The following is a 69,474-nucleotide window of genomic DNA, read 5'->3' on the forward strand; positions in this document are numbered from 1 at the left end:
AAGGAATGTCTGCAGAGAAGACAAGGTGGGTGCATTTCCCTCATGCTGCTCCTGGGACTCAGCAGCCGGGGGCTTTGGCTGCACATCTGGACACGCCGTGCCCGGCACAGCAGGAAGGGATCCCTGGCACCCTCGCTGCCCCGCTGCTGCTTTCACGCCCTGCAGGGCTGTTTGCCAGCCTGGCCTGGCTGCAGCTTCTGCCCAGCCTCTGCAGGAAGGCATTTGGCATCAGCTGGCAGACAGCCCCAATTGCACCACAGGCCATGCCCACCCTCAGATGCCCTGCAATTTCCTGGTGCCCAGGCAGATCAGATGTTGGGGCTGTTTGGGGAAGGAAGCAGCCTTGGGTTGTCCCAAAATCCTGGGTGTTTTCTGATCCTTATGCATTCCTTTCACAAGTGATGCCTCCTGAAATTGTCCCCTTCCCCATTCCCAGTCAGGAATGTTTTCATCTGATCCAGCTGTCTCTTTTCCATTCTCCAGAAATGAAAGGAGAGCCTGCGGAGAAAGAAGCATTTCCCGGAGGAAGCAGTGGTTGCATGCCAGCCTCAGCTCCAGGAAGGGAGGCCATGCCAGGCACAGGCACAGGAGGTAATTGCTGTGCCTCTGGGCCTGAGCCCTGCTGAGGCTTGAGCTGCCCTCTCTGCTGTTTGGCAGTGCGGGCACAGCCTGGACTAGAGCAGCACAGCCCAGGGGAATTATCCCGAGCAGGCTCAGGGCACTGAGCAGTCCTGCTGGGGTCCCTCCAAGGGAGACATGTCCTGAAACCTGGGAGTGACTGCACGGGGTGCCCACGGTGGGGAAAGGACAGAGGGGGAGAGCAAGGCTCCAGTGTGTCCTGAGAGGGCCTGGCTGTTTGCCCTTGGGATCTGGGGGGTTTCCCCACAGAAGGAGGGCAGGAGGGACAGAGGGAGGGCAGGATGGATAGCTGTGGCACTGCCTGCTGCAGTTTTCCCCCATGCTTTAGGGAGGATTTCGTCTGTGTGTGAGGGGGAGAGTTCCAGGTCCCTGCACTGCTGCAGCCACCCCTCCCAGGGATGTTGCTGAGGGCAGGGAAAGAGTGTGGAGAGTGACCAGGAGCCAGCCCAGAGCTCCCCAGGCCCCTGGGCAGCTTTGGCCATGTCTATTCACATCTGGCTCCCATGGCCTTACCCGACTCCCTGGCAGTGCCCAGTTCCCTGGGGCAGAAAGAGATCCCAGCACACACTGGAAAATGTTCTCATCTGTGCTGCATTGTAGATGAGGGTGCTGGGAAGGCTTCTCCATCAGCTTGGATGAAGAAAGTTTTGAAGCCCTTGGAGCCTCCTGCAGGTATGTTCTCAGTGTGCCACCAAGGAAGAATTGTAGACAAGCGGGCAGGCACCAGGTGACAGAAGCTTCTGTGGCTGTTGTGTTACAGATGTGTCTACAGGGAAGACTTCTCCAGCTTCTCCAGCTGCTACCTTGGATGCTGCACTCAAGCCCAGCTCCCATCTCAGGGGTGAGTAGTGTGTCCCTGCTGACCCCACAGGCTGAGCCCTGCTTTTCTGGGATCCATTCCTGGGAAATGGAACTATTTTTCTCTAAGGTACTCCAACAGGGAAAATCCAAGATACAACAGATAAGATATCCCTGGAACCATCCAAACAGATGAGGCAAGAGCAGAAGGAACCCCTGCAGGCAAGAGAAGGTGGGTGCATTTCCCTCATGCTTCCCCTGGGAGTCAGCAGCCGGGGGCTTTGGCTGCACATCTGGACAGGCCGTGCCTGGCACAGCGGGAAGGGATCCATGGCAGCCTCGCTGCCCCGCTGCTGCTTTCACGCCCTGCAGGGCTGTTTCCCAGCCTGGCCTGGCTGCAGCTTCTGCCCAGCCTGTGTAGGAAGTTATTGGGCATCAGCTGACAGGCCATGCCCAAACTGTAACACACCCTGAGATCCCCCACTATATCCAGCCCTGCAGATTAGGAAAAGGGTGGCTGTTTGGTGGTGGAAGTGCTCTCATCATGCCACTGTAACCTGGCCATTTTCCTGCTCCATAAATTTCACAAATATTACCTCTGATGCCACCACCCAAGTGGGAAACAGCCCCATCTGATGCAGCTGTCTCCCTTCCTTTGTCAAGAGATGGACATAGTGCTTCAGTGGAAGGTGGCATTTCTTGAAGGAAGCACTCCATCTTCGGTGCCAGCCCCTGCTGCAGGAAGGAAGGCGATGGCAGACAGGGGCACAGGCACAGCAGGTAATTGCTGTGCCGGGCTCAGGCCTGGCCGGGGCTGTGTGGCAGCAGCTCTTCCCCCAGGGCCTGCCCTTGCCCGGCCCGGCAGCAGCCAAAGCTGGAGGCGCCTCGGCTTCCAGGCCTCTGGAGCTGGTTCAGAGCCCCGGGGAAACGGGACTGGTGCAGCAACGTCCCTGGCGCTGCAGCTGCTGCAGAGCTGGCCCTGAGTGCCCAGAGGCCCAAGGCACAGGAGCAGCCCCGAGCGGGAGCCCTGCCGTCAGCCCAGGGCCAGAGCCAGCCCTGGCACACAATGGAAACAGTTCTCATCTTGGTTTGCTTCCAGACTGGGATGCTGGGAAGGATTCTCCATTAGCCTGGCGCTCTGAAGTTGTGAAGCCCTCTGAGCATTCTGCAGGTATGTTCTCACTGTCCCACCAAGGCGTAATGTTTGACTGACTGGTAAGAACCAGGTGACAGAAGCTTCTGTGGCTGTTGTGTTACAGGCGTGTCTGCAGGGACGACCTCACCAACTCCTACCTTGGATGCTGCACAAAAGGCCAGCTCCCATGGCAGGGGTGAGTAGTGTGTCCCTGCTGACCCCTCAGGCTGAGCCCTGCTTTTGTGGGGTCCATTCCTGGGAAATGGAACTACTTTCTCTTAAGGTCCTCTGACAGGAGAGACCAAAGACATGGCAGGCAGGAAATTCCAGGACCCATTAGAAATCATGTGGCAAATGCTGAAGGAATGTCTGCAGAGAAGACAAGGTGGGTGCATTTCCCTCATGCTGCTCCTGGGACTCAGCAGCCGGGGGCTTTGGCTGCACATCTGGACACGCCGTGCCCGGCACAGCAGGAAGGGATCCATGGCAGCCTCGCTGCCCCGCTGCTGCTTTCACGCCCTGCAGGGCTGTTTGCCAGCCTGGCCTGGCTGCAGCTTCTGCCCAGCCTCTGCAGGAAGGCATTTGGCATCAGCTGGCAGACAGCCCCAATTGCACCACAGGCCATGCCCACCCTCAGATGCCCTGCAATTTCCTGGTGCCCAGGCAGATCAGATGTTGGGGCTGTTTGGGGAAGGAAGCAGCCTTGGGTTGTCCCAAAATCCTGGGTGTTTTCTGATCCTTATGCATTCCTTTCACAAGTGATGCCTCCTGAAATTGTCCCCTTCCCCATTCCCAGTCAGGAATGTTTTCATCTGATCCAGCTGTCTCTTTTCCATTCTCCAGAAATGAAAGGAGAGCCTGCGGAGAAAGAAGCATTTCCCGGAGGAAGCAGTGGTTGCATGCCAGCCTCAGCTCCAGGAAGGGAGGCCATGCCAGGCACAGGCACAGGAGGTAATTGCTGTGCCTCTGGGCCTGAGCCCTGCTGAGGCTTGAGCTGCCCTCTCTGCTGTTTGGCAGTGCGGGCACAGCCTGGACTAGAGCAGCACAGCCCAGGGGAATTATCCCGAGCAGGCTCAGGGCACTGAGCAGTCCTGCTGGGGTCCCTCCAAGGGAGACATGTCCTGAAACCTGGGAGTGACTGCACGGGGTGCCCACGGTGGGGAAAGGACAGAGGGGGAGAGCAAGGCTCCAGTGTGTCCTGAGAGGGCCTGGCTGTTTGCCCTTGGGATCTGGGGGGTTTCCCCACAGAAGGAGGGCAGGAGGGACAGAGGGAGGGCAGGATGGATAGCTGTGGCACTGCCTGCTGCAGTTTTCCCCCATGCTTTAGGGAGGATTTCTTCTGTGTGTGAGGGGGAGAGTTCCAGGTCCCTGCACTGCTGCAGCCACCCCTCCCAGGGATGTTGCTGAGGGCAGGGAAAGAGTGTGGAGAGTGACCAGGAGCCAGCCCAGAGCTCCCCAGGCCCCTGGGCAGCTTTGGCCATGTCTATTCACATCTGGCTCCCATGGCCTTACCCGACTCCCTGGCAGTGCCCAGTTCTCTGTGGCAGAAAGAGATCCCAGCACACACTGGAAAATGTTCTCATCTGTGCTGCATTGTAGATGAGGGTGCTGGGAAGGCTTCTCCATCAGCTTGGATGAAGAAAGTTTTGAAGCCCTTGGAGCCTCCTGCAGGTATGTTCTCAGTGTGCCACCAAGGAAGAATTGTAGACAAGTGGGCAGGCACCAGGTGACAGAAGCTTCTGTGGCTGTTGTGTTACAGATGTGTCTACAGGGAAGACTTCTCCAGCTTCTCCAGCTGCTACCTTGGATGCTGCACTCAAGCCCAGCTCCCATCTCAGGGGTGAGTAGTGTGTCCCTGCTGACCCCACAGGCTGAGCCCTGCTTTTCTGGGATCCATTCCTGGGAAATGGAACTATTTTTCTCTAAGGTACTCCAACAGGGAAAATCCAAGATACAACAGATAAGATATCCCTGGAACCATCCAAACAGATGAGGCAAGAGCTGAAGGAATGTCTGCAGAGAAGACAAGGTGGGTGCATTTCCCTCATGCTTCCCCTGGGACTCAGCAGCCGGGGGCTTTGGCTGCACATCTGGACTGGCCGTGCCTGGCACAGCGGGAAGGGATCCATGGCAGCCTCGCTGCCCCGCTGCTGCTTTCACGCCCTGCAGGGCTGTTTCCCAGCCTGGCCTGGCTGCAGCTTCTGCCCAGCCTCTGTAGGAAGTTATTGGGCATCAGCTGACAGGCCATGCCCTAACTGTAACACACCCTGAGATCCCCCACTATATCCAGCCCTGCAGATTAGGGGGGCTTTGGCTGCACATCTGGACACGCCGTGCCCGGCACAGCAGGAAGGGATCCATGGCAGCCTCGCTGCCCCGCTGCTGCTTTCACGCCCTGCAGGGCTGTTTGCCAGCCTGGCCTGGCTGCAGCTTCTGCCCAGCCTCTGCAGGAAGGCATTTGGCATCAGCTGGCAGACAGCCCCAATTGCACCACAGGCCATGCCCACCCTCAGATGCCCTGCAATTTCCTGGTGCCCAGGCAGATCAGATGTTGGGGCTGTTTGGGGAAGGAAGCAGCCTTGGGTTGTCCCAAAATCCTGGGTGTTTTCTGATCCTTATGCATTCCTTTCACAAGTGATGCCTCCTGAAATTGTCCCCTTCCCCATTCCCAGTGAGGAATGTTTTCATCTGATCCAGCTGTCTCTTTTCCATTCTCCAGAAATGAAAGGAGAGCCTGCGGAGAAAGAAGCATTTCCCGGAGGAAGCAGTGGTTGCATGCCAGCCTCAGCTCCAGGAAGGGAGGCCATGCCAGGCACAGGCACAGGAGGTAATTGCTGTGCCTCTGGGCCTGAGCCCTGCTGAGGCTTGAGCTGCCCTCTCTGCTGTTTGGCAGTGCGGGCACAGCCTGGACTAGAGCAGCACAGCCCAGGGGAATTATCCCGAGCAGGCTCAGGGCACTGAGCAGTCCTGCTGGGGTCCCTCCAATGGAGACATGTCCTGAAACCTGGGAGTGACTGCACGGGGTGCCCACGGTGGGGAAAGGACAGAGGGGGAGAGCAAGGCTCCAGTGTGTCCTGAGAGGGCCTGGCTGTTTGCTCTTGGGATCTTGGAGCTGTCTCAGCAGAAGGAGGGCAGGAGGGAGTGTAGGAGGGAGGGATGGATAGCTGTGGCACTGCCTGCTGCAGTTTTCCCCAGGGCTTTAGGGAGGATTTTCTGTGAGTTTGAGGGAGAGAACCCCGGGGCCCTGGGCTACTCCAGCCACCCCTCCCAGGGATGTTGCTGAGGGCAGGGAAAGAGTGTGGAGAGTGATCAGGAGCCAGCCCAGAGCTCCCCAGGCCCCTGGGCAGCTTTGGCCATGTCCATTCCATCTGGCTCCCATGGCCTTACCTGACCCCCTTGCAGTGCCCTTTTCCCTGTAGCATTAGGGGTTCCCAGCATGCCACAGATATGGTTCTGATCTCTGCTCCCTTTTAGACTGGAGTCGTGACATGGGTTTTCAGGAAGTCCTGATGAAGGATGGTTTGAAGTTCCTGGAGGATGCTGGAGGCAAGTTTTCATTCTGCCCTTCCTGAGTGAATAATCAGGATCAATGCAACAAAAGCTCATTTATAAACCATTTCCCTTAACATTATGTAAAGGCTGAAGGATTCTGAGAATCTTTCCCTTCTCCCTTCTGGATCCCTGAGGGATCCCTCAGGATCGCTGTCAGTGGGACGAAGGAGCATTGATCTTTCAGTCCTCCTCCCGTGTGCTGTGCCAGTGTGTCCTTCTGTGTGCTCTGTGCAGTCAAAGAGAAGAGCAGAGAGGGAAGGGGCCAGGCCCAGGGCTGTGCCCCGGGGCTGAGCCTTGTGGGCAGCCTGAGGATCTCCTGCAGTGCCACAGGAGCTCTTCTGTCCTGCCTTTCTTTGCAGCTGAACCTGCCGGTGAAGGCCCCACATCCAGGACTGAGCCTCTGGGAGATGCTGAGGGTAGGTCAAGGCCTTTCCCCTGGGAGAGCTGCCAGCTCAGAGCCCAAAGCTGGGCCAGGGAGGCAGCGCTGCAGGTGCCAGCACAGAACCATGCACGTGTGTGCTCGCGCCCTGCACGATCCCCTCACCACTCCTGCGGCTCAGTGGTGCCCGTGCAGATCAGCAGAGATGGCAGAAGCTTCTGTGGCTGTTGAGTTACAGGTGTGTCTGCAGGGAGGACTTCTCCAGCTCCAGGGCTGGATGCTTGGCCCCAACCCAGCTCCCATGGCAGGGGTGAGTAGTGTGTCCCTGCTGACCCCACAGGCTGAGCCCTGCTTTTGTGGGATCCATTCCTGGGAAATGGAACTACTTTCTCTTAAGGTCCTCCAAAAGGAAAGACCCAAGATACTGCAGCCAAAATGTCTCATGACTCAGATGAATTCCTGACACAAACACAGAAGAAAGCACCCGGAGGACAAGGTGGGTGCATTTCCCTCATGCTTCCCCTGGGACTCAGCAGCCGGGGGCTTTGGCTGCACATCTGGACACGCCGTGCCCGGCACAGTGGGAAGGGATCCATGGCAGCCTCGCTGCCCCGCTGCTGCTTTCACACCCTGCAGGGCTGTTTCCCATTCTGGCCTGGCTGCAATTCCTCCCCAGCCTCTGCAGGATGGAATTTGGCATTAGCTGATAGGGTGCCCCAACTGTACTGTGGGCCTGAGATCCCCTGCCATTTCCCAGTCTCTGAGAAGATCAGGAGGTGCAGCTGTTTGCTCATGGGAGTGCACTGGCCTAGCCCAAATTACCTGGGCTTTTTCCTGGTCTTTATCTGTGACTTTGACAAGCATTTCCTGATGAAGATGCCACTTCCCCAGTGGGGAATGTTTCCATTTGATCCAGTTGTCCCTTTTTTCCTTTTTCAAGTGATGGACCAAAAGGCTCTGCAGGAGGAGGAACACTCAGGGAGAAGCAGTGGCTCACTGGCAGCGCTAGCTGCAGGAAGGAAGGCGATGGCAGACACGGGCACAGGCACAGCAGGTAATTGCTGTGCTGGGCTCAGCCCTGGCCGGGGCTGTGTGGCAGCAGCTCTTCCCCCAGGGCCTGCCCTTGCCCAGCCCGGCAGCAGCCAAAGCTGGAGGCGCCTCGGCTTCCAGGCCTCTGGAGCTGGTTCAGAGCCCGGGGAAACGGGACTGGTGCAGCAACGTCCCTGGCGCTGCAGCTGCTGCGGAGCTGGCCCTGAGTGCCCAGAGGCCCAAGGCACAGGAGCAGCCCCGAGCGGGAGCCCTGCCGCCAGCCTAGGGCCAGAGCCAGCCCTGGCTCCCGACTGGGCAGGGGCTGCGCTGGGTCCTGAGAGGGCCTGAGCCTGTCCCCTGGGGCTGGGGGAGCTGTCACGGGGCAGGGAGGGCCAGGGCTGGCAGTGGCTGCTCAGGGATGGCTTTGGCCCGTGTCCCTGGCAGCAGCCACTGCCCAAGCAGCTGCGCTGCCCCCGGGCTCTCCTCCCGGCCTGCTGGGCTTTGTTGGCTGGCACAGCCTGTGCCAAGGGCCGGCAAGGTGCCTGCAGGCCCCAGCTCTGGGGGAAACAGAGAACGTCCTGCCCATATCCACCGTGCTGCCAGCTCAGCAGTGCAGCACAGCACGGGCTCACGCTCCCCATTGCTCCCACAGATGTAGCCGGCAGCACAACACGTGTTCCCGATGCCCAGAAGGGCCTCAGAAGCGGTTTGTGTCAGGGAACTCGCTGTTTGTTGGAGTTAATGGCCATTGTGGCTGGTGGGGAGCTTGTCTTCACGTTGTGCTGCATTGGAATCTGGTATTCCTGGAAGAGAAGACGGTGAGTGTTTTGTTGCTCTCCCCCTCAAACAGCTTCTTTTGAAAGTCTACTGCAGACAGGGAACATTCCCAGCGAGATTGCAGTGGAGTTGTGGCCAGTCCATGGTTCTCCAAATAAGTCTACTGAGGGTTCTGCTGCTGCCCAGTGCTTCCATTGGCCTCTCAATTGCTGGGCCTTGTCCTGGGGGCCCCGCTGGGGCAGCAGCCAGAGCTGGCTCTCACTGAGGCTGCCTGGCCAAGAGCAGCCCAGGGGCACGGGGCAGAAGCAGAGGGAGGTGGGGAGGAGAAAGAGCAGGGCCGAGGTTGCCCTTGAAAGGCAGAGGCGCTCTGGGGCCCGCTCCTGGCCAGGGACCCTGCCCAGAGCCGTGCCCTGCTGGCCGGGGCCTTGAGGGGCAGCTGTCCAGCTGGGCCCAGCTGTGCCAGCAGCTCCAGCCGTGCTGGGGAGCCTTGCCAGCTCTGGGCCCTGCTGTGCACGAGGGTCCCTGTGTGCCACTGGCAGCTGGGGCCTCAGACACCTCCTCTCTTCACAGGCACCATCTTGAAGAAAAGCTGAAAGCTGGTGGCTGGTCACGAGACCTCTACAGCCAGAAGAGCAATAGCAGCAGCTCTGAGTCTGATGATGAGTCTGATGAGTTTATATTTGCCCCTCCAACCCTTGTGGTGCTTTGAGGCAACAGGCCCAACACTCCATGCAGGGCTGAAGGTGAAAGCCCTAGAACAGGATTTAGAAGTGCTCAAGTTAGCACTGTCTGAGAACTTCCAAAATCACCTCTTCCCTGTTAATAAAGAGATGGAGCTGTCACCCCAGTCTCTGATGGCAGTAGCAGCAAAGGCCACCTGGTACCAGCACTGGCTGAGCTCCCTGCCCAGGGGCAGCTGGGGATGGGCATGGTGTGGGCAGGCAGGAGCCAGGCAGGGGCTGCTGCGACCAGCGGTGGGGCCCCGAGGGGATGGGGCAGCCCATGCTGAGCGTCCCTGGGCTGAGGGACATTTCCTTCCGTGGGATCATCTGGGCCCACACCTCCTCCAGTGCCATGCCCAGGAAAAGAGGGAAGCCATCAAGAGTATCTCCAGGGACACAGCCTGACCAGCAATGTCAGCAGGCAAAACAAAGCTCCTCCCTAATTAACACACACTGGATAGGACCTAATTGATGGGCCATCACCAATGCAGGGTGCTGCACAGGGTCTGCTGCTCTCAGCCAGGGCCAGAAGGAAGGGAAGGGAAGGGAAGGGAAGGGAAGGGAAGGGAAGGGAAGGGAAGGGAAGGGAAGGGAAGGGAAGGGAAGGGAAGGGAAGGGAAGGGAAGGGAAGGGAAGGGAAGGGAAGGGAAGGGAAGGGAAGGGAAGGGAAGGGAAGGGAAGGGAAGGGAAGGGCTGTGTGGCCTCAGGGTCTGACAGGGCTGGATAGCAGCCCCAGAGACACAACAACCCAGGTGCAACCAGACTTTATTTCCAGGTTGAAACACTCGGCACAGCTGGCCTGGACTTCCCTGTAGGGCACGTGGGGGCTTTGGAGTCCCCCTAAGGTGCACGAGGGGCTGGGGTCCCTTGCGGCACACCCAGGGATATTTTAGGTTTCCTCTGAGGCATGGAGGGCACTGGGGTCCACTTCAAGTCATGCAAGGGATTTGGAATCCTGTGTGAGGCATGCAGAGGGTTTGGGATCTCTCCCAAGGTGTGCAGTGAAATAAATGGGCAGGAGATCTTTCTCCTTTTTAATGCCTTTATTAAGAAGAATCAGCTCAGGTGGGGAGAAATTGACAGGTCGTGCCCACACCGCCGTTGCTCCCAGGCGTGGCACGAAGGAGGAGGATGATGCAGCTTTGTCCGCTGGTCTGCAGACAGAGCTGGGGACTCTGTCCTCACGGGAGAGTCGTAGAGTCCTAGCTTGTTTGTTTAAAAACCCAGGGTGTCTCTTTAATCAGTATCTTTTTAGGTTAGGGTGAGAAACAAAAAGGTCCAAGCAGGTATGGGACTATGCTCCCATCCTTAGACGTCACTTAAGTCACTTGTTGGCTCGTGATTTTAGGGGTTTTTCTTGTAAAAACTGTAAAACTGTAAAAACCCAGGGTGCAATGCATTTCTCATTTGCATGCTGGCTCTGGTGTCACTGCCCATTCTCTTTACCCTGGAGGGTCTTTCCTGGTGTCTTCTTGGCAAGCGGCCAGCATCAGGGAAACAATAGTTAATCACTGGCCATTAACGGGTAATTAAGAACTTTTTCTTTGGCAGAGAAACCAAAGAAGTCTGACCGGTCTGACTTGTTTTTTTTAACTCTGAAACTTAAAAAAAAATACAACTTTCTATTCATAACATGCAGGGTGCTGGGATCTCTCCTGAGGCAAATGTCGGGGTTCTGGGGTCTCATTTCACATGTAGAAAGAGCTGTGGACTCTCGTAAGCGTGCAGGTGCTTTGTGTCCCACCTGCTGCACGCAGTGGAGCTGGAGTGTCTGCTGAGGCACGCAGGGGACGGGGACCTCCAGCAGTCCCTCCCGGGCCCGTGCGGCTCGGGGCTGCCGCGGCCCAGGGCCAGCCGCCATGCCGGGATGGCGGTGGCGAGGCGTCGAGGCGGAGCTGCCCCGCCGGGTCGCGCTGCACCGGCAGAGAAAAGCCAAATGTGACAGACTAAACTTGACTCTAGGAAAGGGATGCCTCAGCAGAGGGTCTGGGGACCTGTGGTGCCAGCCAGTGGCCCGGCACTCGGACACAGCAGGAAGACCCCAGACTATCACACTTCACCTGGGAGGGTAGAAAAGCTCAGGGGTTCTTTGTTCAAGATCCCCCAGAGGCACCAGCTGAAGCTGCCATAGATCCACCTTGATAAAATTGTTTAAAAAGATCCAGAGGTCTGACACTCTGCTGTGGAGGACATTCCACAGGTCATATTTGCCCAATTATCCAATCAAAAAAAACAAAAAAACAAACCCAAACAAAATGAAATAAAACAGCAATTTGAATTATGTAGCTTAATGTATACACAATTGAATACACTCAAAATATTGACAATATCATTTCGGATAAATTACGAATAATTTGGTCGTGATAATAGCATATAAGCAAAAATAACCTCACGGGGTATGCGTGGGGTATGGAGTGCAGGGCTTTTGGACCCCCGTCACCTCATGTACAAGCTTGTCAAGCCAACATTCCCCTTTTTATGCTGTATGTCCTTACCATCTCCTCCCATTTTCAATTCATCACACTTGTATCACTGCCCTCATCATCACCTTTACCACTCATGCTCCACACTTCTTTAAGTAAGTTGTACCACTCTTTGGGGATCTTCTTTGAGGAAGGCCTCTCCTCTTCCTCCATGTCCTGGAGTTCACCTTTTGGATTACACATGCGCACCAAGCTGCTACAGTATAAGCCAATAGTGTGTTCTAACATTAAAACAGTGAATCTCATATAATCAGCATTTTACTGGTGTCCAACCAAATTCTCCTCTCTTCCAACTAAATTCAGTCATTGTTATCTCTTGCTTCCTCCTGTTCTGAACATCTGCAGGAGAACGGTGGGGAGGGGGGGGGGAACCCTCCATTCCTTTTCTTGCTTGGCATTACACCTTTAACTGTTTTATTATTTCCAAATATTAATTACTTTATCAATATTGATTACTCTTTCAATCTTGTCAGCATGAATCATATCTATTTACCACACACAGTTCTCATCTTTTGGGCATTTAGGAGCTTTTCACTTTGCTTTGCACCCAAGGAAAATATACCCCCAAATGTGCACAAATAACTCCTTCAGCATGTCCTCCTTTCAGCTGTTTTTTCCATTGTTCTCTGCTATCTTGTCCTCATCTTTCCACAATTCCTGTGTCTATTCAAGTCCAGCCTGGGACCGTGCATGCATTTGCTTTAGTTCTGTAGTGATTTATGCCCAGCCATCCTGCCAACCACACCCATTTCAATGTTGCAACAACCTAACTCTGGGCTGCAGTATGTGAATCACACTCTGCTGTGTGAGCTGGCAGAGCACCAGAGCAGGCACTGAAGAAGGGGCATTCGGTACATTAGTGAAGTGAGTGCTGGAACCTGGGCTAGCTCTTAGAACTCCGGCACTACGGCAGGAGTCGGGAACTGCCTCGCTATGGGGATTTACCAGAAGCAGAGCCTTTAGTGCCACTTGCTCTCCAGTGCCAGACACAAGCCACGACAGGGACGAGGCACAGGAGAAAGGAGGAGGCGTCCCGTCTTCAGGTTCTGCAAGGAACACCTTAGTCCAGGCGAAGAGAACAGGATGAGAAGCCCCTAGCTGTACTGCCCAAGGGGTTTTGTACACATACAAGTCATGGGGTGGATGCAAACAATGAACCAATAGGGAATCCTCAGGAGAGGAGTGAGGGGATTACAATAAGTGTCTGGGGCCAATTGGGGTAGGAGGGTGGAGAGGATGAGTCACAAGGGCCAATGGGGTTTCCAGGAGTAGGGGAATTCCACAGGGGAATTGCAGTCATGGATTACCCAAAGATTTGGGAACCAAGGTGTTGGGTTGCCTTGACAGGCAGGGAAAGAGCTGGAACAAGGGGTGGAGAAGGGCACGAGGGACAGTTTGGAGGGAGGGTAAAACCCACAGGTAAACCAACTCAGGAAAAACATGGGGGCACAACAGAGCCCTTAAACAAGACTTGAAATGGAATCAATAAAATAAATTTGAACTGCAACAATCAAGAGCATCTTGAGGGACGCAGCCTGACCAGCAATGTCAGCAGGCAAAAGAAAGGTTTTGCTGAGCAATGGCCCTTTGATGAAGCAAACCATTTACAATCAGGGCAGTCCATTCATGCGGATGGGCGCACACTTTGGGGGTACAGCTGAGGCCATGAGGTCACAGCAGGGCTCTGGGGTCACAGCAGGCTGAGCTCTCAGCAGGCCCTGAGGTCACAGAGGTGCCAGAGGTGCCAGAGCCCCGTGGTTGCACAGCAGCACAGGGAGCCAGCAGTCAGTCCCTGAGCACAACTGTTGCGGCAGCAGCGGCGGTGGCAGCAGCGGTGCTGACGTTGGGACAGCGGTGTCGGGACAGCGGTGGCAGCAAGAGTTGCGGGACTGGCGGAGGACAAGGCACCATGGCCCTTGCTCTGCGCCTCCTACTCCTGCTGCTCCTGGCCGTGGCCCTGCCTGCCAGGGCTGCCCAGGCTGCTCCACTGCAAGCGTGGCGAGCAGGTGAGCCGGCAGCCTGGCTGCCCTTTCCTGGGACAGCGCTCCCTGCTCCCTGGGAAGCGCTGGGGATGGTTTTGCCCAGGGCTTTAGGGAGGGTTTCCTCTGTGGGAGGGAGAGAGACCCCACGGGCCCTGGGCTACTCCAGCCACCCCTCCGGAGATGTTGCAAAGGGCCTGCAAAGAGGTTGAAGAGTGACCAGGAGCCAGTCCAGAGCTCCACAGGCCCCTGTGCAGCATTGGCCATCTCCATTCGCATCTGGCTCCCACAGCCTTACCCAACCCCTGCAGTGACCAGTTCCCTAAGTCAGAAGGGGATCCCAGCACACCATGGAAATGGTTCTGATCTCTGCTCCCTTCTAGACTGGAATCATGACATGGGTTTTCAGGAAGTCCTGATGAAGGATGGTTTGAAGTTCCTGGAGGATGCTGGAGGCAAGTTTTCACTCTGCCTTTCCTGAGTAAATAATCAGGATCAATTCAACAAAAGCTCACTTATTAACCAGTTCCCTTAACATAATCTTAAGGTTGAAAGAATCTGGAAACCTTGCCCTGCTCCCTTCTGGAGGCCTGAGGGCTCCCACAGAATCACTGTCAGTGGGAGGAAGGAGCATTTAGCTTTCAATCTTCCTCCTGTGTGCAATGCCAGTGTGTCCTTCTGTGTGCTCTGTGCAGTCACAGAGAAGAGCAGAGAGGGAAGGGGCCGGGCCCAGGGCTGTGCCCCGGGGCTGAGCCTTGTGGGCAGCCTGAGGATCTCCTGCAGTGCCACAGGAGCTCTTCTGTCCTGCCTTTCTTTGCAGCTGAACCTGCCGGTGAAGGCCCCAATTCCAGGACTGAGCCTCTGGGAGATGGTGAGGGTAGGTCAAGGCCTTTCCCCTGGGAGAGCTGCCAGCTCAGAGCCCAAAGCTCGGCCAGGGAGGCAGCGCTGCAGGTGCCAGCACAGAACCATGCACGTGTGTGCCCTCGCCCTGCGCGATCCCCTCACTGCCGCTGCTGCGGCTCAGTGGTGCCCATGCAGATCAGCAGAGATGGCAGAAGCTTCTGTGGCTGTTGAGTTACAGGTGTGTCTGCGGGGAGGACTTCTCCAGCTCCAGGGCTGGATGCTTGGCCCCAACCCAGCTCCCATGGCATGCGTGAGTAGTGTGACCCTGCTGACCTCAAAGGCTGAGCCCTGCATTTGTGGGATCCATTCCTGGGAAATGGAAGTATTTTTCTCTAAGTTCCTCTGACAGGGAAGATGCAAGACACAAGAGACAAGATATCCCTGGAACCACCCAAACAGACGAAGCAAGAGCTGAAGGAAATGCGGCAGGGAGGACAAGGTGGGTGCATTTCCCTCATGCTTCCCCTGGGACTCAGCAGCCGGGAGCTTTGGCTGCACATCTGGACACGTCGTGCCCGGCACAGCAGGAAGGGATCCATGGCAGCCTCGCTGCCCCGCTGCTGCTTTCACGCCCTGCAGGGCTGTTTCCCAGCCTGGCCTGGCTGCAGCTTCTGCCCAGCCTCTGTATGAAGGCATTTGGCATCAGCTGACAGGCAGCCCAAACTGCAACACACCCTGAGATCCCCCACAATATCCAACCCTGCAGATTAGGAAAAGGGGGGCTGTTTGGAGGTGGAAGTGCTCTCATCATGCCACTGTTATCTGGACATTTTCCTGCTCCATAAATTTCACAAATATTACCTCTGATGCCACCGCCCAAGTGGGAAACAGCCCCATCTGATGTATCTGTCTCCCTTCCTTTGTCAAGAGATGGACATAGTGCTTCAGTGGAAGGTGGCATTTCTTGAAGGAAGCACTCCATCTTCGGTGCCAGCCCCTGCTGCAGGAAGGAAGGCAATGCCAGACACGGGCACAGCCACAGCAGGTAATTGCTGTGCCGGGCTCAGCCCTGGCCGGGGCTGTGTGGCAGCAGCTCTTCCCCCAGGGCCTGCCCTTGCCCGGCAGCAGCCAAAGCTGGAGGCGCCTGGGCTTCCAGGCCTCTGGAGCTGGTTCAGAGCCCCGGGGAAACGGGACTGGTGCAGCAACGTCCCTGGCGCTGCAGCTGCTGCGGAGCTGGCCCTGAGTGCCCAGAGGCCCAAGGCACAGGAGCAGCCCCGAGCGGGAGCCCTGCTGCCAGCCCACGGCTAGAGCCAGCCCTGGCACACAATGGAAACAGTTCTCATCTTGGTTTGCTTCCAGACTGGGAGGCTGGGAAGGATTCTCCATTAGCCTGGCGCTCTGAAGTTGTGAAGCCCTCCGAGCATTCTGCAGGTATGTTCTCACTATCTCTACAAGGCGTAATGTTTGACTGACTGGTCAGGACCAGGTGACAGAAGCTTCTCTGGATGTTGTGTTACATGCGTGTCTGCAGGGACGACCTCACCAACTCCTACCTTGGATGGTGCACAAAAGCCCAGCTCCCATGGCAGGGGTGAGTAGTGTGTCCCTGCTGACCCCAAAGGCTGAGCCGTGCTTTTGGGAGATCCATTCCTGGGAAATGGAACTACTTTCTCTTAAGGTCCTACAACAGGAGATGCCAAAGACATGGCAGGCAGGAAATTCCAGGACCCATTAGAAATCATGTGGCAAATGCTGAAGGAATGTCTGCAGAGAAGACAAGGTGGGTGCATTTCCCTCATGCTGCCCCTGGGACTCAGCAGCCAGGGGCTTTGGCTGCACATCTGGACACGCCGTGCCCGGCACAGCAGGAAGGGATCCATGGCAGCCTCGCTGCCCCGCTGCTGCTTTCACGCCCTGCAGGGCTGATTCCCAGCCTGGCCTGGCTGCAGCTTCTGCCCAGCCTCTGCAGGAAGGCATTTGGCATCAGCTGACAGGCAGCCCCAATTGCACCACAGTCCATGCCCACCCTCTGATCCCCTGCAATTTCCTGGTGTCCAGGCAGATCAGATGTTGGGGCTGTTTGGGGAAGGAAGCAGCCTTGGGTTGTCCCAAAATCCTGGGTGTTTTCTGATCCTTATCCATTGCTTTCACAAGTGATGCCTCCTGAAATTGTCCCCTTCCCCATTCCCTGTCAGGAATGTTTCCATCTGACCCAGCTGTCTCTTTTGCATTCTCCAGAAATCAAAGGAGAGCCTGCGGAGAAAGAAGCATTTCCCGGAGGAAGCAGTGGTTTTGTGCCAGCCTCTGCTGCAGGAAGGGAGGCCATGCCAGGCACAGGCACAGGAGGTAATTGCCGTGCCTCTGGGCCTGAGCCCTGCTGAGGCTTGAGTTGCCCTCTCTGCTGTTTGGCAGTGCGGGCACAGCCTGGATTGGACCGGCACAGCCCAGGGGAATTATCCCGAGCAGGCTCAGGGCACTCGGGTACTGAGCAGTCCTGCTGGAGTCCCTCCATGGGAGACATGTCCTGAAACCTGGGAGTGACTGCACGGGGTGCCCACGGTGGGGAAAGGACAGAGGGGGAGAGCAAGGCTCCAGTGTGTCCTGAGAGGGCCTGGCTGTTTGCCCTTGGGATCTGGGGGGTTTCCCCACAGAAGGAGGGCATGAGGGACAGAGGGAGGGAGGGAGGCATAGCTGTGTCACTGCCTGCTGCAGTTTGCCCCCGTGCTTTAGGGAGGATTTCCTCTGTGTCTGAGGGAGAGAGCCCCAGGGCCCTGTGCTGCTCCAGCCACCCCTCCCAGGGATGTTGCTGAGGGCAGGGAAAGAGTGTGGAGAGTGAGACCAGGAGCCAGCCCAGAGCTCCCCAGGCCCCTGTGCACCTTTGGCCATGTCTATTCACATCTGGCTCCCACGGCCTTACCCGACCCCCCTTGCAGTGCCCAGTTCCCTGTGGCAGAAGGGGATCCCAGCACACACTGGAAAGTGTTCTCATCTGTGCTCCGTTCTAGATGAGGGTGCTGGGAAGGCTTCTCCATCAGCTTGGATGAAGAAAGTTTTGAAGCCTTTGGAGCCTCCTGCAGGTATGTTCTCAGTGTGCCACCAAGGAAGAATTGTAGACAAGCGGGCAGGAAGCAGGTGACAGAAGCTTCTGTGGCTGTTGTGTTACAGATGTGTCTACAGGGAGGACTTCTCCAGCTTCTCCAGCTCCTACCTTGGATGCTATACGCAAGCCCAGCTCCCATCACAGGGGTGAGTAGTGTGTCCCTGCTGACCTCAAAGGCTGAGCCTTGCTTTTGTAGGATCCATTCCTGGGAAATGGAAATATTTTTCTCTAAGGTACTCCAACAGGGAAAGTCCAAGATACAACAGATAAGATGTCCCTGCAACCATCCAAACAGATTAGGCAAGAGCTGAAGGAACCCCTGCAGACAAGAGAAGGTGGGTGCATTTCCCTCATGCTTCCCCTGGGAGTCAGCAGCCGGGGGCTTTGGCTGCACATCTGGACACGCCGTGCCCGGCACAGCGGGAAGGGATCCATGGCAGCCTCGCTGCCCCGCTGCTGCTTTCACGCCCTGCAGGGCTGTTTCCCAGCCTGGCCTTGGCTGCAGCTTCTGCTCAGCCTCTGCCGGAAGTTATTTGGCATCAGCTGACAGGCAGCCCAAACTGTAACACACCCTGAGATCCCCCACTATATCCAGCCCTGCATATTAGGAAAAGGGTGGCTGTTTGGAGGTGGAAGAGCTCTCATTATGCCACTGGAATCTGGCCATTTTCCTGCTCCATAAATTTCACAAATATTACCTCTGATGCCACCGCCCAAGTGGGGAACAGCTCCATCTGATGCAGCTGTCTCCCTTCCTTTGTCAAGAGATGGACATAGTGCTTCAGTGGAAGGTGGCATTTCTTGAAGGAAGCACTCCATCTTCGGTGCCAGCCCCTGCTGCAGGAAGGAAGGCAATGCCAGACACGGGCACAGCCACAGCAGGTAATTGCTGTGCCGGGCTCAGCCCTGGCCGGGGCTGTGTGGCAGCAGCTCTTCCCCCAGGGCCTGCCCTTGCCCGGCCCGGCAGCAGCCAAAGCTGGAGGCGCCTCGGCTTCCAGGCCTCTGGAGCTGGTTCAGAGCCCCGGGGAAACGGGACTGGTGCAGCAACGTCCCTGGCGCTGCAGCTGCTGCAGAGCTGGCCCTGAGTGCCCAGAGGCCCAAGGCACAGGAGCAGCCCCGAGCGGGAGCCCTGCCGCCAGCCCAGTGCCAGAGCCAGCCCTGGCACACAATGGAAACAGTTCTCATCTTGGTTTGCTTCCAGACTGGGAGGCTGGGAAGGATTCTCCATTACCGTGGCGCTCTGATGTTGTGAAGCCCCCCGAGCATTCTGCAGGTATGTTCTCACTGTCCCACCAAGGCGTAATGTTTGACTGACTGGTCAGGACCAGGTGACAGAAGCTTCTGTGGCTGTTGTGTTACAGGCGTGTCTGCAGGGACGACATCACCAACTCCTACCTTGGATGCTGCACAAAAGGCCAGCTCCCATGGCAGGGGTGAGTAGTGTGTCCCTGTTGACCCCTCAGGCTGAGCCCTGCTTTTGTGGGGTCCATTGCTGGGAAATGGAACTACTTTCTCTTAAGGTCTTCCAACAGGAGAGACCAAAGACATGGCAGGCAAGAAATTCCAGGACCCATTAGAAATCATGTGGCAAATGCTGAAGGAATGTCTGCAGAGAAGACAAGGTGGGTGCATTTCCCTCATGCTTCCCCTGGGACTCAGCAGCCAGGGGCTTTGGCTGCACATCTGGACACGCCGTGCCTGGCAGAGCGGGAAGGGATCCATGGCAGCCTCGCTGCCCCGCTGCTGCTTTGACGCCCTGCAGGGCTGTTTCCCAGCCTGGCCTGGCTGCAGCTTCTGCCCAGCCTCTGCAGGAAGGCATTTGGCATCAGCTGACAGACAGCCCCAATTGCACCACAGTCCATGCCCACCCTCTGATCCCCTGCAATTTCCTGATGTCCAGGCAGATCAGATGTTGGGGCTGTTTGAGGAAGGAAGCAGCCTTAGGTTGTCCCAAAATCCTGGGTGTTTTCCTGATCCTTATCCATTCCTTTCACAAGTGATGCCTCACCTTTCCCATTCCCAGTCAGGAATGTTTCCATCTGATCCAGCTGTCTCTTTTCCATTTTCCAGAAATCAAAGGAGAGCCTGTGCAGATGGAAGCACTCCCCAGAGGAAGCAGTGGTTCCGTGCCAGCCTCGGCTGCAGGAAGGGAGGCCATGCCAGGCACAGGCACAGGAGGTAATTGCCGTGCCTCTGGGCCTGAGCCCTGCTGAGGCTTGAGCTGCCCTCTCTGCTGCTTGGCAGTGCGGGCACAGCCTGGACTAGAGCGGCACAGCCCAGGGGAATTATCCCGAGCAGGCTCAGGGCACTCGGGTCCTGAGCAGTCCTGCTGGGGTCCCTCCATGGGAGACATGTCCTGAAACCTGGCAGTGACTGCACGGGGTGCCCATGGTGGGGAAAGGACAGAGGGGGAGAGCAAGGCTGCAGTGTGTCCTGAGACGGCCTGGCTGTTTGCCCTTGGGATCTGGGAGCTGTCCCAGCAGAAGGAGGGCAGGAGGGAGTGTAGGAGGGAGGCATAGCTGTGGCACTGCCTGCTGCAGTTTCCCCCAGGGCTTTAGGGAGGATTTTCTGTGAGTTTGAGGGAGAGAGCCCCAGGGCCCTGGGCTACTCCAGCCACCCCTCCCAGGGATGTTGCTGAGGGCAGGTAAAGATTGTTGAGAGTGATGAAGAGCCAGCCCAGAGCTCCCCAGGCCCCTGTGCAGCTTTGGCCATGTCCATTCCCATCTGGGTCCCATAGCCTTACCCGACCCCCTTGCAGTGCCCTTTTCCCTGTCGCATTAGGGGTTCCCAGCATGCCACAGATATGGTTCTGATCTCTGCTCCCTTCTAGACTGGAGTCGTGACATGGGTTTTCAGGAAGTCCTGATGAAGGATGGTTTGAAGTTCCTGGAGGATGCTGGAGGCAAGTTTTCATTCTGTCTTTCCTGAGTGAATAATCAGGATCAATGCAACCAAAGCTCATTTATAAACCATTTCCCTTAACATTATGTAAGGGCTGAAGGATTCTGAGAATCTTTCCCTGCTCCCTTCTGCATCCCTGAGGGATCCCACAGGATCACTGTCAGTGGGAGGAAGGAGCATTTAGCTTTCAGTCCTCCTCCCGTGTGCTGTGCCAGTGTGTCCTTCTGTGTGCTCTGTGCAGTCACAGAGAAGAGCAGAGAGGGAAGGGGCCGGGCCCAGGGCTGTGCCCCGGGGCTGAGCCTTGTGGGCAGCCTGAGGATCTCCTGCAGTGCCACAGGAGCTCTTCTGTCCTGCCTTTCTTTGCAGCTGAACCTGCCGTTGAAGGCCCCACATCCAGGACTGAGCCTCTGGGAGATGCTGAGGGTAGGTCAAGGCCTTTCCCCTGGGAGAGCTGCCAGCTCAGAGCCCAAAGCTGGGCCAGGGAGGCAGCGCTGCAGGTGCCAGCACAGAACCATGCACGTGTGTGCCCTCGCCCTGCACGATCCCCTCACCGCTGCTGCGGCTCAGTGGTGCCCGTGCAGATCAGCAGAGATGGCAGAAGCTTCTGTGGCTGTTGAGTTACAGGTGTGTCTGCAGGGAGGACTTCTCAAGCCCCAGGGCCAGATGCTTGGCCCCAACCCAGCTCCCATGGCAGGGGTGAGTAGTGTGTCCCTGCTGACCCCACAGGCTGAGTCCCGCTTTTGTGGGATCCATTCCTGGGAAATGGAACTACTTTCTCTTAAGGTCCTCCAAAAGGAAAGTCCCAATTATTTGCCGCCAAAACGTCTCATGACTCAGATGAATTCTGGAGACAAACACAGAAGGAAGCACCCCGAGGACAAGGTAGGTGCATTTCTCTCATGCTTCCCCTGGGACTCAGCAGCCTTTGCCTTTGGCTGCACATCTGGACACGCCGTGCCCGGCGCAGCAGGAAGGGATCCATGGCAGCCTCGCTGCCCCGCTGCTGCTTTCACACCCTGCAGGGCTGTTTCCCAGCCTGGCCTGGCTGCAATTCCTCCCCAGCCTCTGCAGGATGGAATTTGGCATTAGCTGATAGGGTGCCCCAACTGTACTGTGGGCCTGAGATCACCTGCCATTTCCCAGTCTCTGAGAAGATCAGGAGGTGCAGCTGTTTGCACAAGGGAGTGCACTGGCCCAGCCCCAATTACCTGGGCTTTTTTTTGATCTTTACCTGTGACTTAGACAAGCATTGCCTCCTGAAGGTGCCACCTCCCCAGTGGGGAATATTTCCATTTGATCCAGTTGTCCCTTTTTTCCTTTTTCAAGTGATGGAACAAAAGGCTGTTCAGGAGGAGGAACACTCAGGGAGAAGCAGTGGCTCATTGGCAGCCCTAGCTGCAGGAAGGAAGGCAATGCCAGACACGGGCACAGCCACAGCAGGTAATTGCTGTGCCGGGCTCAGCCCTGGCCGGGGCTGTGTGGCAGCAGCTCTTCCCCCAGGGCCTGCCCTTGCCCGGCCCGGCAGCAGCCAAAGCTGGAGGCGCCTCGGCTTCCAGGCCTCTGGAACTCGTTCAGAGCCCCGGGGAAACGGGACTGGTGCAGCAACGTCCCTGGCGCTGCAGCTGCTGCGGAGCTGGCCCTGAGTGCCCAGAGGCCCAAGGCACAGGAGCAGCCCCGCGCGGGAGCCCTGCCGCCAGCCCAGGGCCAGAGCCAGCCCTGGCTCCCGAGTGAGCAGGGGCTGCGCTGGCTCCTGACAGGGCCTGAGCCTGTCCCCTGGGGCTGGGGGAGCTGTCACGGGGCAGGGAGGGCCAGGGCTGGCAGTGGCTGCTCAGGGATGGCTTTGGCCCATGTCCCTGGCAGCAGCCACTGCCCAAGCAGCTGCGCTGCCCCCGGGCTCTCCTCCCGGCCTGCTGGGCTTTGTTGGCTGGCACAGCCTGTGCCAAGGGCCGGCAAGGTGCCTGCAGGCCCCAGCTCTGGGGGAAACAGAGGACGTCCTGCCCGTATCCACCGTGCTGCCAGCTCAGCAGTGCAGCACAGCATGGTCTCACGGTCCCCATCGCTCCCACAGATGCAGCCGGCACCACAACACCTGTTCCCAATGCCCAGGATGGCCTCGGAAGGGGTTTCTATCAGGAAACAGGCTACTGGCTAGCAATACTGGCATTTATGTTTTGTTTGGAGCTTGTCTTCGTGTTGTGCTTGTTTGGAATCCGGTATTTGGAATCGGGAAGAGAAAACAGTGAGTGTTTTGTTGCTCTCCCCCTCAAACAGCTTCTTTTGAAAGTCTAACGTGGTCAGGGAACATTCCCATTGAGACTGCAGTGGGGTTGTGGCCAGTCCATGATTGTCCAAATAACTCTGCTGAGGGTTCTGCTGCTGCCCAGTGCTTCCACTGGCCTCTCAATTGCTGGGCCTTGTCCTGGGGGCCCCGCTGGGGCTGCAGCCAGTGCTGGCTCCCACTGAGGCTGCCTGGCCAAGAGCAGCCCCAGGGGCACGGGGCAGAGGCAGAGGGAGGTGGGGAAGAGAAAGAGCAGGGCCGAGGTTGCCCTTGAAAGGCAGAGGTGCTCTGGGGCCCGCTCCTGGCCAGGGACCCTGCCCAGAGCCGTGCCCTGCTGGCCGGGGCCTTGAGGGGCAGCTGTCCAGCTGGGCCCAGCTGTGCCAGCAGCTCCAGCCATGCTGGGGAGCCTTGCCAGCTCTGGGCCCTGCTGTGCACGAGGGTCCCTGTGTGCCACTGGCAGCTGGGGCCTCAGCCACCTCCTCTCTGCACAGGAGCACCTCGGGACAGGAGTTTAAAGACGGTGGCTGCACCTCACACCCAGAGAGCCTGAGCAGCTCCTCCAGCAGCAGGAACGGCCCGGACAGCCCTCTCAAGTGTTCTGTGAAGAGGACCCCAGAAGAGCCGTCGACAAGGAAGCGTCTTATTGCCCCGTAGATCCCACTGCCACCTGCTCTCCCCATGGGCCTCCCCAAGCTTCCTTTATTCCTTTTTTTCTCTCCGTCTGTCCCATCCCAGCCAACCCGAGTTCCGCTAGGGACCCCAGGACCAGCCCAGCACCTTCCAGCACCTCCTGAGACCAACACATCCCTTCCTCTGCCCCTGAGCCCCCTGGCCTTGCCCTCTAGGCAACACTGAAGGTTGTGGAGGATTTTGTGAACAGCTGGCTAGCTAACAAAGGTCACACTGACATAATACCGTTAATTAAGCAAGAAGGAGACGAGGATAGGAGTCAGCAGTCAGTGTCCAAACCTGGCAAGGGCACTGTGCCCTTGGTGCAACATCAGGATGGGGGAGAGGATCGTTAGTTAGAAACATGAAGAAAATATGTAAACAGCTGCAGCATAGTAGCCTCAAGAATGATAAGGTAGGCGTAGTTAGCTGATAAGTAACTAACCAATAATGAGCTCGCTTTTTGCAATATGTATTAGCCTCATTAACACCAATATAAATGTATGTGCCTATCAATAAAGTTTTGAGATTTGCTGATCACTCATATTGAGTGCCGCATTTCTTCCGCCAATTACCACAAATGGTGACCCCGGACGTGATATCGGTAATGGCAACCACGGTGGATCGGTGAACGAGTTCGGGTCCTACAGCAGCAAGGACGGCGAATAAGCACTGCTGAAAAAGCGAAAAGCGCCGCGCCCTGGGTGACCTTATAGAAGAGCCCGGCCGATACGTGCTGCCGAAACCTTGAAGGGCTGCAACAGCGCTGACGTTCTCAAAAATGGAAATGGAAAGGCAAGCAGCATATGATTTATTTACTTGCTTTTTAAAAAAGCGTCAGGTTAAGGGCATAGATTTGCAGAAAGAGCTCCCACAGTTGTTAGCCTATGGGTATGCACAAGGAGTTTTTCAAAATCCTCATACAGTGCATGAATTAACAGAGTGGCGTAAGCTCGGGGACAAGTTGTGGGAGGCAGCTATAGATGAGGATAAAACTGCAAGGAAGTTAGGAAAGCTATGGCGAGTCGTGCACAATGAGTTATTACAACATCAGGTAGAAAAGAAAGCTGCGCAGCAAGCTAGCGTAGCATATGATAAGAATAAGAGTCATGGGGACTGCTACGACTGTCCGTTACCCCCTACCACATCTACAGTCGTTTTGCCACCAACATCGGCTCCTCCTTCAAGCAGCAGCTCACCCCCCGCGGATGCTGTAACAGCACCGTCCGCACCACCTGTGCCATGGCCAGACCCTCCGTTTCCTCCTCCTTGTAATGAGCCGATCCCTGGGGCAAAAAGTGACCTAGCGGGGGCCGTCGCAAGGGAGCGAAGGGAGGCATGGGCGGCGGTAGCAAAAGAGATCATGGATTCGGGGGATAGTGGAGCTATAGCTGCAGCGGTGGAGGTTGCTTGTCCGGTGGTATTTTCGCCTGTGCAGGGGAACAGATATGAAGCCACAATTACAGCGCTGGACTGGAAGCTGCTGTCACAATTACGGTCCACAGTTAGTCAGTTTGGGGTGACCGGTGAGCCCACAAAACAGATACTTGATTACATCTGGGGGACTCAGGTATTACTGCCGGCTGATTGCAGAGGAGTAGCGAAGCTTATCTTCACTCAGCATCAGCAGCTCTTGTTTAATGCACACTGGCAGGCACTTTGCCAGGAATGTGTAGCGACACAACGGCAGCAAGGCGACCCGTTACACGGAATAACCCTGGATGAGCTAATGGGTTCAGGACCTTTTCTTCGTACAGAGCAGCAGGCATTAATTGGTCCTGAAAAATGTCGGGAGGCTATGCGCTTAGTACGAATGGCCATAGACAGGATAAAAGAGCCAGGCGGGGTCCCCTCTTATATGGGAATAAAGCAAGGAAGAGATGAATCATTTGGATCTTTTATAGATAAGGCAGCCGCTGCTATCGAAGGGGCGGGAGTCCCTGACTTTATGACAAGTGCTTTACTGAAACAATGTGCACTCCAGAATAGTAACCAGGCTACAAGGAACGTATTAAATACCTTAGGAGCTAATTGGTCTATAGAGGAAGCGTTAGAACGATTGGCAAATATGCCCATAGGGAATCAGCTGATGTTAGTAGAAGCTATTAAGGAGTTAGGTGTAGGATTGCAAAAACAAGCGGCAGCTTCGCAGAGTCAGGTATTAGCTGCTCTTGCACCCCTACAAGCGGCGGCTATAAATAAGCCACGGGCTCCATCTACTGGCCGATTTAAATGTTACCGGTGCGGAGGCATGGGACATACGCGACGAGACTGTCAGACAGCTGGCGTCTGGTGCCAGAGTTGTCGCTCTGATACCCACAGCACCGGAGCTTGCCGATACCGCTCGGGAAACATAAAGACGAGCGCGTTCAACAGCCGCCGCGCCCAGACACAAGTAGCCGCTGCCAACACCTCGGCCCAGCTGCACTCCAGCCAGCCACTGCCGGGAGCCTCGGGCTGGACGTGGCAGCCTCAGTAGCGATAACACTGATGACCACCCAACCGGAAAAGGTGCCGACTGGAATAAAGGGACCAAGCATCATTAATGGACAACCTATGGGAGCTTTGCTTCTGGGACGATCGTCAGCCACCATGATGGGATTATTTGTTTTACCTGGAGTAATAGATGCTGATTATACGGGAGAAATCTACGTCATGGTACATACTCCTTTTCCACCGATACAAATCGAGAAAGGGCAGAGGATAGCCCAATTGGTTCCATTGGAGCAGATTGCTAAAACATTGCCCCCTTGTCAATTACAGTCGAGGGGAGAACGAGGCTTTGGTTCCACTGGAGGACTTACTTTATTAACAATGAATTTGAATGATCGGCCTAAGCGCACTGTAACAATAGAGCATCTGGGGGGGAGACAAACCTTGGAAGGTTTATTAGATACTGGTGCGGACTCCAGCATTATTAGTCCAGATTACTGGCCTCACAACTGGCCATTACAGCCAACCACAATGACAGTTACCGGGGTTGGGGGCCTGACACTTGCTAGAAAGTCACCCATGTTGTCTGTAACTATTGATGGAAAAACTTTACGGAATGTTTTTTCAATTGTACCCTTACCCCCTACAGTGCAGTGCCTCATTGGTCGGGACATTCTGGCTCAACTGGGAATAGTGTTGACAAATGAGCACCCTTTGGGCTAGTGGCCATTGCGTGGACTTTCCCGATCCCGCTGACCTGGACCACGGATGTCCCAGTATGGGTTAAGCAATGGCCACTAAAAAGGGAAAGTCTGGAGCAAGCACATATGCTAGTACAAGAACAATATAAGCAAGGTCATTTGAAGTTGTCGACCAGCCCATGGAATACACCTATTTTTGTCATTAAAAAGAAATCAGGAAAGTATCGCTTGCTACATGATTTACGGGCTGTAAATGAACAAATGGAACCTATGGGAGCCTTACAACCAGGCTTACCTAACCCAGCAATGTTGCCAAAGGACTGGCCATTGTTAATTGTAGATCTTAAGGACTGCTTCTTTACTATTGCTCTTCACCCTAGAGATACCCGAAGGTTTGCTTTTACTTTACCGGCATTAAATAGGGAAGAGCCAGATAAGAGGTTTGAATGGGTTAAACTTCCACAGGGTATGAGAAACAACGCCACCTTATGTCAATTGTATGTTGACAATGCTTTACAACCCTTACGGCAAGCCTGGTCCGAAACCATCATTTATCATTATATGGACGATATTCTATTTGCTCAGCAGCAACCTTTTACAGGTCAACAAATTCAAAAAATACATGATGCTCTGAAACTACATGGGTTGGTTGTAGCTCCTGAAAAAATTCAACTATCTGCACCCTGGAAGTATCTAGGATGGACACTTACTGGTCAGGTTGTTACCCCCCAGAAACTGCAATTAAACGTTGAAATACGTACATTGAATGATGCCCAAAGGTTACTTGGTGATTTACAATGGCTGCGTCCTATTGTGGGCATCCCGAATGAGCTATTAGATAAACTTCGACCCTTACTAAAAGGAACTGATCCGGCACAGCCTGTTCATATAACCTCTGAGCAGGTTAGGACATTACAACAGATACTGGACTGTGTGACACAAGGCAGTGTCCGGAGACGAGACCTTAACCTCCCTATACAGCTGACAGTTTGGTGTGGAACTAAATACTTACTAGGTGCACTTACTCAGCAAAACAGAAAAATGGGGGAGGCGTGGGCTTTGGAATGGATATCTCCTCCACTTCAACAGCATAAAACCCTTCTTCAAAAAACTGAAATTTTGGCTGAGTTGCTCAAAAAGGGTCGTGAACGGACACTACAGGTCATGGGAAAGGAGCCTGCTCAGATACGGGTACCAATGAAGAAAGATACATTGACCTGGTACCTGTTAAACAGTGTGGAATTACAAGAGGCACTGTTGGGAGCTGGAAGTGTGATTGCCACTGATGATATCCCCAATATACCGTTGAATTGGATAGGGCAACGGGGTTGGATTCAATGCCCAAAAAGGTCACAGAAACCCCTGTCAGGATGCCATAACAGCCTACACGGATGCAGGAAGAAAATCCAGAATTGCTGCAGTGACCTGGCAGGAAAAGGGACAATGGCACCATCAGATTCTCCAGGCCTCCGAGTTGGATACTTTACAAACGATGGAGTTATTGGCTGTTGTTTGGGCCATGATGCATTTTTCTGGGCCCCTCAATATAGTGACAGATTCTTTATATGTCGCTGGAGTATGCGAGCGAATAGAAGATGCCTCTATAAAAGAGGTTCAGAACAGGAGGTTACATGAGCTGTTTATACAGTTACAGAGGGCAATTAAACTGAGGAAGTATCCTTTCTCTGTCATTCATATCAGAAGTCATAAGTGGGATATTGGTCTGGGAGAGGGTAATGCACAAGCAGATAAGCTAGTTTCAATCACACATGTGACTCCAATTCCCAGGCAGACTGTGGCCAGAGAGGCACACTCCATGTTTCACCAAAATGCAAAAGGCCTCCATAGAGAATTTCAGATATCTATGGAAGAGGCACGGGCAATAGTCAAAGCCTGTCCCACATGTAGTCATCATAACGGGGGCTGCGGGTTAGGTCTAGGAGTTAACCCCAGAGGGCTGAATACAAATGAGACCTGGCAAATGGATGTCACACATGTTGCTGAGTTTGGAAGGATAAAGTATGTGCATGTTACTATAGACACCTACAGTCATTTTATATGGGCCACAGCACAAACTGGTGAGAAAGCAGGGCACGTGGAGAGGCATCTCAGTAGCTGCTTTGCTGTAATGGGAGTGCCACGACATATTAAGACAGACAATGGGCCTGCCTACTGCAGCAAAAGAATAAAACAGTTCATGCAAATGTGGGGGATTGAACACGTGACAGGCATCCCTAATTCTCCGACAGGACAAGCGATTGTAGAGAGAGCTAATCGTACTTTGAAAAAATATCTAGGTAAATACAAAGATATTAGAGAGCCGCAAGAAAGGTTGCTAAAGTGTCTATTTGTCTTAAAGCACCTGTGTGTTTTTGGGGAAAGCAAAGTTCCTGCTGTAATTCATCATTATGTAACAGAGAAAGATAGTGTGAGGCAGGACGTACGGGTAAAATACAGAGATCCCAAGACAGGACAATGGCAAGGTCCTGCTAAGGTATTATACTGGGGCCGCGGGTATCTTTGTGTTTCTACCCCTACAGGATCCTTGTGGGTAGCTGCTAAATGGACCCCAGCAGCCGTGTTAGATGGAACCAGACCCCAGACAACTGAGCGAAGAGGACGGTCGGCGAGTGGAGGCAAAGCTGCTGATCACCATTTGACTGATAGTTCTCAAGCTGAAAGGACACTGTAGCTTTGCCATTGACCGAGTGATTGATCGGTGTCAATCCCTGGACAGTATACTAAGCCTGATTCCGGCGCTCCATACATTTTATTATAGAGGGCCTAAGAGATTAGCTTGTATTAAGTGTCAAAATACTCAGTGTGCTGCATGGATATTGTTCTTTTGCAGGGGGTGTCAGCAAACTAAGTGGGTGCATCAGTCACAGTTACCTGAACTGTGGTGCAGAAGCTGTGCATTTTATTGGCAGCGGGACTCCTGGCAAGCAGAACTTCAGACCTTTACAGGATTACCTGGCCGCCAAGGGTTACAGTTGTATGAGTCCCCAGAACAGAAAATTCTCGCATGGTTTAGGTGGGAAACCCAGCACTTTGCCAGACGCGCTTTAGGGCAATCTCAGTCGTGTATCTTACAGTCTAAGTGTGGTCGGGGCATTCCCCTCTCCCAGCTAGATGTAGTAGGTCCGATTCTGAGGGATCAAGATCCTAACCAAGCGTGGGACGATTGTTTAAGGGCTCTAAAAAGATTAAGTCTGGGCGGCTCAAGAAAGAAAAAGGGGAGAGGAAGGAAGAGACATTCTTAACGGTTTGTGGGCAACCTGTTAATTCCCTAAATGTCTGGATGGTTCAAAACAGCGTCCGGGAAGATCAGGGTGATGTGGCAGACTTATGCTGCTGTTTTACTCGTATTTGCCCTCTTAATAGACAGCCCAGACATTGCCAAAGGAGTGGGAACCCACCAAGCATGGGCCCCACCTCAAGACTAATATTTGGATCACCATGGCAAATTTAACTAACCAGGAGGCTATTTGCTTGTCGTTATCTTCTCCCGGTAATCCATTTACAACCTGTTTGGTTGGACTGCCGGCAGATCCCTGGCCATGCCCATCGAAAATACCCACCTGCAAAACCAATGACGCCAGGGTCAGTGTAGATAACTGGGACCAATGGATTTCTCATTTTCGTATAGCACCGCAGGAACCCCAAGAGTTGGAACTGTTAGGCTCAGTGATGGCGGATGCATGCCTTAGGTTTAAGCATAAAAGTCAGCTGCCGGCCAAAAACTATTCTACTATTGTAACCTCCAGCATGGCCATTTACCGTAATGCAACAACCTGGTGCAATTATACCACAAAGAGGGTGTCGATCTCATCAAACGACCCTATTCAATTACCAGCAGGTTACTTTTTAATATGTGGGGATCGTGCGTGGCCCGGTGTCCCATCGATGCTGAGCGGGGGGCCATGTACAATTGGAGAGTTGTCTCTCCTCACACCCAATGCGTCAATGATCCTTAATATGAGCCGCCGCTATCACAGAATTAAAAGAATGGCCCATGCGATTACTGCTGACTGCAAAGATGATGTAAAATTTTGGTCCCCAGGGGCCATAGTGGCAGCATCCTTTTTAGCTCCAGGGGTATCGGCAGCAGGTGCCCATGCCATTTTAAACAAGCTAGGATGCTGGCTGGCTAAACAAACTAATGCCACCTCTTTAGCACTTTCTAGCCTTTTGCTCGATGTTGATTCTATTCGCCATGCAACGCTTCAGAATAGAGCTGCAATTGATTTCCTTTTACTGGCACAGGGCCATGGTTGTGAAGATTTTGAGGGCATGTGTTGCATGAACCTCTCTGATCATTCCCAGTCCATTCACTCCCAGCTCTCTGAGCTGCGAAGGTTAACTGGAAACTTACAGGTAGAATCGGACTCTGGCATTGATGAGTGGCTCAAATCATTAGGCTTGGGATCATGGTTGCGCTCTATTGTTAGAGTCATTATTATAGTAGGCATTATGGCTTTGTTAGTGTCATGGTTTGACCCTAGCACAATGCTAGGGCTTCCATGAAGGGTATATTTCTAAAAGGGTTGCTGTGAGATGTGACCCGGGAACAGAACAAAGTAGGCTCCCATTCGGGGATGGAGGGAAATAAAACAACACTTTATTTATTACAAATCTAAAAAGGAACACATACCAAGCTAAAAAATAAAAACCTTCCAGATACTTTCCTCCTCCCCCTCCTTTTCTCCACACACTCACCACTCCTCAAATTATTAACCCTCAAATTCATCCGGGAGAGAGGAGTCCCCCCTTGCCTCATGGGCCTCCCCCAGAAGCACAATTAAAACTTCCTGTGCTTCCGCATCATCCATGGCCCCGCACAGAGAACATTGGCCCTCGTGACTTCTCCCCCCCCCCATGTCCAGTGCTCTCACCACTGGACACGGGCCAGGACTGCTTTTAGGGCTCCCTGCCTAAAGATGCTTCACTCACTTCCAGAAGCAGCAGTCTCTCAACTTCGGGACACCAGTCCCCCCCACATTTCACCCCCTGGGGCCGAGGGGTCTCATGAGCAGAGATCTTCCTCTCCGTGGAGACAGAGGGCATCTCACACCCTCCTCAGCTGTTTCTGTTCACGCCGCTGCTTCACTCTTGAGTCCCTGGTGTTGCCTCCCCTAAAATACAGTCTCTGGGTCACAGGGGAAAAACACGGGTTTGTCCATGGCTATACAAGAAAGAGTCCAGCCCAAGGCCACTCTATTATCTCTTCCACTCAGGACTCTTCTCTCCTCTTCCAGCTTTTTTCACGCTTGCCTATTTCATCTCTCATTTCTCTCTCTCACCTCATCCTGATTCAGGAGGATTCAGTATTTGTGAGGTTTCTATTAGTCTACAAAGGGGTTAAAATTTTACTTTTGCCTGCTCAAGAACTCTCACAACTGCCAGGTACTTCTCTCTGCCGCATCCCCCGCTTCTGGCTGGCTGAACTGCCAGCACAATTTCTGTCCCTCTCTCCGGGGGAGCTGCCCAGACATCTTAAGTCTCTTCCACCCCTGCATGTTCACCTCTGCACCTTCTGGGGCTCCCGGCCTCCTCCCTGTCATGGCCTCCCCCTCCCCCACCCAGACGCAGCTGGGCAGGGGAGAGGTCGGACCTTACTCACCAACGCCGGATTCCCAAAGAGGAAGTTCTCTGGGAATCTCCTGCTTTTAACCCCTGTGTGTTCTCAGAGGCGTATCCAGACCCTTAGTGGCTATATCACATGCCAATTTTGAATTTGGCCACTGATTGGCCCGACTTAGACTTTTCTAGAAACACATTTCCGGCCAAACCACGACAGTTAGTAGTGTTAGTTTTGCCTTGTTTTTGCATGTGCTTACAGAACATGGTTCAAAGAATGATATTTGCTGCATCTAATCAGACTATGCTTGTGCAACAGAAAAACAGGGGAAGTGTGGAGGATTTTGTGAACAGCTGGCTAGCTAACAAAGGTCACAATGACATAATACCGTTAATTAAGCAAGAAGGAGACGAGGATAGGAGTCAGCAGTCAGTGTCTAAACCTGGCAAGGGCACTGTGCCCTTGGTGCAACATCAGGATGGGGGAGAGGATCGTTAGTTAGAAACATGAAGAAAATATGTAAACAGCTGCAGCATAGTAGCCTCAAGAATGATAAGGTAGGCGTAGTTAGCTGATAAGTAACTAACCAATAATGAGCTCGCTTTTTGCAATATGTATTAGCCTCATTAACACCAATATAAATGTATGTGCCTATCAATAAAGTTTTGAGATTTGCTGATCACTCATATTGAGTGCTGCATTTCTTCCGCCGATTACCACAGAAGGTGACACCCCACCCCACCCTCCCCGCCCCTCCAACTCCCGCTTGCAGGGTAGGCAATGGCCCATTCCTGTGTTCAAATAAAGAGATGGATTTGTGTCCTAGTTTGAAAGCAAAACCAGTGTGAGGCTCTCTTGTTTAAACTGTGACCCTTTGGACGAGGACACGAGGCTTGACTCCATTTTCATCAGAAGGCTGATTTATTATGTTATATATTATACTAAAATACTACATTACAACTATACTAAAAGGACAGAGAGAAGGAGATCAGAAGGCTACCAAGACAAGAATAGAATAGGAATCAATAACAAAAACCTGTGACTGCTCACAGCCTTGGCACAGGTGGCTGTGATTGGTCACTGATTGAAAACAATCTACACGAACTAATGGAAGATGCACCCGTGGCATTCCACAGCAGCAGATAGCCATTGTTTACATTTCTTTCCTGAGGCTCTCAGCTCCTCAGGACAGGAAAAGTCCCAGCAGAGGCTTTTTCCCTAAATTATCATGGCAACATCTCACCCTTTTAAATTATTAAATTAAATAGAAAAAGAAATGTTTGCAATTTCTTCTACTAGGGCTTTGTAGAAGAGAGAACAACACCTCTTGAGGTTGATCTGTTGCCAATCAAAATCTCAATCATTTGCTGATGTGGAATGGTCAGGGAAATTCTTCACCTGTAGAACATTCAGGGAAATTCTTCTCTTATCAAACATCTAATTATATCATATCACTAAAACAATCTTAAAAAATAAGAAAATGCAAAAACTCATGCAAGGAAAGTTCATTGTTTCAAGTCCAAGCAGCTGAATTTCAGGACAGAGTCCATGGACTGAAGATGTTCTTTTTTGACATCTCTGGAAGTCCCCTTTGGTCCTGAAACAGGCTTGCAGAATTCTGAAACAAAGAACTGCTAAAGAAAACAAGAATTAGCAAACAATTCATTGACAGCCATGAAACAATTCAGAGAAAATTTCTGGAATGCCCTGGCCACAGCCCTTCATTGAACCACTTGGGCTGAGGCTAATTTTTGGCTTTTCAATGCTTTTGAGCTGCTAGCTCTTTCCACTTTTCTTTATTATTTTTTTTTTTTCATTAGAAGAAGAGTAGCAGCAGCAGAGTGTCTCTAGGACCCTTGGGTGGCTCTGGTCCTGGTGGGTGGACCAGAGAACTCAGACTTGGCTCACAGAATGGTGGCCTAGGTTCTTGTGGGGAAAGCAAAGTTTTTGAACTCAGCACTGGACGGGGCGATGGCCCCGGCCCAGGGAAATGAGTTAAACGGCTTAGAACTAGCTTGTGAGGCGGGCTCTGCACGCTCAGAACTTGGTAGGACTATGCTGCTAGTGTTTTGAGAGTAGAAATGACGAAATGTTTTTTTTTTTTTTTAGAAGCACTGGTGCACACTGGCAGCTGGAGAAGAGAAGTTTTCTCAGGAATTGTTATTTTAGATTTGAGGGTTTCTTGTCTCCAGAGCAAGCGAGCAGTGCTTGCTTTGCTCTGTGTCTCTTGTTTTTGTAAGGTAAATGTTATTTTTTCTGCTTTTTGCTTTTTGGCACTACTTTTATCTCTACTGGGTTGGGAACTAGAGGTAGATGTTACAGGAGCCAACTCCCCCACGCCGCAGGGGCGCTCGGGGGAAGGCAGGCACTTTAACTTCTAGGGAGAAGCTCTCGACTATACGCAAAGTGATTTAAAAACTATATTGATTTTGAACACAGCCAGCCGAACTGCTCCTGCAGTCAGCTGGAGGGTTATGCTTTTTTTACGGAAGGATAGGCTTTTCGCAGGGTTTGACGTGAATGATGGAGTTTCGGAAACCTGCGGGACAACTGGGGTGGGTGGTGCAGGCAGCACGGGCGCTGGTGTCGACTTTTGAGGCGGTCTCGTGGGCTCAGCACCATTCTCAGCAAGCTCTTGCACTGCAATTGGATCGGCAGGGAGCGGCGGGACAGGCGGGGGCGGCGGGCTCGGAGCGGGGTCGGCCCGCGCAGGCGCCGCCTGCACCGTTGCGAATTCAGTTGCCGGCTGGGATGCAGAGAAAGAAGACACGGAGGCAGCTCCTGCAGCTCCCGGGAGCAGCAGCACAGCCGGGGAATCACTGTTGTTGATCGCGCTGCCTGGCAACACGGGCGGATCGGCGGGAGGCGGTTCCGGGTGCCGCGGCGCAGGCGCAGTCATCAGAGCCGGCGGAGCTGGCCCGGGCGGCTGCGGGGCCGCGGGCGGAGCCGGCTGAGGCGGAGCCGCGGGGTCCGGCGCCTCCCGCGGGGCCGGCTGAGGCGGAGCCGCGGGGTCCGGCGCCTCCCGCGGGGCCGGCTGAGGCGGAGCCGCGGGGTCCGGCGCCTCCCGCGGGGCCGGCTGAGGCGGAGCCGCGGGGTCCGGCGCCTCCCGCGGGGCTGGCCGAGGCGGAATCGGATCCGCTCCCTCCCGGGGTGGGGGAAGCGGAGAATTCCGCGGCGAAGCGGGCGGGGCCGGCCCGGAAAGCGGCGGGTTCGGTTTTTCATCCCCCCCAAGAGAAGGAGCGGGGGGGGAAGGTAGATCTGTTTGCTCCAAGGGAGCGGAGAAAAACTTTTGCTCAGCTGTGGGCACTGCGGGGGGAATGCAAACTCGCGGTTCGTCTTCTTTGAGAGACTTCTCTCGTGCCGAAGCTGGCGGGGACAGAACGCGACTGCGCTCCCGAGCCATGATGTCCCCTGCAGCCCGTCCCCATTTCAAGATAACACCATAAATCAGTACGTGCACTGCATCCATCATTGGGCATTGAACACGCTGGACTATTGTCCAGTCAAAAAGAGCGGCCATGAACTCCCAAAAACGTAAATCAAGGGAGTCTACGACATTTGTAATAAATCTATGAAATTTTGCCCATCTGAAGAACTCATAACACCGTCTCTCCAACATACATTGAGGAATTCTGTCCCTGCGTCCCCATCTGCACCAGTGTTTAATAACTTTCTCCTCTGACGCAGTAAACGGAACCTGAGCTTCCGAAGGTACATTTTTCCAACTTTCCTCCCACCTTTTGCGAATGGCAGCATCTTCAGGAAGGGAAAAAATAACAGTACCTTTAGACAGTATCCTTGTGGACCCAGCTGTGCAGCTCTGCTGCTCTGCGGTCTCTGGACACAATCTCCAGGAAAGTCCCACAGGTTCTCCTGTTTGCCTTGGCTGTGAACTCTGCCCATCTTCAGGGTCTCGTTTCTTCAGCTCCAGGCTAGATTCCACGGTCACTCTTGGGGTGACCATCAGTTTCACACATCCAGGGGTCACCAATTCTTGCTTAGACTGAGATCCCTGGTGCGAGGACACAAGGCTTGACTCCATTTTCATCAGAAGGCTGATTTATTATGTTATATATTATACTAAAATACTACATTACAACTATACTAAAAGGACAGAGAGAAGAAGATCAGAAGGCTACCAAGACAAGAATAGAATAGGAATCAATAACAAAAACCTGTGACTGCTCACAGCCTTGGCACAGGTGGCTGTGATTGGTCACTGATTGAAAACAATCTACATGAACTAATGGAAGATGCACCCGTGGCATTCCACAGCAGCAGATAGCCATTGTTTACATTTCTTTCCTGAGGCTCTCAGCTCTTCAGAACAGGAAAAATCCTAGCAGAGGCTTTTTTCCTAAATTATCATGGCAACAAGACAGATATTGTGGATCTCTACAGAAGCCAGTGTTGTGCTTGGGGGCAGCCAGGCAGCACTTTGGGGCATTCCTTTTGCCTTTGAGGGCAGCTGGGAGTGGGTGGGCTTTGCCTGAGCTTCCCTGTGCAGTGAAGACAAAAGCAGGGATTGTTTTGCAAGCAGCAGAAGGCTGCAACCCAGCCAATGCCTCCGTGAAGGTGTGTGTGCTAGTCTGGCCAAACTGATAAGAACACTTGGCTTCCTGGATTCCTTTTAGACTCCTGACCTGTCACCAGTCATTGGAGACAAAATACTTCCCAGAACTTGGTTGTCTGTGGGGCTGGTTTAATGCTGGTGTTGTTTTTATGACTGTTAGTACTTCTACTGTTCCTTCTACAGTTTGGGTTTGATAAGAATTCTACATTTTGGTTAGCCTGACCTTCTGGATGAGAACATCAAATGATAGCACAAATAAGAGAGGAAGAGGTCTTTTCAATGTGCCCTAAAAGTTAAAATGTTACATTCTTAGAACAATCCCGAGGTATCAGATAGGAAGATTTGTTTTCAAAGTGCCCCAAAAGAAGAAAACCACCACACTTTTTTTGACAATCCCTGTTTGATATTTTAGTTGTATGCCTAGGAAGATGCATCAAAGAGACACATCCATGTGGCATTTCCAGATAGAAGTGCCCTGCAGGCAATTCTCGGGAGGAAGCCTGCAGCCCCTCTGCTGCATGTTCCTGCAGTACCAGGCACTTTGTCACTGCTAATGCCCAGCTGATAAACACTCTTGGAATACTAAGCATTGGCCTCAATCCCTGCACAGATTCCTGCACTGGAGGAAAGCACACCAAGGCCTTGGTGACTCTGCAGTAGAGCTGAGTTGCTTCTTACAACTAGTAAGGGCTGCCAGTGCAGTGCTGTCAGGGACTGACGGGTCAGGCACAGAGCAGAGCCCAGTTTACTCAGTGTCTGCCATCAGCTGTTGGGACAAAAGGTGGATTGATTGACTCCTCCGTGGGTCTGAAGAGAAAGACAACCATGTTCTGTCTTGAGTGGGGTCAATAGCTTGTAACAGAGCTGGGTGTGCCTCTGGCTTCTTGACAGTGGCTGTCAGTGGCCGTTCGTAGGCTTTGCCAAGCTTTTTGTCATACCTGCCCTGCCACTGACAGCTGCTGTGCCTGCAGGGGCTGGAGCCTTCCTCAGCTGTGGGGTTGCAGCTGCTGCCCCGTTGCTGCAGCTTTGCCTGGGCTGGTGAGAGGATCAGCATCTCCTTTGTGCAGGTGTCTGTGTCACGGCAGCGCCTGAGGAGCGGCGCTGTCCTTGTGCCCCGTCTGGGCTGTGCCCTTTGGGAAGATGGGGCACGTGGGTGCTGTTCAAGGGGCCAAGTCCAGTGCCCGTGGCTGCTGCAGCCCAGGCTGAAGACCAGCACTTGTAGTTCTTCACTAAATGAGGAATGGGCAAAGTGGTCTTCAGAACTTAGCCTGCTCCTAAATGAAAAGTGTTCTAATTCTTAGAGTCATTGTTCTTGGATGTAGCATGAGCTGCTGTTCTCTGAAAATGTCAAGGCATTCTTTAGGCAAACTGCTGAGAGGAAGGGAACATCCCCTCCTCTCCTGGAATTCACTTTGCAATATTCTTTCTGCTCTGCAAAAAGCAGATGTTGATAAAAATTCATCCCAGATCCCAGGGTGCACTGAATCTTTGGAAGTATGTAATCTTGTGCTGAATCTCCCAAGAGAGTGTTTCTTCCCAAGAAAATGAAGGCTCCTGATTTTTCAGCCCTCCTTCCCATTTGTAGATGACAGCCGCTTGCCTTGGTGCCTGTTTGTCTTCTGATTTCTGTCTGCTCTGATGTTTTTTCCATGGGCTTAGTTTCCCCTCAAGGCAACCCTGCAAAGGAGTGTGGGAGAATCAGACTCTGTGCAGAGCTGCCTGTTTTGCTGGGGCTGCTGTTGTTGTTGTTCTTGTTGATGTTATCGTTAGCCAAAAGACCACAAATTGCTCAGAGCCCCAGAGAGTGGAGCTGGGTTTCAGATCTCCTGCAAGCTCAATCTCTCTGTTTTGAACTTTGCTTCTTGCATTTTGTTTCTTTCAGGGTGTGTGGTGAGTGTGGAAGATCCAGAAAAGAAGTACACTGGATGGGAACATCTTGGCAGTGGGTGAGTGCAGCCACACTTATTTCTACAGAACCACAGGCCAGGAATTTTGGTGGTGCAATAGCATGTGGGAAGTCAGGCAAGCTGCAAGCATCTTCAGAGCCTGGCTCCAGATTGTCCCTGTCTCACTACTGAGGCAGTACAAGGCATCATCAAAGATGACTGGATGCTGACAATGTCTTGGCTGCCTCAAGGAGCAGGACCTGGAAGCCCTCCTGTCCCTCCAAGATGGGGCACCAGTTTGCCTATTTTCCCAGGAGACATGGTTTTGTATGATTCAAAGTAATATGGCCACACTCATGAAGGAAGGAAAAGCTGAGAGAGCAGGTTTTGTGTGTTGTTTCCCACCAGACAGCTGTCAGATAACAGCTCTCAGTAGCATTTCTTAGTAGTATTTTTCTGGAAACAATATTCAATGGTCAGGAAAATAAGAAAGGCTGTGTGGCATTGCCTGAGTTTGGCAGGTAGGATGAAAGGAGAGCAGTGAGAAGGCCCAGCAGCAGTGTGTTTCATTGCCTGGAAAGGCACGTCACAGGCAGAGATACAAGAAGAAAAAGGCAAAGAAAACCCCCCCACATGCATAAGTTAGTGTGTGTATTGGAGAATTCTAGCAGCCCTTTTTCTTCCTGTGGGAGCCAGCTTTTCTCTTGGACACTCTGCATGGCAGACGGCTGCTGGGCTGCTGTGCCCTTGGCTGAAGAGTAGACAAAGCCCAGTGTTTTAGAGCCACTGCAGGCAGCACAGAGCTCTTGCCTGGGCTGCCTTTTGCTCGTCAGCACTGAACAACTTCTCTGTTCTTGCCACTGTTCTGATTCTAGGGGCTTTGGAGCTGTTTATAAGGCCTTCGACACTGCCACAGGACAAGCGGTGAGTGCCCATGCAGATCTTGCAGCTCTTGAATGCTTTCCCTGTGATGTGATCTGTGGCCAGAGCTTTGGGCCGCCTGTCTTTGCTGCAGAGGCTGTTCTGCAGAAGCAGTCTGTCTAGAGGCAGGCTGCAAAATGCATTTTGGACAGACTTTGTCCTTCCTACCTACCTGAATGAATGCAAGGATGGCCGTGGTGTCTTTCAGAGGACACGCTAGCTTGGAGTTACTGGATAAATGTGCATAGATTAGCTGATGGCAAGAGCCATCATTCCAGCCCAATTCCTCTTAAGCCCAGGATCAGACACAGATATTTTGTTTTCTATCACGTGATTCAGTTGGAAAATACAATGCAAGCCCTTCAGAAAGAGAGATCTTGTCTGGAGCACAGTTTTGCCTTTCAGTCCTAGGGAACCTAGTTCACATACACACACACCTACACACACAGAGACACAGAGAGACACGTGCACAGATGAATGAGAAGAAGTTGATGAAGAGCCTTAAATAATACAACCTTGTGTTGATCCTGTGTTCCACTAGAGAGATGCTCTCTGTTCTGAACAGTCATGGTGGTGTCTTGGAGAGTCTTGCTGCTCTTTGGGGCTAGAAGTTCCAAGTCCTGAATTCTCCTTTTTGACTCTCAGGAAATACATTCCATCTTCCTTAATAGTAAGGAATTAGAGAAGGTAGTTCCTTATCCAGCTGCAGAGCTGTGCTCAGGAACTGCACTTGGAGGGAGGTCTCGGAGGCGTCCAAAAGCCCCAAGCCCTGTACTTAGAACCTGGGGCGCATCCATAGTGTACCACGGAAAGGGGTATTCATTTTTAAACCCATTCAATAATTTCAAGTCTAAAGATTGTTCTTCAACGTTGCAAAAGCCAAACTGAAGAAGTGAGGATGTGCTGGGATTGTAACTTTACCTTGAGTCGCTTTGCAGTTATTTTTTGACAGCATTTTCCCCATCATGTTTTATGTGTTTACTCTGGCACACAATTGAATTGGCAGCCATCTCTTCACAGGAGAAAAATTACTTTTGGCTTCCAAAGCATGTGTAAATGATAATAGTAGTGCTAAATAAAGTCTGTTTGAGAAGCCTGCAGGTGCAGAGGGTGGTGTTAGCGCTTTGTGGTTGATGGTTTAGAGTCCCTTTTTCCCGAGGTGACAAGGCATCCAGGCCCATGAGTGCCAGAGAAAGAGGCTCTGGTCATGTCTGTCCCTAAGAGCTTTTGAATGTCATCGTAGGTGGCTGTAAAGGAACTTTATCTCCAGCACCAGGGCTGTGAGGGAGTATTAAAAGAAATCCTGCTCATGAGAGAAAATAAGAACGCCAATATTGTCAGCTACTTAGAAAGGTAAGTAGTTCTGGTGATTTTTTGGGAACGTTCATTTCCATACTTGCAAGGCAAAGATTTAAAAGCTCTTTAGCCACTGGCAGAAAATGGATCTTTCAATGAACATCAATCCACTCCTGCACCAGGCATGGGAGGAGTTTGCATTCTGTCCCCATGAATGCTTCCTGACATAAACAGCTTGAAGATTGCTCTCAGAAACCTGGCTCTCTTACTAAGCCAGCAGCCTGTATGTTCACTTGCTGCATGTGGTTTTGCTGGTTTGGGGCATGATTTTTTCTAAGTGTTGGAGGAGAAAACATGCCAGAGGTTATGCACCTTGTGCTGTTCCCACTATTTTCCATAGCCTTGCATGCCAAAAGACTAGGCTAGGAGACACATAATTTGCCAGGTCTGAAATTGTTTTCCTGTTTGTGACTGTCCTTTCTGCAAGGTTTTCCAAAGGGTGTTGGCAGTGCTGCACAACCACTTGCCTTTAGTAAAAGCTGTGAAAACTGTGTCTCCTTGCTGCTGGAGGGAATGGTGCAATTTGTGTCTGAAGATGATGAAGCAGCTGCTGGGATGTGTCCACTTCCAGATTTATCTTTTTCCTCACTGAACCCCCTTTTCCCACTGCTTGCCACCTAAGCCGTCTCCTTTTCCATGGATGTGCCTTCCTCCTTTAGGTGGCACAGATGGCAGGCACTGGCTAGCCTAGGTGGAGTGTGTCTTCATTTGATTCCATCTTCATTTACCAGTGACCTGGAAACAAAACTCAGCTGTAGTCTTTTCTTCCCCACAGCAATTTAGCTGTGCACGTTCAGCTCCACGCTGTTGCTTTCCTCTTGCAGCTACCTTGTGGATGAGGCTGTCCTGCTGGTGTTGGAATATATGGATGGAGGCTCCTTAGCTGATGTGGTCACTGTAGCAGGCACAAGGCCTGCAAGGCCCTGGAGATCAGAAGCCTGAGCTAGGAAATACCAAAGTCAGCATGACTAAGGGTTTAGAAGCCCCCCTCTTCCGCCTTTCGGACCCTGTTATCTCTCTGTAGATCCATAGGCCACCTTTTCCCCTGACCCTTACTATTGGACAGTTTTCAATCCCCCTGTAAGGTATAAAAACCCCTAGCTCTGCCCGGTTCGGCAGAGGAGAGCTGTCCCTGGACCCTTCGCGGAGACCCCAATAAAAGAACCCTGCGGAACCCAGACAGCGCTGCTCTCTCTCTCTCTGCGTCTGCTGCGGCTATACCCAGGGTGACGGCCCCAGGCATGCTAAAAGAGCTGAAATCACTAAAGAGCTGAGCTGCAAATCACTATAGCTGCCTGGGCTGCCTGAACCCCCGCTGGGCGATCCTGGACCCTCGTTGAGCTATCCTGGACAACCGGCCTCCCCGCTGGGCTTCTGCCCCTGGGGGCCATAGCTGGCGCCCCGAACAGAGCCGACGCCCGAACAGCGGGGGGCCCCTGGGCCAACATCTGAACCGCCGTGATAGCCTGGCCGCGGAACTGAATGCCGGACCTGGCATTTCAGAGGAGCAGCATTTCTTCGTGAAATTGTCACTGCCTCCGCTCGCCAGAGATCCTGGAAGGAGAAGCTCTCCGTTTTAGAAGGACTCTCCTGGACAGGAGGTCAGCCGACCCGCACCCCGACACCTGGGCACGCGAGTGTCCGCGGAGGCTGACGAGCAGACGACCCCCAGCAGAACTTTGACCCACAACAGGCTGAAAAGTGTAAGTTTAACACAGCCTCTCTTGCGCGCAAAAAATATTTTTCCTTGGGTCCTTTTTTTTTGGGTTTTTTCTTTTTTTTTCTCTTTTTTCTGCTGGCGGGAACTGAAAAATGGGATCAAAGCTTAGTAAACGATCCCAGAACGAGAGAGATTTATATTCCCTAATCCTAGAAATCCTATCTTCTAACAACTTTTCTTTTTCTAAAGGTAACCTTTCAAAAACTAACCTGAAACGTTTTATAAAATGGATTCTCTGCCACTTCCCAGATACTAATACACAGACTATTACCTTAGACTCCTTTTGGGATACAATTGGGACCACGATATATAAGTTTCAAACTAACCAAGACTTTTCTGTAACACAGTTTTTACCTATGTTCCACGCTATCACTAAAGCTGTAGAAAAAACTAACAAAAAGATAGTAACTTCAGAGCTAGCTTCTGTGGAAAGAAACGAAAAGTTCTTATCTCACTTAACAGAAGCGCCTATTTCAAATGCTAATGGAGGAGATAACAGCCCCTCCACCCTGGAATCCAGCACTCCGCTGGGTCCTAGGGTCCCGCCATCTGCGCCGCAACCCCCCGACCCCAGGGCGCCCACGGCCCCTGCCCACCCCCTCTTCCCCCCCGCCTTCCCCTCGGGAGCCACATCCTGCGCGCCTCCTTGCTCTGCGTTATCTCCGAGAGCATCTGCGCCAGTTCCCGCCGGGACTGACCCAAACCCCACCCCTCCCCCTGCTCCCCCCGACCCTACTGGGGCCCCCCCCACCCCCTTTGCCGTCCCTCCTGTCCCTGCCGCGTCCGCCCCCACTCCCTCCCCCGCCCTCGCCCCCCCCGCTACCATCGTGTCTTTCCCTGCCTCCGGCACCGTCCCTGCTGCGGCACGGGATCAGCCCGCCTGGGTACCCGCGCCCCCCCCCACCACCGCGCTTTTGCCTGCCGCCGGAATTGTACCCGCCGCACCCTCCCTCAGTCCCGCCGCACCCTCCCTCCGTCCCGCCGCCTCCTACATCCAGCACCCCCCCTGCCCCCATACCCTCGCTGTGCAACCCCATACCCACGCTCCGCAGCCCCCGGTCGGGACCCCCCAGACTTCCCTCAGTTCTGCCCCCCCTCCCCACGCCCCCCAGTCCTGTGCATGCTGTATCACGCATTGCACGGCCACCCCGCCATGTGCCACGTGTAGCCACGTCCTGCCATGTGCTGCCTTATACCCTGCCCAGCCACAGGCACCTCTGCCAAATGCAGCTCCAGCCAGCCATAAGAAACATAAGGCAAGGCCTGATAGCTCTCACTTCTCGTCATCTGATGACAGCAGTGACAGCGATTCCGATTTGGAAATAGAATATGTAGATCCTTGGGCAAAAATAAAAATGGAAGCCACACAGGCAGGGGACTGGCAATTAGCTCAGAGAATTACTGCCTTTCCAGTAGAATATAAGAAGGGGAAAAAAGGAGGTGCCACTAATAGAAAGACATGGGAACCTATTACAAATAAAGAACTTGTGCAATTAAGAAATACAGCCACAGAACATGGTAGAAGTTCACATATTTTTAGAAATTTCCTAGAAGCTACGTTCTCAGCACATGTTCTGGTACCCCACGATATTAAAAATATTGCCCAGTGCCTCCTTTCTCCCGCCGAGTACATGCTTTGGGAAAGGCATTGGAAAAAGCAATTAAAAACATTATCAGATAACTATGCTGCAGATGCTGATAAGTCAAATTTTACACTCGAACAGCTGGCTGGTGAAGGGGATTTGCAGAAACCCTCTGACCAAGCTGATACTTTACCTAAGGCAACATTACAAGACGTGGCTATAGCAGCAAAAACCTCTTTACTCCTTACCCCTGATGATTCCACCCCTACTCAATATTTTTCTACTATCAAACAAGGAATAGATGAAAGCTTTATCAAATTTGTGGATAGAATTAAGGATGCTCTGGAAAAACAAATAGAGAGCACAGAGGCAAGAAAAGAACTGTTGTGTAAACTTGCCATGAGTAATGCAAATGACAAATGTAAAACAATTCTGAGAGCCTTACCCTTGGACACAGAACCTACCATAGAGCAAATGCTGGAAAGCTGCACACGTCACCTGTCCACTGACGACACAGTGGCCCAAGCAGTTACTAAGGGTGTTGCAGAAGGAGTTTCTAGTGCATATGCAGTAATAGCTTCTAAAGATCAGGTCCGCTGCTACCACTGCGGAGATTTTGGACATTTTATAAAGGACTGTCCAGAAAGGTCACCTCCCAGGTACCCTCGCAATTTCTACCAAAGGCCCCAGAATCAGCAGTACTATCAGCCGCGTCCGGGAAACTTCCATCGGAGCGTGGTGGGGCCCCACGCAAGGACATCAAATCAAAGGCCATCCAGACCCAGTCACGCACCATCCCAGGAGATTCCAGACCACATGAGGAGGATCCAACACACGGAGCAATACCAAAGGGAACGCGCCGTCAGCTGGTAACTGCACTGTCCATTGACTTTAAAAATGACAATGTTTATCGTGTTCCCACAGGCAAACGTGGGCCAAAAGGAGGTCCTTCTAACATCCTAATTCTAGGTGATTCTCTCCATACCCCAAAGGAAATATTTGTTGTTCCAGAAGTACAAACAGTGCACCCAGGACAAGAAATCTTTGTCCAGGTGTACTGCACAGACTTACCATATTTTCTTCCAAAGGGTACCCCATTCGCACAGGCCTTTCTACTCCCTAAGAATCACAGGGAACAGCTTCCTCTCAACCCCACAGCAATGTGGATACAAGTTGTGGGACCGAGTAAGCCTGTCATCGAGTGCGGTCTTACCTGCAGAGGAGAGAAGTTCCACCTACCAGGGATGCTGGATACCGGTGCAGACGTGACCATCATCGCCCGCTCTGAATGGCCAGCACACTGGGAGCTACAACCTGTGGCAGGCATGATCACAGGGATCGGTGGAGCTACAGTTTCCATGCGGAGCAAGAACAACATCCTCGTCGAAGGGCCTGAAGGCAAGTTGGCTACCATCCGCCCATTTGTGGTAAGGGCCCCCATCACCTTGTATGGACGGGACATTTTATGTCAGTGGGGAGCCTCCCTACGTATTCCCAGTCCGGATTTCTAATTGGGGCCACTGAGGAGCGCGCACTGCCAGACACTCCTCGTCTCACCTGGAAATGCCATGACCCGATCTGGATCGAGCAGTGGCCCCTTTCTAAAGTCAAACTGCGCGCACTACATGCCCTTGTGGATGAACAGCTCGCCAAAGGCCACATCGTAGAGACCACCAGCCCTTGGAATTCTCCAGTCTTCGTACTACAAAAGCCTGGAACGGACAGGTGGAGGCTCCTCCACGATCTTCGAAAAATCAACGAGGTCATCGAGGACATGGGTCCCCTTCAGCCTGGCCTGCCCTCACCATCGATGCTGCCTAGAGACTGGACACTTGCTATCATTGATATTAAAGACTGTTTCTTCAGCATCCCGCTGCATCCCCAGGACGCTCCACGGTTTGCCTTCTCTGTTCCCTCTCTTAACAGAGAGGCTCCACTCAAGAGATATCATTGGTGTTTTCTTCCACAAGGACTAAAGTGCAGTCCAAGTATATGCCAGTGGTATGTTGCTCACATCCTGTCTCCTGTTCGGGACCTATTCCCAAATGCGATCATCCATCACTATATGGACGATATTCTGGTCTGTGCACCAGAAAAAACGTACTTGGACAAAGCAGTTAAAAAGACTATTGAAACCATAGAAAAGGCAGGATTTGAGATCCGTGAGGACAAAATACAGTACACCAATCCATGGACTTACCTTGGACTCCAGATCCGGGAACGGACCGTCGTACCCCAGCAGCTCGCCATCCGAGACGACCCAAAAACCCTGAGAGACTTACACAGTCTGTGCGGATCCATCAACTGGGTACGTCCACTGCTAGGAATTACAACAGAGGACCTCGCTCCACTGTTCAGCCTTCTCCGGGGCAAGGAGAATCTGGACTCTCCATGCACTCTAACACCAGAGGCCCGAGATGCCATCACCAAGGTCCAGGAAGCCCTGTCTTCACGCAAAGCCCATCGCTTTGAGCCCAGCCTGCCTTTCCAGTTCGTCATTCTGGGAAAAGCACCTAGGTTCTATGGACTGATTTTCCAATGGGACACTCAACTTCGAGACCCTTTACTAATCCTGGAGTGGATCTTTACAAATAACCAACCCACAAAAACCATTACCACCTTCCAAGAAATTATGGCACATTTAATAAAAAAGGCTAGAACTCGCCTCCGTTCCCTTGCAGGGTGTGAGTTCACATGCATATATTTGCCAATGACCACTGGGGATCTGGAACATTTGCTCCAGACCAATGAGAGTCTCCAGTATGCCTTAGATAGCTATACAGGTCAAATTTCAGTGCATATCCCAAAACATAAGCTTTTTAATCGTGATGTAACATTTCATCTGACTCCAAAATTAGTCCAAAGTAGGACACCTCTCAAAGCTCTAACCGTCTTTACAGATGGCTCAGGGTCATCCCACAAGTCGGTAATGACATGGAGGGACCCTAAAACCCAAAATTGGGAATCTGACATAAAAATAGTGGAGGGATCTCCACAGATTGCGGAGTTAGCAGCTGTTGTCAGAGCCTTTGAGAAATTCAAAGACGAACCTTTTAATCTGGTCACAGATTCAGCTTATGTTGCTGGCATAGCTATGAGAGCAGAACATGCTCTTCTCAAAGAGGTTTCCAATCCAAAGTTATACCAATTGATTTCTACATTAACACGCTTAATTTCCCACAGAAAACAACCTTACTATATAATGCATGTGAGGTCACACACTGACCTCCCAGGTTTCATTGCAGAAGGGAACAGGAAAGCAGACACCTTAGCCATGGCAATAGAGACTGCTAATGTCCCTAACATCTTTGCCCAGGCAAAATTGTCACACTCATTTTTTCATCAAAATGTGCCTGCCCTTATCAGAATGTTCAAGCTCTCAAAAGATCAGGCAAAAGCTATTGTTGCCACATGCCCGAACTGTCAAAACTACCAGATACCATCTATGGGGACGGGAGTCAATCCCCGAGGTTTAAACAGCTGCCAGCTGTGGCAGACAGATGTAACCCACTTTGCACCTTTTGGAAGGTCAAAGTACGTGCATGTATCGGTTGATACGTTCTCAGGAGCAGTATTTGCATCAACACATACAGGAGAAACTGCGCAGCACACCATAAAACATTTTCTCCTCGCGTTTGCAACCCTGGGAGTACCAAAGGAGATCAAAACAGACAATGGACCTGCCTATACCTCTCGTAAGTTAAAAGAGTTCTTCAGTGAGTGGGGAATACAACACAAGACAGGTATACCTGCAAACCCCACAGGACAATCCATCGTGGAAAGGACACATCAAACTCTCAAAAGAGTCCTCAATCAGCAACAGAGAGGAACAAAAATCACCTCTCCAGTTGAAAGACTTTGCAAGGCTCTCTATGTCATCAACTTCCTGAACTGTACAACCTCAGAGCCTGATCCACCAATACTTCGCCACTTTGCAAATACCACCCAAGCAAAGCTCACAGAGAAACCACCTGTGCTGGTGAAGGACCCAGAAACACATAAAGTCTCTGGACCTTTCGAACTCATCACGTGGGGAAGAGGATACGCGTGTGTTCTGCTACCATCTGGTCCAAGATGGTACCCAGGGAAAAACATAAAACCATACCTAGGCACTGCAAATACCACTTCCACAAGCAGTGACAAGAATCCTCCTGAGTCAAACACGAGACCTCCTCAAAACCAGACCAGCTCGGCCTGGAGACGAAGACGTCGCCAAACATCCACAGGTGGAGGAGACGACTGTCCCATCACACAGCAGCAGACAAACCAGAAAGCTGAACAACATTCTGAGGCATCAAGCCCTAGGCCAGGCACAGCCTGAAAACAAAACTGTTCTTTGAATTAGATGTTATTACCCTTTTTACCCTAAAAAACCCTATTATCCCTTTTATCAACCCTTACCAAAAGCCTCTAACTTTTACCCACTCCCCCACCCTTAGTACCATAGAAAAAACAAAAAAAAAAACAGTAAAAAACTAAAAATAAAGGGGGGAGGTGGAAGGAACAGAGGAAAGGAACAAGAAAGGAACCCTAACCCTCCCTTCCTACCATAAAAAATAACAAGTTTTGCTTATATTCCCTATCAGAAGCCCCATTCCTGCCCAAAGATGAAAAATATCTCCATTGGCGCTGTCCTCACTGCTGCCTGGATGTTCCTCACCGTGCCATGTGCCGTCGGTTGGATCGGCCCACAGCCGAGCCATAATGTCTGGGTAACCTTAGCAAGAACATTAAAACAGGATAACATGTGCTTATCCATGGGGAGCGTTGATAACCCACTTTCCACATGTCTAGTAGGAATTCCTTTTGTAGCCGATGATTGGCCCGCCTATAATTCAGAGCTTCTCCGCACCACAGGTAAGCGACCCCACCAGGTAGAAACTTGGGACCAGTGGACAAAAATACTGCCCAATGCTCTTGAGGAACCTCAAGAATTGGATCTATTGGGGTCCTCTAAGGCCACCTTCTGTGTCAAATTTTACTTTAGACGTCCAAAGAATAATTTGCCTGAAATTGATCTGAACAAAAACACATACCGAAAAGACATATCACCAATTAACAAAGCCTACAACCCTCACGATTGGTGTAATTACACTGCTCGTGTGATCTCTGTGTCCTCTCTCCATCCCAAAATTCTACCCAAGGGAACGTTTCTCATCTGTGGTGACAGAGTATGGGCTGGAATCCCCTCACGACTCCAGGGAGGTCCCTGTACCCTAGGAAAACTTTCCACCCTTACTCCAAATATCACCTTGTTGCACAATTGGAAAAAGGAGAGCGAATTAAAACGCCACAAAAGGTCCTACACAGCATTTGATGAAAATTGCGATCCCAAATTATACGATTGGAACAAACCTAAAAAGATAGCGGCCTCTATATTCCTACCATGGGTAGCTGCAGCTAAGGCCCTGGGTGACATAAATCACCTTGGGTGCTGGCTCAGTAAGCAAGCTAACGCTACTTCTGCTGCCCTGAGCGATCTCTTAAAGGAAGAAGAAACCACAAGACACGCCTCACTCCAAAATCGAGCAGCAATTGACTTCCTGCTGCTTGCCCACGGACATGGCTGCGAGGACTTCGAAGGGATGTGCTGCTTCAATCTCTCTTCACGCTCGGAATCCATCCACGCCAACATCCAGAAACTGAAGGGACTTGTGAAGGACTTAAAAGTAGAACAGACCCCAGACTGGGTCAATGACCTCTTCGGTCAGTGGGGATTAACGGGATGGATTGCATCTTTGGTTAAGGGAATGTTGTGGATTTTTCTTGTAATTGTCATCGTGTTACTTATGTTCTCATGCCTTGTCCATTGTTTTAAAAGAACCATAGGGAACGCCTTTTTTCTAAATACAGAAAGTGGAGTTGTAGCAGGCACAAGGCCTGCAAGGCCCTGGAGATCAGAAGCCTGAGCTAGGAAATACCAAAGTCAGCATGACTAAGGGTTTAGAAGCCCCCCTCTTCCGCCTTTCGGACCCTGTTATCTCTCTGTAGATCCATAGGCCACCTTTTCCCCTGACCCTTACTATTGGACAGTTTTCAATCCCCCTGTAAGGTATAAAAACCCCTAGCTCTGCCCGGTTCGGCAGAGGAGAGCTGTCCCTGGACCCTTCGCGGAGACCCCAATAAAAGAACCCTGCGGAACCCAGACAGCGCTGCTCTCTCTCTCTCTGCGTCTGCTGCGGCTATACCCAGGGTGACGGCCCCAGGCATGCTGAAAGAGCTGAAATCACTAAAGAGCTGAGCTGCAAATCACTATAGCTGCCTGGGCTGCCTGAACCCCCCGCTGGGCGATCCTGGACCCTCCGTGAGCTATCCTGGACAACTGGCCTCCCCGCTGGGCTTCTGCCCCTGGGGGCCATAGGTCACCGTGAGAAGGATGGCTGTAGGACACATAGCAACAGTGTGTCGGGAGGTAAGGGGTCCTGCTTGTGCTTGGGATGGCTTGGACAAGGCTAGTCCTTTGAAAGCACTGCAAAGTGAGTGATTCCATGTTCAGAGCTTTCTTTCTGTGTTGCTCTTCTGCTTCAGAGAAGAAAGAGCATCTGGACTGAACTGCCTGCCAGTGTCCCTGCCCTTCCTGTACTCTGTTCTTCACTCTTATCCACCATCATTGAACTCTCTGTCTCTTTTTCCTTTTTATTTTCTGTTCTGCACTTTGCCTCCCCAAGCCTTTGCCCAGAGCCTTTCTGCACTGCCTTCTTTGCCTGTAAGTGCAAAGGTGCTGCTGTGAGAGTTTTAAACCAGAGGCCAAGCCAAAGAGAGACTCATCTGTCACAGGTCTCCACTCCAAAGGATGGCACGGCACCCAGCATGGTGCTTGCTGCTGCAAACTGACAAAAGAGCTACTTCCAAGTCTGCTGTTGAGGCAGCCATAGAACCCTTGTCCTCCAGTCTCCCGACCGACACTGATCCCCTTGGTATCCAAGGCAGGGACGTTTTCCTCTTTTGGCAAACCATTGTTTGTCGTCCGGACGGGGAGAGCGCATCCGCTGCAGCAGCGCTCATTCTGACTGGCTTTGCAGGGGACAGTCTGGAGCAACGACTGACTGATGCTTCCCCCTCCAAAGCTAATATGCCTTCCCTTGGAAAGATCCTGCTCTCCTAGTGCTGCAGCAGCAAGCTCTTCCTCCTGCCAGCACTCACTGCTCCTTGGAGATCTGAGAATCTTCAGGAGCAGCCTCCTTTTGCATGTGATGAAATCAGATCAGGGTAACTTTTGGCCGCCTGTTTCTTTTTCCCCTGGCAGTGCCTGCAAGGCCTGGCTTTCCTTCATGCCAAGCAGGTGATCCACAGAGACATCAAAAGTGACAACATCCTTCTGGGCCGGGATGGCTCCGTCAAGCTGGCTGGGTATTCCTGCTGAGGCGCAGCGCTGCGGGGAGGCGGTGTGGGGCTGCTTTGGAGAGGTGCCGGGTGCCAGCAGTGGCTGCTGAGAGTGCAGGGAGCGCTGTGCAAGCCCAGGCCGCAGCTGGAAGGTGCTGAGTGGTCTAGAGAGCAACCAGGTATCCAGAGTAACTTTGGTTTGTGGGTGTTCCTTCCAAAGGGAGAGATTTACAGTGTAAACGTTCAGGGCAATGAGGAAAAGCCAAGGTTTTGTGGGAATCCTGGGCGGGTTGTTACCTGTACAATTGCCCATGTCCTTGGCTGCAGCCCTGAGGAAGGAGAGCCCAGCTGCTTTTCCAGCTCCATTAAGCACTGCGTTCTGGGACTGAGAGTGAGAAGCCCTTTTCCTTGGTTTCCTACTTGAAGCAGTGTTTGTTTTCCTCCTCAGCTGATTTTGGCCTCTGTGCTGTGCTCAGCCCTGAGCACAGGAAACGGAGGTCGATGGTCGGGACCACTTACTGGATGGCACCCAAGGTGGTGAGAAGAGAGCCTTACGGCCCCAAAGTGGACACCTGGTCCCTTGGGATTGTGGGAATAGAAATGGCCACAGGAGAGGCTCCTTATATGCAGGAGACCAGTGACAAGGTAAGGTGGAAATGTGCTCAGATAGTCGTGTCCTTCTGCTCTCAGTCCATTAGAGAAAATCCCATTCCCACAGCTTGAAGTGCTTCCAGCAAGGGCCACTTCAAAAAAGGTCTCTGGGGCTCACATCAGCCGTCAAGGCAAGACCTGGTGCTGGAATAGCTGGGGCTGCACTGGAGCCTTTTTTCCTTTGGGAGAGAAGGCTCATCTCTAAGCATCTGCTGGGCAAGAAATTGCCACTGCAGAGTGGAGTTTTAAAGATGGGGTCTAGGTGAGCCCTGAAGGATATGGAAGAATCACATAGAGTCTCATGTTTCCTTTTGCTTCAGGCCAGCTACCTGATAGGCAAGCAAGGGGTTCCAAATCTGCACCAGCTCAGGCTACCCCCTGGCTTGTGTGAATTTCTGAGCTGCTGCCTGCAGATGGATGTGGACAGGCGAGGCTCTGCCAAGGAACTTCTGCAGGTACAAGGCAAAGCGGCTGCAGGCCAAACAGCTGTTCCCTGCCAGGGTTTGCTCCTCAGCCAAACTCCAGGGAATCAGATGGGCTCCCCACAGAGTAATCTCTGCTTTGGGTGCTTTTCAAATGAAAACCAAGTAGGATCTTGACTGCTTGAGGTTAGAAGGGCCCAGTGAAGGTCATCTAGCCCAGAACTCCAGCCACTGGCAAGGACATCTTCAAGTAGATCAGGTTGTTCAGAGGGCCATCCAAGCGGAGCTTGAATGTTGCTGGGTTGGGGCTCCTCCCAGCTCTCTGGGCAGCCTGTGCCAGTGTTCCAGCACTCTCCTCACAAACAGTTTCTTCCTCAGAGCCAATCTGAATTGAGTGTCTTTTAGCTTAAAGCCATTCCCCCTTGTCCTCTTGCAATTGGCCCTGCTAAAAGAAATGTCCCCAACTTTCCTAGAAGCCCCTGAAAATATTGAAAAGTCTCCTTGGGGCTTGCTCTTCTCCAGGATAAACAGGCACAAGGCTCCCAGCCCTTCCTCAGAGGAGAGCTCCCACCTTCTGGTCATTTCTGTGTCCCTCTTTTGCTCTCAGGTGCTGTATTCAGGTTTGCCTGGTAGCAAAGGAACTGAAGTATTGCAATGGTGGGGATGGGGGCTTGAGGAACACAATGAAAGCAGTCCCTGCCAAGCGGTTTTAGATTGGTCTGTGGGAATGGGGGAGCTGGGGTGGAGCTCACTGTGAGCATCCGAGAGCACCCAGCTTGTCCCGCCTGGCCCACCCTTGGAGGTTTCTGCCAGCCAAACAGGCACAGCTGTGCAGGATTTGTGCCAGCCCCATGTGTTGCCTTGCCCCATCAAGTAGATGAGAATGGCTGTGGCTTTGCTGCCAGGTTTGGTGGCAGACAAGGAGCTGGTGACCAGGCCACTTCCTTGGCTGTGCCTGCTGTGAAGGAAGATGCCAGCCAGCACAGGAGGGAGTGGGGTGTGCTGAGGCAGACACTGCTCTTCCTGCAAACCAGAGCTGAGCACATCTGCACCCTGCTGCTTGTGTCCTTGCTCCTGGCTTGCTGCTGAAAACCTGCATGTCCAGCTTTCCTGAGATCAACACGTGGGATCAACATTTTTCAGAGCTCTTGGGAGTCTCTTGAGGAATGCCTTATACCCCACATCTCTCTTGGACACTCAAAGAGCCCATGTCTGTAGAAAAGAGGAGCTTGAATAAGTCTGTTGACTTTCCTGAAAGGAATAAATCCTTAGGACAGCAAGCAGCAATCCCACAGTGATAGCAGGACAAAAATCCCAGCAAGTGACGACACCATGAGGAATGGACTAGTGCAGTTCTGGGCCGTGTTTGCCTGTGCCAGCAGCATGCTGGACATGAAGGCAGACGTGCTGCTGGTGCCCTCAGTCCCATGTCTGTGTATTTCTGGGTGCTGGAGGAATCCAGCTCAACCCTGTTAGGAACTCAGTTTGGAAAAATGGTTCCTTTTTCCTTTGTCTCTTTTAATTTGGTTTCTTTTGTTTCTTTTTCCCTTTGGGCAGCATCCATTTCTGCAATCAGCGGAGCCTCTCTTAAGCCTCTTCTGACAGCCTGATTGCTGCCATCCCTGCAGCAAGGGAATGCAAGAAGCAAAGGAGATGACAAGGTGTGAGAGTCTGTCCGAAACTTCCCTCATTTTTTGCCTCTCGATCGTCATGAAAGCCAAGACCACCGGGGAAAGGGAAAGATCCTGTTCTGAAAATCCAGGTCTGTCTGGTCCACCAAGCCAGATTATTGCCTACGGGTGTGTTTGCTCAACTCATGGAACACTGCACCCAAGAAGGGGCAGTGTGCTCTCCTTCGCCTGCATCACCTAGCAACGCTAGTGCTGGAATTTCTCCACCCTTCTGACTTGGCTGGACTTTCTCTCTGGAATGACCTTCCCGGAGGTCACCACAAAAGGACCCTCCATTCACCGTGCATCAACCACCGTGACAGATGGACTGAGATGGGAGAAGGTTCTCCCTCAAGGACTGAGACGTGCGACCCCTACATGGAAAAGCTCCCCTCTTTTCCCAAAAGGACTAAGACTGAAATCCCCACCATAGGGTGAGGGAAGGTATGCGTGGGGACTGGAGCAAGTTTTGCAAGCGACCACTGGACCAAGAAGACAATGGTTCCTGCCTACGACATCTGCTGCTGACGACGCCTGTTCCTGATGGACTACTGATGGACTCCTTGTACCCTTTATCAATAGACTGTTTTGAAATGGGTCCCCTTCCCCCATTTCAAAAGGACTATAAAAAAGGTTAGACCTGACTGATACCTTTGAGATCTCCCCTGACGTGAAGATGACAGGCCTCTTCGTCGACCGGACTTCGAGGGACTTTGTCATCCGCACGTCTGGTAGCTATATACCTCCTTGCCCTCCCTCTCTTCTTTTTCTTTTCCTTATTCTTTTCCCTTTCTTCATTCCCCTCTCTCTAACGCATCTTCTCTATGGCTATTTAATAAAAGTACATGTATTTTGATTTTACTGCAAATCCCCTTGTCGTGTCAGTTTTTGCACCCTGAGATCAGTGAAAAAGAACCTCCATGAATCACGTCCTTAGGACGGATCGTGTCACCTCCTGAACCCCCATTCTAAAAACCCCAAACTTCTACCCTTTCACCCTGAGACAAATTATTATTCTGCTTAAACTCTCGTGACTTGTAGCTCTTCACGTAACATTGGTAATTTACTCCATGGGTCAAAATCAAAGACACCTCAAAGGCACAGGTGTCTTTGCCTTCATGCCAGGGTCTCTGAGCCCCCTGCCAGGGGCTCGAGCCACGCAGAGCTGCCAGAGGGATGTCCTGGGTTCCGACAAGGGGGGACTTTCCATCTTTAAGAACGAATGGCCAATTCAGAAGAGTACATAGAGCCTTATTCCCTGACTGGCAAGGAAGGGAATTATCGCCTGCCAGGGGCTGTGTACAAATCAGGAACAGGACAGGACTGCTGAGGAACGCTGCATCCTTTTAATGATCTAATTTTCGGCAAAAGATCTTCCCATATATATCAATTTAAAAACTTTGGTTTTGATTTTAAATAAAATTTCACCTTTGAAAGTCCAATAGAGGGGATCTGTAACATAAGAAAACAAACCCCATGATTTTGCCAAAAAAGCTCTACGAAACCAACAACTGGCACATTTATAAATAGCATAAAATCAGAGTTTGCAGGTTCCACTGATGAACAAGGAACGTCAGGCGTGACCTGTGATCCTTGTGTTTGGCTCACGTCTGCATACTTGAATGAATTGTTATAATTGCTTTTAATCAAGGAGAGTACATTGGCTATTTTAGGCTTGGAAATTTTCCTTTGGTTTGAAGAGGAAAGTAATAAAGTCTCTTTGGCCACCATTGATTTCACTGCCACTAGGGCAGAGTTATTATTATCGTGGTGGGCGTTTTTATCAAGACTCCAACGCCCCTTGCCATTATGATTGTGGTCTATTTTAGATGGATTCTGCACGCTGAGGTTTGAGTAGTTCCAAGTCTGTGTCTTATGTTTCTAACTGACATCTTTCTAAAGCAGAATGAGCTCTCTCCCTCTGGCTTGTCAGCGTTAGAGCTTGGTTCCACATGAACCACATTGGATAATGTTCATCTGATGTCTGGCCAAATTCCACTGTAATTCCTTGGCCTGAGGAATATCAGGAAGACCTGCTGAGCTCCATGAACACTGTCAGCTGCATGGAAGAGAACGTCCTTGACTTTACTGAAGAAACTGGAGCTCAGCTTAGGTTAGATGCTCTTGAGCAGGAGAAAGGCTGGAATCGTTTTCCTGAGGCCTGTGTGCCCAGAGGGACTGAGATCTGGGGAGCAGCTGGGTGTTTCTGCACATGGATGTAAGGGGATTGCCAGACAGCTCAAGCCTTAACACAGGCAAACACTCCCCAACTCTTCTGAGGCAACACTTTGCTTTGGGTTTCAAATTGTTCCCACTTGTCTGTCTGTGAAGATGCCCCTAAAACCACAAGTCAAGCCTCTCAGAACTGGTGTTACATTTCCAGCAATGAAGAAAAGAAACCCAAAGCCAACAAAGTTTCTAAAACAATGATTTTTAGAGAGGAACTTAATTCCCTGTGCAGTGTCTTCTCACTGGGAAACATGCTGGAAGCCTGGGAATGAGGGTGTAAATGGCTCAGAGTCTCTTCTGCTTCTTTTCCAGTAATGCTGAAACACCTAGTGACCGTGTTTTTTCTCATAGCCCAAGCCACATTCTCCTCATCACCAAGCCAGAGCCTGGTGATGTGGAGAGCCTGCCAAAACCCCCTGTTTGTTTCCTGGCACTTTCTGGGATGGGCCTACCATTAATGCATTGACTTGAGTAGCCAAATGAGCAGAGAGTGACCATAGGGATGGCACCTCTCCTTCTTCTGACCATGGAAAGTTTTCTTTTGCTGCATAAGGGAAGCTGAAATTTTCCGACTGCTGAGAGACAGAGCTGCAGGTGTTTCCTGTGTGCCCAAGCAGGCATTTTCATCCCAACACATTTGTGCAGGCATCTTAATGTGTCTGTGTGGAATTTGAGATTTAAATGTTTGTTTCCTTACCTGAGGAATACCTGGTGGATTTCCTTTCTTTCCTTCCAATTACCATGGTTTTCAAGAACAAAGGAGAGAACTTGATGAGCTTTGTTTTATGGCAGCTCTGCTTAAGGGACCAACAAGCATGGCAGAGATGCCTTTCTTGTACTAATCCTTGGAAATAGCAGAGTTAGTATAGCAAAGTCCCTCTTCCAAAAACCCTATCAAGCTGGTGTGAATTCTCAGAGAATCAAACATGCTTTGCTGATGTAGTTCCCACTTGTTAGGTCAGTCAATGAAATCAGCTGCCAAGTCAAGATCTGTAGGATGTTGGAAAAAATGTGGGGTTTGGGTTTTTTGTAGGTGAAGGAAAGTCATCTCTGGGTCTCTGCCAGGGCAGAAACTGCCACTGCAGAATGAAGCTTAAACAATGGGCTCAGGGAGATGGGCAAAGTTACAGATGGGCAAAGCAGCAGGTGGAACCTCCCTGTTTCCTTTTTCCCCAGCCTCAAATCCTGATAGGCACAGGAGGGAAAGAAAAGCTGCAGGAGCCCAACCTGTTTTCACCTTGGCTGTGTGACTTCCTGAGCTGCTGCCTGCAGACAGACAAGGAGCAGCACTGGTCTGCCAAGGAGCTCCTGCAGGTAAAATGCAAAGGGGCCACAGGTGAAACCGGGTGTGAGGGATGGGCTCCTCATCTACTTAAGTCCAAGGCATCAGATGAGCCCCCTTCCTCCTCACCTGCACTCTTGGTGCTCTTCAAATGAAAACGGTGAGGAGTCCTAGACTGGGCTGGGCTGGCAGGGCCCTGTAAAGGTCATCAGGTGCAAGTGTCCTGCCATGAGCAGGAACATCTTTAAAGAGATCAGATTGCTCAGACCCCTTTGCCACCTGACCTGGAATGGTTCCAGGGATGAGGCACCTACAAGCTCTTGGGGACCCGTGTGCCAGTGTTGCAGAATGCTCTAAGTAAACAAGTTCTACCTAAGATCTACTCTGATTGCATCCCATTTGTGTTTAGAAATATTTTCCCACATTCTGTTGTAACTGGTACTGTTCAAAAAAGGTGTCCCCCACTTTCTTCAAAGCCACATTGAATTTTGGAAAATGGCTATAAAATCTCCTTGGGCCTGTTCTTCACACAACTGAATAACTCCACCCCTCTCTGTTTTTCCTGAGAGGAGAGGTGCTCTGGCCTCTGACTGTTTTCTGTTGCCCTGTTTTATAATTTGGTGGGGTGCCCCATTTTATCTAATGGCAAAAGAATTGAAGTAGAGCAATGCAGGGTACAGAGACATGCAAAGGTGGTGCAGGAACCCAAGGAAGCCAGGCTGGCTGAGTGGTCAGAGATTTGGCTGTGGGCAGGAGGGGCTGTGGGGGGCTCACTGTCAGCCTCTGAGGGGCCCTGGTTTGTGCCCCCAGCCCACCCTTGGAGGTTTCTGGCACGCAAACAGGGAGAGCTGAGAGGGACTTGTCCCAGCCCCATCTGCTGCCTGGCACGCTCAAGCAGACAGGAACTGCCCCAGGGTTACTGCCAGGTTGTGTGGCAGAGAGGGAAGTGCAGCAGCCAGTGCCACTGGGCTGTCCCTGCTGGGAAGGAAGGTGCCATCCAGCACAGGAGGGGCAGGGCATGGAAAGGTAGGCACTGCTCTGTCTCCCTGTGGAAATCAGCACAGTGCCTGTCTTTCAAATACAGGGACCTATGTGATTAATTGGAGTTTCCTGAAAGGAAGAAACCTCAGGGCAGAAACACCATTTCTAGAGCACTGGCAGGGCAAAAATCCCAGCAAGATGAAAACACCTTGATAAAAGGATGAGTGGGATTCTGGGCCAGGTTTGCCTGTGATGGCAAGGTCCTGCACATAAAGATGGAGGTGCAGATGGTCCCATTGTTCTACTTTGTGGGTCTTTGTAGGAACTAGAGGAATCCTCATGGAGCCAGTGAAGCACTGAGCTTGGAAAGTCATGGTTCACCACTCTTCTTTGTTGTTTTCTTTTTTTTCTTTTTCCTGTGGACAGCATCCATTTGTAACATCATCCAAGCCAGCCTCCATCCTGGCACCACTCATCATTTAATTGCAGAAGAAGAAAAAGAAGTATTAGGAGACGAGAATTTAACAATAATTTCAAGATGTTATCTTAATAAGAAATTTAGATTAGAAATGTAGAGTAGGATTGTTGAAGAGTTGAAGAGTTGTTGAAGAGAATAGAGTATACATTAGGATTGGATTTAAATAAAGTTTCTGGAACATCAACTCATTTAGAAGACTTAGATTTAGGTTTAGGCTTAGGTTTAGGCTTAGGCTTAGGCTTAGTACTAGGTTTAGGAGTAGGTTTAGGAGTAGGTTTAGGACTAGGGTTACAGTTAGAGTTAGTGTTAAGACTAGGTTTGAGTTTGGGTTAGGGTTAGGGTTAGAACTTAGGGGTTTAGGGTTAGGGTATGATTATCTAATAGGTCTGCTGAGTAGGATTTGAAATTAATAAAATTTTTAAAACCACAACTCTCCTTGTAATTTCCTTCCTTCTTACTCTGTGAATAAGCTCATGATTTCCTTGTAAATTGTCTGTTGTTTCTTAAAGGTGGAAGTCACCCCTACAGTGTCTTTGGCATGGTGTGAAATTGGGGTATGCTCATCTTCATTTATCCTCTCCAGACCATGCTGCTTTTGGAATATGACCCACGTGTCTGGTTTTGGTCTGCTGTGGTACCTCTATTTGAGGTAGAAAGGGCAATGGCATTTGCATGACAAAACAAAGGAGGAATGGGACAGCCCAAATACTCTATGTGGATACAGGCTCTCTGCTGTGACTCAGGAGCATTCGAGTTCCTGCCACTTGGATTTGTATCCCTAAGTGCAATGTCTTTGGCGGAAGGAGAGCCTTGCTCAAGTGAGAAAGCAGAAGGATCAGAGAGGGGCCTCTGAAAGGTCTCCTCTGGTGCAGAGCTGGCAGCGCCTGTGAGGTGAGAGCGGGCCCGGCCTTGGCCGGGGTGCAGCCCCAGCAGAGGCCTGGCAGAGCCCGGAGCAGCCTGAGCCTGGGCAGAGGCAGGCTGGAAGGAGGCCCTTGGAGCTGCAGGAGGCAGCAGCCGGGCCCTGGGTGCCTCTTCCTGGCAGCGGGCGAATCCTCCGCTCTCAGAGCCCAGGTGGCAGCTGGCTGCTCCCGAGGGGAAGCGTAGCCGTGCTGGGCACAGCCCAGACTGGAGGCATTGGCCGTCTGGAGTCTGCCCAGGAGCAGAGGAAGGCCAGGGGCAGCCCAGGGCCGGTGGCCTGGCTGAGGATTCCTACTCTTGTGCCGGCTGCCCTGTGACTCCTGGCAAAGGGCAGCAGTGTGTGCAGCACTCTGGGCAGCGGCGCAGGGAGCCGGGCTGCTGGGCAGGCTGGAGCACAGGGCAGCGTCCTTCAGGCACGGCACTTCTGCCAGGGCAACCCAGGCCAGCCTGAGGCACTGACAGCTTGGCAGCTCACATCTGCAGGAGCCAGTGCCTCCCACAGTTCTGCCAGGAAGCGCCTGCAGGCCTGCAGTTCTGCCCTGAGCCACAGCAAAGGTGTGAAATGCAGAGTGTTTTGCAGAAATATTCAGGCCCACCAGGCCAGCCTGCTTTGTGCTCTCTGGCGCACAGCAAGCACTGTGCAGTGCCGCTCTGAGCTGCTGGGAGAGAGGTGTTAGAAATAAAAAAACTCTTAGTTACCACTAAGTGGAGACAAAGTCATTAAAGCAAAAGAGAACCTTCTTCTTAGTAAGGATTCAACTGAGCCCTCTGTGTATCTCTGTCTCCTGAGAGCTGAACATACACACACACCAACACAATGCTGCTTTTGATTGCTTTTCCCAGCCTCAGGTGATCCCTGTCCCCTTCCCCTTTGGCTGGGTGCTAGGCAACTTACATTCTCTCCTGACAGCCTACTTTTCTGTCCCCTCTCCTCTTCTCCTACCTCTCTTTTATTCTGGTGTTCAACCCTGACCCTTTTCCAGCTCACAGCAACACCCAAGAAATTAACTGGAACAAATGCAAACCAGAACTAACACCACCTAGCACCAACAGCTTTCATTCTTTTTTCTAATAACCTTTTGGCTGCAGCAAAATATTACCTCCTAGCTTTCTGAGGGAATCATGAGCCTAATTTCAACATGTTTTTGGGATGATGATGCATCTTCAGTGAATAGGTTTTCTTTTGGGAAGGGTATAAGGACATGAGTTCAAGGCTGCAGGACAAACCAGTTTTTGTTAGTTAAAAATTTTCATTATGACCTTCCCATGCCTAGTTTTTAACCTTTCTGTAATATCAAATGACCTCAGTTCTGTGATTATTACATCTGCATACTAGCTGCAAAAACCCAACATTAAAAGCCATGGTAATATTTTGGTTGAAAAATAAGAAAACGTGCAAATTAATATTTCAGTGATAGCAGTGCCAGACCTTTTAGGTTTAATCCTATTCGTGCTATTTTCAGAAACCTGCTCTTGACTTCAATAGGAGCTGGCATGAGTGCTTAACCATGAATAAATATGGAAGGTAGTTGTTAGTGATTTTCAGCATGAAAATTATTTTATAGACACTGTAAACAGAAGTGACAGGTGGCAAATAGTCAGAAAACTCTGCAACTTAAAACCTGCTGATGAAGCACTTCTGTGTCTACAGACCTAGCCTTCAAACACCTCTCAAAGATCTGTGGAGTTCATGGGAACCTCTAGTGCCTTTATTTATAGTACCTTTAGTTATAAAGGTGTAAATTTTAATTTAAAGCTGTGAACAGAAAGAGAATATTTAACCAGATGCAATGTCTTTAGACACTGCAATCAAGGTTTTCTTTTGCTCTACCATACTCCAATGTATTTGGGAAAATAATCTTTATGCAAACCTGTGTGTCAGTGTAGTTAATCACAGTGGTATTGTGTGGATGGATGTACATACAAAGTCTTGAGACAGAAAATATAAGTTCAGACCTTGTTAATACTTACTAATAGACTAGGAGTGCTTTGATTGATCTGATCTGGTGGGGTTCCAGTATCTCTTATTTTCAGGCAGTCTGTAAGATAGAACTCTCTACCTCACACATAAAGTAGGTGTTCTGTCAAACAAACAAAACAAAACGGCTTGAGACAATTCGAAGTTTTTTGATAATTATAGCCCATGCCTTGTTTGTGTATAGTGACTGTTTAGTGAATTAGCACTCCCAAAAGACAGATTTGGATGCAGCAGTGGGGAACAAAGTGACACAGACCCCCTCATGCATCCAAAGGAGATCCCTTTATTGTAAACATGGCACACTTTTTATGCCTTTAGTCTCAACCTGACATAACTGAAACCAAACCGAGACCTAACAGAACTGAACAGAAAGAAGGCACCCATTGGCTGGTGCTCCCAAATGTCAGAGATGAGCTTGCTGCCAAGCCCCGGGATTGACTGCCAGGGGCTTCCCCCAGTCAGATCTCTTAGGAAGCTGCAAGCATTTCACCGGCCAGATGCCGAGGGGGTGTGCAGTTCAGACCAATGAGAATATGCAGACTGGGTCTTTCAAATGTTCTGTATGAGGGGTAGGCTGGGAAATAAACCCTCTCTGTGCCACACAAACCTTGAGGCTGAGTGATCTCTGTCTCCTGCACCCACAATCCCCAGACATGACCTAACACGTGGTGAACCCCAGAGTGATAAGAACTCAGAAGCACAGAGCAAAGGAGACACATGGCGTTAGAGCTGGAAATCGGTGTACAATCAGATTGCAAGCAGCGTAAGAGCTGGGAAATGGTGTGGGAACCAGATTACAAGAGCAACAGGCCCAAATTGGTGTTTGGAACTGGAGAAATACAGCCTGGGAGCTGGGAATGGTGACAGAACTGATATGCTGAAAACCTGGGACTTTGCTAAGTAGCATAAAGTGCTGCGAGGTTTCTAGCCCTGTATTTGTGGACTGGAATCACTTAGGAGACCATGGGAGCTTGGATGTCAGGACCAGAAAACTCTGTAACGAAGGTACTGATTTTCTTCCTTCAAAGAAGAGAAATAAACCACGATGAGCGAGCTCTACAAGCTTTATTCACATGGTGCGAAAACCATGAGCTGCACATATCAAAAGGCGATGCTTTAGATTTGCCCTTTTGGGAGAGGGCTGGACAAAATATATTTGAGGCAGTCTCATTTGGCGATGATGCAGCCATCGGTATTATAAAACCATGGACACTTGTTCTGGACTTATTAAAGAACTGGATTATGAAAGGCAAAGGGGGAAGGGCAGCAGTGCAGCCGCCTCTTCGTTCCACCCTGTGTGCGAGCTGGCATTGCCGCGGGAGCCGGCAGGCCCCGGCCGCTGTGAAAACGTGCTCTGCTACTGGGACTGTGGCTGACCAATGTGGAGCGGGTGTGGGAACCAGCACAGCCCCAGAGAGTGGGGGAATCCCAGAAAACGGAGACCATCCGGGGGCTGCCCGAGCCAAGGACACCGATGTCGTCCAGAGGGCCGGTGGCGCCGATTGCACAATCCAGACACGTGGAGAGACGGCGGCCGCCGGCAGCCGACCCGGGCGGGCACACCACGCCGCCCTGCCCTGGGGGAGCAGACCATGTGGGGAATGCTTCTGCTCCCCCCCGGGGACACCATGCCATGCAGCCGCTCCGAGCCCTCCCGGGTTACAGGGGAATTCCGCAGCCATTACACCGTGCCAGGCAGCCACTGAGATCGCCCCCCACCATTCGCACCGGGGCCGCCGCAATTCCCATCACCACGGAAACCGAGTGGGCTGGCTCCAAAGTCAGCCCTCCCTGGAGCCCGGCGTGTCTGCATCGGGAGTGGCCCTGCCCCCAAGCCTGCCTCCAAGGTCGGATCTGAGAAGAGCTGCAGACACCAAAGCCAGAAGCAGAGTGTGGGAAAAGCCCCTGTGGGGGCCCAACCCACAAAATACAGTGGAAAGAAGCATGCCAGGGTGTGGGGCCGTGTCAGCAATAGCAAGCAAGCCGTCCTGAAAAGATGCTGCTGGCCACATGCTATGGCCATTTCACAGCAGCTGAGAGAGGGCCACTTTCTCACCAAGTCCAAGAGAAAGCCAACATTGCCCTACAAAGCTTTTCAAATCAAGGCTGTCATGTTTCAAAAACTCTAATAAACACACTGAAGGGTTATCACACAAAAGTTAGAAAAATGTACAACTGTTTGTAAAATATGCCTTAGAGTTCATAGTACAATACTCATTATGACTGTTTGCGATTGTTAGGACCAAAATCAATAGGCCTGTGATTGGGAAAATGTGCTATTTCTTCTTCAGGCAATAACTGCTGTGCATCAAGGAAGCCTTAGTGTGTCTATTAATATGTGTTTTCCTAGTATTCCTACTAATTATTATTGCCTTGTTTCAAGAAGGATGGTTAAGCTCCAAGGGATATCCACTAAAATACTCATTAAAAAAAAAAAAATCAATTTGTCATAACCAAATTACTGTTGCAAAGTTCTTTCACTGAAGTTCTACCACTTGTCATCATTTTGTCCTAGATTGCAAGATAATGTGTGTATTCTATTTGCCATCTGTTAGAGGTGTGGCTCTGTTATCTTCTCTTAACTGGGCAGTTTTCTTTATCTCTTCCATGACCAATCCTCCCTCTGGGGACACATCTGTGTTAATGGGCCATTGAGTGCCACAGCATGACTGATAAAACTACATCATCCCACACTGTGAGAAGCTCTGCCCAGAGGGAGGAGCCAAGCATTCCTAACTGGATATCATCTGAGATTTTGGACACCAGGACAGCCTTTTTCACTGGATTCCCAGAGGAGCAGCTGCCTTTTCCACTGGATTCCCAGAGGAAGACCAGGCCCATCCACACCACCACTGGGTCATCAGAGGATGACTACACCTTTCTACAGGATCACTGCTTCAACAGAACCACACCTGACACTCCAGGAGGACGGCAGCCACCATTCCAATTGGACTGCTACCAAACCCCTGACCAACAGGGTGTCTGTTGGAGTGTTGGAGGACACAAGGCAGATGATGGACTTTGGACCGGGTTAACATAAGAGATTTGATAACAGGATGCCTTGGCAAAAGCAAATGGAACTTTGAAAATTAGACTTAGATTGCAAGAAGATTAAATCAAAGAGGTTTACCAGAAAAAGAAAATCCCATTAAACTCTGCAAGCAGGAGATGTTGTTATATGCATAAGTTTGTGTATGTGATTTTAACCTAATCATTGTAGTACACATGACTAGTCTCCCTGAAGTAGTATATAATATAAAAGTGTTTGTATCCCACAATAAAATTGGATTCTATCACTGAGTCAGTCTTCCGTCTCTCTCCATCGCTGACAGGTGTCAGGTTGTATTCTGACTCTGGCAGTGTTGTTTTGTATTACTGCATTGTTTATTTGACTTTTATTTTCTTCCCTAATAAAGAACTGTTGTTCCTGCTCCCGCATCTTTGCCTGAGAGGCTCCCTTAATTTCAAAACTACAACAATTTGTAAGGAGGGGTTTCACATTTTCCATTTCAGTGGAGGTTTCTGCCTTCCTCAGCAGACATCTGTCATTTCAAACCAAACACATTTTAAAAGTTAAAAGTCATCTATTAAATCACTAACAAAATGTATAACTTTTAACAAGGGGAGAAGGGTGGATTGCTTGCACTGTTATTCATGTCTAAAGTTTTCGTGCACTAGATATTAGTAAAAGTTTGTTTTTAAAGTATAAATACAAAAAACCTCCCCCAACCAAGCTCATGATCCTGATCAAGCCATGAACTTGGCTGGTAAAGAAAAATATATTATTAAACCTAGATTCTCTTTTTCCATTGAGAGAAATGAAAAAAGCCTCATCCAGAAGAGGTTTTTCTCAGGTTCTCATAGTGAAAAAGAGACTCAGGCAGAGCTCAAAACCCATGTTTTGTCCTTATTTTTATTTATTATACAAAGAAAAAAGGGGAAAAAGGGGTTGTTGTGAAGGTACGTCTTTGACTCTTAAGTAAATAATATAACAGTATAATAACCCTATGATATTCAGCTGCCTAAAATACACTTCAGTGGAAACCACAGACAAGCATCCTGAAGTCTACCCACCTCATGGACAGTTCATATAAGAACTTGATTTGTTTACAATCTATTCCTTAAAATATTAGACCACATCCTATTGTAACTGGTCCTGTTAAAAAAGCTGTCTCCCACTTTCTTCAAAGCCACCCTGAAGTTTTGGGAAGTGGAGCTAAAGTCTTCCTGGGGCCTGTTCTTCACAAAGCTGAATAACTCCATGTCCCTCCACATTTCCTGAGAGGAGAGCATTGCTGGCCAGGGGTCTGTGTCAATCCATGAACGGGATGGGAATGCTGAGGAACGCACCTCGAGCTGTTTGTTTTCCAGCTGTTTGGTTTCCACTCTCATTACATGGTTATGACAATGGGAAGATGCCAGCAGCTCATGGCCCCGGCAGCACACAAAGAACTTAATGTTACTTTACCTTAAAAAAGTAAACTTTTTTGACCAATCCCACAAAGCAAAAGCATATTGACAATAGTTCTATCTAACCCCTAGAAGCACAGGTACCTTTTGTTCAAACAATGCTTGCTAATTTGGAATGAAATACCCATTGTAAGCCTTAAAGTACAATGCACAGAGCTCCATTATTAAGCTCAGAAGTTCCTAATATCTCACTAGATATACTTTTCTGTAGCTTAGGGAGTTATTCTAGCCAAGCGTTACTACAAAGACCATTGTTCCATTTGTCCTTACTTTTTTACGTCTTATGTAATTTTGCTGCAGACTTATGGCTGCTGATTAGCTCTAATCGCAGTTCTTATGTCTTTGAGCCCTGCCTTTTGCAGCTTTCCCAAAACCTTCTGATTTTAAGGATTCCCACAATTCTCCCTCTCGGTTTGACTAAAAAAACCCTTCATAACCGTGTCATTTATTAACTGCCTTGCGTTTCATAGCTGTACTATAGTATATCGGCTTTTTACTTGCTTAAAGCATCCTTTTTGCTCACATTAAGCCTTGCTATTTTACAACACAGCAATTTTAATGTTGTGAAAGTCCAGTCAGTTCAAAGGGCATAAGTCATGTCTGATAGCAATTACAAGTCATTGTCAGAAGAAGTCTCACCTGTTCCAAGGTCTTAATTCAAAACCTTCTTCTATGTCAATACCTTCATCCACCATCTCTGTAAGATTTTGCGAACTCTCTGTGAATCCATTTCCTACCTATGTCTCTTATATGCTAAACACTTCTTTGATAGTTTTGTCCATCATTTGTGGCACACACTGAGGTATGCAAGGTATTACTACAGTATCACTGCCAAAACACCCAACACATATAGACCTATTTTACTAAGTTCCCTTTGTCAAGGTGCAAGGCTCCATCCTAGGAACAAATCATCTAACCAGGATCCAGCATCTTCTTTAATTGGAGCTGTCAAGTCTGTCAGCTTTTGTATACTTTTGTGGATGGATTCAGAATGATCAGACAGGTTCATGCAACACAATCCACAAATTCCTCACAACCATGTCCATGTGCCAGGAAAAAGAAAAAATCAACAGCTGTTCTATTTCAAAGGGTAGCATGCCCAACAATCTTAACATCTGTTTAACAGTGATATTAAACAGATGTTAACATCTGTTTAATATCACTGTGTTATTGCAGTGATATTGGCATTAGTTTGTTAAATTGTTAAACAATTAAAAACAACCAACATCAGTGTATCATTCAATTTTGCTCCATTCTTTTCGTGAGCTAATTTTTGGCAAAAGAACCTCCCATATCTTCCTCAATTTAAAAACTTTGCTTTTGACCTTTAATAAAAACTTCACTTTTGAAAACCCAATAGAGGGGATCTATAACGTCACAAAACAAAAACCACACTTTTGCCAAAAAAGCTCTACAAAACCAACAATTGACACATTTATAAACAGCATAAAATCAGAGTTTGCAGGTCCCAGCAATGAACAAGGAATGTCAGGTGTGACACGTGATCCCTCTATTCAGCTCACGTCTGTGTACTTGCTTCTACAGTCTTGGACTCATCAACACCTTCTGGGGTGTGATATGGTTTGATGTTTTTCACTGGGACCCACTTAATTCCTGCACCTGTAGAGACAGAAGCATACCCTTTGCCCCAAGTGGTTAATCAGAAAGGACCTTCAATTTGTCCTGTCCCAGGGTTTCTAATTAAAACAGGGGGATTTTCTTTTCGTTGCGCCTGAGTGTTATTTGAAAAATGCCTAAAAATTGGTGGATCAGGTTCTGCAACAGAGCAGTTCAAGAAATGAAAAATATATAAAGCTTTGTTCAATCTCATCTGTGGTGTGATCTCTACTCCCCCCCTCATTCTTGATCAAGAATGTGTTCTAATGTCTGATGTGTCCTCTCAACAATTGCTTGACTTGTGGGAGAATGGTGACAAACAGTCCAATCCTTTAAAAATGTGGCCAATTTTTGAGATATGTATGTGGGACCATTGCAGATTTTTACTTTTTGGGGCACACCCAATGAAGCAAAAGCTTGCAAAAAATGTTGACAAGCACAATTACCTGTTTCACCTGTGTGAAGAGAAGCAAAACCTGCACCAGAGAATGTGTCTACTGAAAAATGAGTATTTTTAAATTTACCAAAGGAAAGGTATTTAGTGATATCCATTTGCCATAACTGCAGGCTCTGCAAACACTGCGGGTTGACCGCTCCTGTAGAAACAGGAGGCTGCACAAGCTGGCAGTCAGGGCAAGTACTGATGATAGCTTTAGCCTGACTTTTAGAAATTTGAAAGATTTGCACAAGTGCTTGCACATTTGAGTGAAAAAAGACATGACTCAGTTTTGCTTGTTCAAAAATGTTTTGCAGAGTGTTTGAAATAACCATTCCCAGTTTGTCTGCTCTCGCATTTTCTTCCACTAAAAATCCAGGAAGTGAAGAATGAGCCCTGATGTGAGAAACAAAATATGGATTAGTTCTATAATGCAATGATGTATAAAGACAGGGAAGCCAACAATATAAAGTGTCATTACTAACATCCTTTAGAACTGATCCTTCTAATCTTTTAACCACATTAGCAACAGAATCTCTGATTAAATTAAAAGGTTGTGGGAAGAGCTGAAAAGCCTGAACCACAGCAGCAAGCTCAACAATCTGAGGTGATCCTTCTATTATTAGAAAATCTGATTCCCAGGTTTTAGATGTTTGGTTCAACCAAATTACAACTGATTTATGACTTTTCCCAGATCCATCAGGGAAGAGAGTTATTGCATTTAAAGGTTCCTCACTTAACATAGGTTCCTCTCTAAAACTCAATTTTGCTTGCAATAATTTGTGAGCCACATAAGGAACAGAACAAATACCTGTAAAATTTAATAATGCATATTGTAAATCATCAGAATTTTGCATTGCCCAATCAAGAGAATCTTTTTTTCAGTGGTAAATAGATAACTGCAAATTCTTGACTTGCTAAACTGAACAATCTTGTTCTGGCCTTAATGACAATTTGTGCTATCATCCCTAACACTGTAAA

At 50.9% G+C, this 69,474-nt stretch overlaps 2 protein-coding genes and 2 long non-coding RNA genes across 13 annotated transcripts; all 4 read left to right on the forward strand.

The window, feature by feature from the left end:
- The first annotated feature begins 6,478 nt into the window (after window positions 1-6,478).
- On the forward strand, window positions 6,479-23,813 carry LOC135307675 (uncharacterized). The gene is made up of 6 exons (XR_010368364.1): window positions 6,479-6,540; window positions 20,962-21,033; window positions 21,121-21,219; window positions 21,664-21,777; window positions 22,406-22,576; window positions 23,107-23,813. It is a non-coding gene; the product is annotated as an uncharacterized LOC135307675 (long non-coding RNA).
- LOC135307674 (uncharacterized) lies at window positions 14,309-16,116 on the forward strand. The gene is made up of 7 exons (XR_010368363.1): window positions 14,309-14,370; window positions 14,575-14,646; window positions 14,734-14,835; window positions 15,265-15,381; window positions 15,696-15,767; window positions 15,868-15,927; window positions 16,015-16,116. It is a non-coding gene; the product is annotated as an uncharacterized LOC135307674 (long non-coding RNA).
- Window positions 16,579-20,605, forward strand: LOC135307673 (uncharacterized). Of its 3 annotated transcripts, none has more exons than XM_064432067.1 (10): window positions 16,579-16,682; window positions 17,342-17,413; window positions 17,502-17,582; window positions 17,670-17,771; window positions 18,202-18,318; window positions 18,638-18,709; window positions 18,798-18,869; window positions 18,957-19,058; window positions 19,507-19,614; window positions 20,267-20,605. In XM_064432067.1, exons 1-10 carry the CDS (start codon window positions 16,661-16,663, stop codon window positions 20,362-20,364), a joined length of 846 nt encoding a protein of 281 aa, XP_064288137.1. In that variant the 5' UTR covers window positions 16,579-16,660; the 3' UTR covers window positions 20,365-20,605. The 3 variants fall into 3 exon arrangements, with proteins under 3 accessions (XP_064288137.1, XP_064288138.1, XP_064288140.1); XM_064432068.1 differs by having other exon boundaries at window positions 18,969-19,058; XM_064432070.1 differs by having other exon boundaries at window positions 17,682-17,771.
- A 10,301-nt stretch (window positions 23,814-34,114) lies between the features above and the next one.
- Window positions 34,115-57,611, forward strand: LOC135307678 (serine/threonine-protein kinase PAK 1-like). 8 transcript variants are annotated; one of them, XM_064432072.1, is made up of 6 exons: window positions 34,115-34,239; window positions 38,455-38,518; window positions 40,623-40,732; window positions 41,560-41,626; window positions 50,400-50,450; window positions 51,285-51,445. In XM_064432072.1, the coding sequence occupies exons 2-6, from the start codon at window positions 38,498-38,500 to the stop codon at window positions 51,399-51,401; spliced, it is 366 nt and encodes a 121-aa protein (XP_064288142.1). In that variant the 5' UTR covers window positions 34,115-34,239; window positions 38,455-38,497; the 3' UTR covers window positions 51,402-51,445. The 8 variants fall into 8 exon arrangements, 4 of the variants coding, with proteins under 4 accessions (XP_064288142.1, XP_064288141.1, XP_064288144.1 ...); XM_064432071.1 differs by lacking the exon at window positions 34,115-34,239 and adding an exon at window positions 35,149-35,710; XM_064432074.1 differs by lacking the exon at window positions 34,115-34,239 and adding an exon at window positions 35,721-36,574.
- Window positions 57,612-69,474: the final 11,863 nt, after the last annotated feature.

This window comes from Passer domesticus, chromosome 9, assembly GCF_036417665.1.
Source record: "Passer domesticus isolate bPasDom1 chromosome 9, bPasDom1.hap1, whole genome shotgun sequence".
Classification (NCBI taxonomy): domain Eukaryota; kingdom Metazoa; phylum Chordata; class Aves; order Passeriformes; family Passeridae; genus Passer; species Passer domesticus.

Coding starts and splice junctions, on each gene's coding strand:
- LOC135307673 (XM_064432067.1), top strand. CDS start 16,661: ATGCCAGGCACAGGCACAGGAG. Junction 16,683..17,341: donor GCCAGGCACAGGCACAGGAG/GTAATTGCCGTG, acceptor GCTCCGTTCTAG/ATGAGGGTGCTGGGAAGGCT. Junction 18,319..18,637: donor CACGGGCACAGCCACAGCAG/GTAATTGCTGTG, acceptor GTTTGCTTCCAG/ACTGGGAGGCTGGGAAGGAT.
- LOC135307678 (XM_064432072.1), top strand. CDS start 38,498: ATGGGAACATCTTGGCAGTGG. Junction 38,519..40,622: donor TGGGAACATCTTGGCAGTGG/GTGAGTGCAGCC, acceptor ATGTCATCGTAG/GTGGCTGTAAAGGAACTTTA. Junction 41,627..50,399: donor GAGGCTCCTTAGCTGATGTG/GTCACTGTAGCA, acceptor TGGGGGCCATAG/GTCACCGTGAGAAGGATGGC.